Consider the following 72089-nt stretch of genomic DNA (forward strand, 5'->3'; position numbering starts at 1 on the left):
ACACTTACCACCTGGGGGCGGCCCATCAGGAAGTCCAGGATCCAGTTGCAGAGGGAGGTGTTTAGTCCCACGGTCCTTAGCTTTTTGATGCGCTTTGAGGGCGCTATAGTTGATGAATTACAGTCTCACATAGGTGTTCCTTTTATCCAGGTAGGAAAGGGCAGTTTGGATTGCAATAGAGATTGCATCATCTGTGGATCTGTTGGGGCGGTGTGCAAATTGGAGTGGGTCTAGGGTTTCTCGGATAATGGTGTTGATGTGAGCCATGACCAGCCTTTCGAAGCACTTCATGGCTACAGACGTGAGTGCTACGGGTCGGTAGTCATTTAGGCAGGTTACCTTAGTGTTCTTGGGCACAGGCACTATGGTGGTCTGCTTAAAACCTGTTGGTATTACAGACTCGGACAGGGACAGGTTGAAAAGACCAGTGAAGACACTTGCTCGCAGTACATGTCCTGATAATCCGTCTGGCTCTGCGGCCTTGTGAATATTGACCTGTTTAAAGGTCTTACTCACATCGACTGCGGAGAGCGTGATCACACAGTCTTCCAGAACATGCTTTCATGCATGTTTCAGTGTTATTTGCCTCAAAGCGATTATAGAAGTAGTTTAGCTTGTCTGGTAGGCTTGCGTCACTGGGCAGCTCTTGGCTGTGCTTCCCTTTCTGGTGTGTAATGGTTTGCAAGCCCTCCCACATCCGACGAGCGTCAGAGCAGGTGTAGTACGATTCGATCTTAGTCCTGTATTGACGCTTTGCCTGTTTGATAGCAGTTCTAGCCTTTAGCTCAGTGCAGATGTTGCCTGTAATACATGGCTTTTGGTTTGGGTAAATACTGTATGTACAGTCACTGTGGGGACAACGTCATCGATGCACTTATTGATGAAGCCAATGACTGAAGTGGTGTACTCCTCAATGCCATCGGAGGAATCCCAGAACATATTCTAGTCTGTGCTAGCAAAACTGTCTCCTGTCGCTTCGCATCTGCTTCATCTGACCACTTTTTTATTGATCTAGTCGCTGGTGCTTTCTGCTTACATTTTTGCTTGTAAGCAGGAATCAGGAGGATAGAATTATGATCAGTTTGCCAAATGGAGGGCGAGGGAGAGCTTTGTACTCATCTCTGTGGGTGGAGTAAAGGTGGTCCAGAGTTTTTTCCCCCTCTGGTTGCACATTTAACATGCTGATAGAAATTTGGTAAAACAGATTAAGTTTCCTTGCATTAAAGTCCCCAGCTACTAGGAGCGCCGCCTCTGGATGAGCATTTTCTTGTTTGCTTATGGCGGAATACAGCTCATTCAATGCTGTCTTAGTGTCAGCCTCTGACTGTGGTGGTATGTAAAACAGCTATGAAAAATACAGTTGAAAACTCTCTAGGTAGGTTGTGTGGTCTACAGTTTATTATGTGATACTCTACCTCAGGCGAGCAATAGCTCGATACTTCCTTAGATATTGTGCCCCGCTGTTATTTACAAAAATACATAGTCCGCCACCCCTTGTCTTACCAGACGCCGCTGTTCTATCTTGCCGGTGCAGCGTATAACCAGCCAGCTGTATGTTGATAGTGTCATCGTTCAGTCACGTCTCCGTGAAGCATAAGATATTACAGTTTTGAATGTTCCGTTGGTAGTTTAATCTTCCGCGTAGGTCATCTATTTAATTGTCCAAAGATTGCACGTTTGCTAGCAGAATGAAGGACGTGGGGGTTTATTCGATCGCCTACGAATTCTCAGAAGACAGGCCGCCCTCCGGCCTCTTTCTCTCCGCCTCCTCTTCACGCAAATCACAGGGATCTGGGCCTGTTGCCGAGAAAGCAGTATGTCGTTCGAGTCGGCCTCGTCAGAGTCATTAAATGAAAAAAAGGATTCTGCCAGTCTATGGTGAGTAATCCCAGTCCTGATGTCCAGAAGTTATTTTCGGTCATAAGAGACCGTAGTGGCAACATTATGTACAAAATAAGTAAAAAAAGAAAGTTACAAACAACACAAATAAACAAACAAAAAACACAATCGGTCGGGGGCATGTAAAACGTCTGGGCGGCAGGTAGCCTAGTGGTTAGAATGTTGGACTAGTAACCGGAAGGTTGCAAGTTCAAATCCCCGAGCTGACAAGGTACAAATCTGTCTTTCTGCCCCTGAACAGGGCAGTTAACCCACTGTTCCTAGGCTGTCATTGAAAATAAGAAATTGTTCTTAACTGACTTGCCTAGTTAAATAAAGGTATAAAAAGATATATATACTGTATGTAACTAGTATTGAAATATGATGGAACTACACTGAAATATGTAAGAAAGTGAAAAGCTGTGAAAATCTCAATGCTATCCAATTTGTAAGTCGCTCTGGATAAGAGCGTCTGCTAAATGACTTAAATGTAAATGTCTGCATTCTTCTCCGACGCCATCTTACAGGCAAACCGCAGATTTCACTATTGTTGCTCATGCAAAGTGAGTAAAGTCAATGTTGATCATCAACTTTATCCTTTTCAAATGTCACTGTTACATGAGGAGCCCAATTGTATACATGTTTCAAACAACTATGTAACGGCAGAGAATAATGCAGCAAATGGTTTAAAAATGATTAAATCTTCAAAATCCAAATTTAGATTCGATACTGTAATATCAAGTCACGTATTTTATCACATTTTTATTTGTTCCAATAAACACCACATTTAAATATTGTATATTATATACAAAGACAATGTTACGTGCATGTTGCATTAATCATCTCTGGCTTGACTCTCCCATAAACAGATGTAGTTGTCAATTCATAATGTCAACTGGTTTGTAGCAGTAGGTATAGTCTTGAATGAATGGAATACAACTTTTCTGTTACTTTCTGTTAATAAAATATATGTATATCTATATACACTCAGGACCCTGTCTTCCAAAGATAATTCGTAAAAATCCAAATAACTTCACAGATCTTCTTTGTAAAGGGTTTAAACACTGTTTCCCATGCTTGTTCAATGAACCATAAACAATTAATGAACCTGTGGAACGGTCGTTAAGACACTAACAGCTTACAGACGGAAGGCAATTAAGGTCACAGTATGGAAACTTAGGACACCAAAGAGGCCTTTCTACTGACTCTGAAAAACACCAAAAGAAAAATGCCCAGGGTCCCTGTTCATTTGCATGAACGTGCTTTGGGCATGCTGCAAAAAGGCATGATGACGGCAGATGTGGCCAGGGCAATAAATTGCAATGTCCGTACTGTGAGACACCTAAGACAGTGCTACAGGGAGACAGGGCGGACAGCTGATTGTCCTCGCAGTGGCAGACCATGTGTAACAACACCTGCACAGGAACGGTACATCCGAACATCACACCTGCGGGACAGGTACAAGATGGCAACAACAACTGCCCGAGTTACACCAGGAACACACAATCCCTCCATCAGTGCTCAGACTGTCCGCAATAGGCTGAGAGAGGCTCGATTGAGGGCTTGTAGGCCTGTTGTAAGGCAGGTCCTCACCAGACATCACTGGAATCACGTCGCCACAAACCCACCGTCGCTGGACCAGACAGGACTGGCAAAGTGCTCTTCACTGACAAAGGTTTTGGTTTCGTGGTTTTGTCTCACAAGGGGTGATAGTTGGATTCGCGTTTATCGTCGAATGAATGAGCATTGCACCAAAGCCTGTACTCTGGAGAGGGATCGATTTGGAGATGGAGGGTCCGTGATGGTCTGGGACGGTGTCTCACAGCATCATCGGACTGAGCATGTTGTCATTGCAGGCAATCTCAACACTGTGCGTTACAGGGAAGACATCCTCCTCCCTCATGTGGTACTCTTCCTGCAGGTTCATCCTGACATGACCCTCCAGCATGACAATGCCACCAGCCATACTGCTTGTTCTGTGTGTGATTTCCTGCAAGACAGGAATGTCAGTGTTCTGCCATGGCCAGCGAGAGCCCAGATCTCAATCCCATTGAGCACATCTGGGACCTGTTGGATTGGAGGGTGAGGGCTAGGGCCATTCCCCCCAGAAATGTCCGGGAACTTGCAGGTGCCTTGGTGGAACAGTGGGGTAACATCTCACAGCAAGATCTGGCAAATCTGGTGCAGTCCATGAGGAGGAGATGCACTGCAGTACTTAATGCAGCTGGTGGCCACACCAGATGCTGACTGTTACTTTTGATTTTGACCCGCCTTGGTTCAGGGACACATTATTCCATTTCTTTTAGTCACATGTCTGTGGAACTTGTTCAGTTTATGTCTCAGTTGTTGAATCTTGTTATGTTCATTCAAATATTTACACGTTAAGTTTGCTGAAAATAAACGCAGTTGACAGTGAGAGGACGTTTCTTTTTTTGCTGAGTTTATATATACACACATGTATCATGATTGTGTTAGACTGGAATGAACTGAAGTATTTATTTAACTATGTGCTTATCTCTTCACGCTGCTTCATATAGTATATTTGTGGGGGGGGGGGGGGGGGGGGGGGGGGGGGGGGGGGACTGAACTGGAAGATTATAATTCCTGGAACATGAAGTGAGATCACTGCCAACCCAAAAAAGTAATTATATTATTCAGTTAAGGACTGAGCAGGTACACCGAAAGAGACACATTTCTCTAGTAGTAATTGATTGATTGGATTTGTATAGTGCTTTACATATTAAAGGGCGGAACTCACCTCTTCCACCACCAATGTGTAGCACCCATTTGGGTGATGCACAGCAACCATTTTGTGCCAGAACACTCACACAGCATCTATCATGGTGGAGAGGTGAGGAGTGATATATGCCAATTGGGAATCAGGGGGATGATTAGGTGGCCATGATTGAATGGGGCCAGGTTGAGAATTTGGCCAAGACACCGGGGTTATCACCCATATTCTTACGATAAGTGCAATGGAATTTTCTATGACCACAGAGTCAGGACTCCCGTTTAACGATTCATTTGAAAGACTAGTCTAGTCACAGTTCTCTAGTAGTCCACACATTTGCTGCATGGTTAGAGTGGGGGGGATACTGCTGCTCAATATGGGTACAGTAAGCACAATGCAAAGCCTCAAACTCACTGCAGTCTGTCCTGAGAAAGGATTAGTCCTGTTATTTGCCTTCTCCTCAGTCTTACAGTCATGACTTTTACCTGTCCATGTCACTGAACATTGTTAGAAACACAGAGCTGAAAAATACATCTCATCACACCATCATGTGACCTTGAGCTGGCGCCCAAACGACCCCTGGGGAGGTCAGGGGTTAGAGCGGTGATCTGTCTGGGTCCTCTGGGATTGGATTCAGTAAGGGTGGTGGTGAGTTGCTCTCCAGGGGGGGAGACGCTGTGGAGGTTTGATGTTTGGCTCTGTGTCGCAGCTCAGTGGACAGATTCTCCTTTTCAAGTAGGACGACAACCTTACCCAAAGCCTGCAACATACACGGTGTGAAACAAAAAGAAAGCAAAGGGTGGATTCATTGACTCTGAAAAATTTGCTTATAATTTTCTTCATATCATAGGATACAATGACTTTATATACATGGGAATTCATTTTCTGAGGTTAGCCAACAAAATACTTAACCAATGCACTATAATACAACATAATAATGCAGTACAAACATGCAGCGTGCTAGTCACTCGGAATTCCGTACTTGCTAACTGGTCGAACACCGCTTGTGTATAACTACAACCAGTTAGCAATTTATACATTTCAGAGTTTCCTAGTTCCGACTAGCACGTGTACGCGGCATATGTATTGTAGCCCACATGTCCTTTGTCACACTGTTCAACAGCCCAGTCATGGCTCTACCAATAGGGCGTTAGGGGTGGAGCCCCAGTAGATTTAATGTTCCAAAATATACCGTAGTCCAGTGGTATTCATACTTTTTCAACAGGAGCCAATTTTCTTCTTGTGACTCCACCCCAAATCTAATGACACAACTTTAAAATCAGTACATTTCAATTTTACATCAACATTCATTTATCAAAATTAAGAGAACTAAATACATTTACTCAATCAAATAAATTGTAAATGATCTTTCTAAAAAAAGTTTATATTGTCCAATACAATAATCTGTACTCTTAAATATATATTTTTTATAAATATGGTGGCCCCACTGCAATTCCAACTTTGAATACTATGCGTAATCAATCGGGCTGTCCTGACCAGCCTGACTCACTGTGGCAACATTTATGTTTTTTATAAATAAAAATGTATCTTATCTTTAACTATGAATTGTTGAAAAGGGACTCATAAATAATTATTTCACTGTTAGCCTACACCTGTTGACTAAGAAGCATGTGACAAATTAATTTGAGCGGTCTTCGCTCTGTGCAGTGATGTGGGAAGCATTTTTTATTTTTCTGATGCTTGCGCCATGCGACCTGTCACCTTATTGGTCCACACAACTTCAGTCCCGCCTCTATTGTAATGTCATTGGTTAGGTGTGTCTCATTCTGACCGATCCAGTGTAGAGTCTTGCGCGTCTATACTTTTCTTCTGCAAATGATCGCTCATGGATGGTTATAGATCTTTTTGGGGCTTCTGACCGGGAGTCGGGATAGAAAATTGAGCATGCATCAGTCAATTCATTTTAATGTCATTCTGTTTTAAATCTGGCTCACAGTGCAGCTTAGGTTCTGGGATATTTTGTCGCATCTGACTGTTCCTTCTTAAAATTCCTTTGCATCAGTTTAGAGAGAGTGACAGCTTGGTGAAAAAGTTCTGTCATGGGTGTATCACAAAGCATGAACAAATGAATTAGCCAGCTAAAGTTATTTTGATAAACATTCAGAAATACTTTGGTCAAATTAACTAGTAACCTTTGATAAGGTAGAGTAAGCTAGCTAGAACTAGTAACATGCCCATTTATATCTGAGCTAATATTTCAGAATATTTAGGAAAGTAAACTGGCTAGCCATCTCATCCTACTTTGTGATATCCACTAGTTATCCCGAGTAAGATCATTGGTTTTCATTTGTTGCGTCTGTGCTTAATCTGTTTTCCCTTCATCAATCAATCAGTCACCAGCCAATCAGTGACCGCTACAGCAAGGCATGTTTCAACTTTTATGTTGAGAAATTATGTGTATAGTAAAGTTGTTTCGATGATTAATAATGAGGAAGAAAATACACTATCTAATTGGTAGAAGAGTCAGCTGGGGTTATCATTGGTTAAAAAAAGAAGACAAAATTACCCTGTGAATAATATAGAGATTTGATTGGTTAATCGGTTGGTTGATTGATCGATTGACTGACAGGTATCTAGAAAGAGGTACAGGGGTTCTCACCTCGTTCTCAGCCAGGGCCTCCTTGGCCATGTAGTGCTCCCTCTTAATTTTGATCTCCACATCCTCAGGTATATCAGGGACCATGAAGTCAATCAAACGACCGATGAAGAACACAACATGCTGAGCAAAGAGAAAGGGAAAAAAGAAAAAGAGCGAAGATGGACCAGGAAAGGAGACACATTATAAGCATACAGTGCATTCGGAAAGTATTCAGACCCCTTGACTTTTTCCATATTTTGTTACGTTACAGCCTTATTCTAAAATGGATTAAATTGTTTTTTCCCCCCTCAATCTACAGACAATACCCCATAATGACAAAGCAAAAACTGTTTTTTTTATGTTTGGAAATTGATTAAAAAAAGAACTGAAAAATCAAGTATTCAGACCCTTTACTCAGTACTTTGTTGAAGCACATTTGGCAGTGATTACAGCCTCGTGTCTTCATGGGTATGACGCTAAAAGCTTGGAACACCTGTATTTGGGGTGTGTCTCCCATTCTTCTCTGCAGATCTGCTCATCTCTGTCAGGTGGGATGGCTGGGCCACTCCCAAAGCCACTCCTGCCTTGTCTTGGCAGTGTGCTTAGAAGGTTGGAAGGTTGATCCTTCGCCCTAGTCTAAGGTTCTGAGCACTGTGGAGCAGGTTATCATCAAGGATCTCTCTGTACTTTGCTCCGTTCATCTTTCCCTCAATTTCCCTTGATCCTGACTAGTCGCCCAGTCCCTGCCACTGAAAAACATCCCCACAGCATGATGCTGCCACCACCATGTTTCACCGTAGGGATGGTGCCAGATTTTCTTCCAGATGTGATGCTTGGCATTCAGGACAAAAAGTTAAATCTTGGTTTCATCAGAGCTGAGATTCTTGTTTATCATGGTCTCAGAATTCTTTAGGTGCCTTTTGGCAAACTCCAAGCGGGATGTCATGTGCCTTTTACTGAGGAGTGGCTTCTGTCTGGCCACTCTACCATAAAGGCCTGATTGGTGGAGTGCTGCAGAGATGGTTGTGCTTCTGGAAGGTTCTCCTATCTCCACAGAGGAACTCTGTAGCACTGTCAGAGTGACCATCGGGTTCTTGGTCACCTCCCAGACCAAGGCCCTTCTCCCCCGATTCCTCAGTTTGGTCGAGCAGCCAGCTCTAGGAAGAGTGTTATTGGTTCAAAACTTGGAGGCCACTGTGTTCTTAAGGACCTTCAATGCTGAAGAAATGTTTTGGTACCCTTCCCCAGATCTGTGCCCCGACACAATCCTGTCTCGGAGCTCTACGGACAATTCCTTCAACCTCACGGCTTGGTTTTTGCTCTGACATGCACTGCCAACTGTGGGAGTGCATGTCTGCCAACCTTATGCATGTCTGCCAACTGCCAACCTTATATAGACAGGTGTGTGCCTTTCCAAATCATGTCCAATGAATTGAATTTACCACAGGTGGACTCCAATCTAGTTGTAGAAACATCTTAAGGATGATCAATGGAAACTGGATGCACCTGAGCTCAATTTCAAGTCTCATAGCATATGGTATCTGTTTTAAATTTTTTATACATTTGCAAAAATAAAAAAATAAACTGTTTATTGTTTGTCGTATTGGAGTATTGTGTGTAGATTTATCAGGGAAAAATCAATTTAATCAATTTTAGAACAAGGCTGCAACGTAACAAAATGTGGAAAAAGTCAAGGGGTCTGAATACTTTCTGAATGCACTGTATATGAACATTGTAACAAGCCTGTAAGCTTACTCAGATGCAATGTGTTGACTAGCCACAGTATAAAAATGAAACACCCTTCGGTTTTAAACCAATCAGTGGCAGTGCACACATTCTCAGAGCACACGACAAGGCACCTCAATCTCAATTCTCCAACATCCCTCAGCTCCTTAACAAAAATGCATTCACAGATAGACCTATAAACACTGAATTGGTCAATGAATTGCATTGAATCTGTACTGCAAAAGTCGTCCACATAATGACATAGCTCAACTCAACGGAACTTGCCTCAAAAATGATGACAAAGGCCAGCCGGCAAGCCAGAAGGTGGAAGTACTCCGGTCGAAAATGCCCATTTCTGTCCCTGTATCCTCGATATCTAAAGAAAAAAATGAACAAAGAAATGCAAGATGACAATGCCAGTTGTAGAGTAATAGGAACAAAAAAATAACAACATTCACGAAATGCATATATACATTCATGGGTGATTATGAGTGTGTCTCTACCTGCATTGCGTGTTGTTGGCGTTAAAGTTGCTTGGGGAAGTACCCAGGGTGAAGTTAACATAACCCTTAAGGTTTCCATCATTGTTGTAGCGGTAGTAGAGGCGAGGCAGGAAGTCAGAAGTGAAAGCTATCAGGAAGGCCTGGCAGAGAGGCAGGAGTCTTCATTAAATCAAGCACACTTATAACATCACACAGACTCACACACACACACACATAGTACACTTACATTACTAATGACAGCAAAGTAGGTGATGACTTGCAGGATGTCCAGCCAGATTCCAATGTCCTGAGCCCTTTCCGCTACGGGCCGTCTGTACTGACACACAAACTTCTGCGCGTCCAGACGCACCTCTACCCAGTTATTGATCAGGGCAAACAGCGGGGCAAGTGGACATGCCGCTACAAAGATGGTAATGAAGCCAAACTGCAGCACTGCAAAGAGGGGGGCAGTCAGCAGTCACCTTCTGCTTGTGTTGGGGTATGTTAAATGCATCTGTAATCTGAGCCATGTAGTAATGTACAATTCTGTTAAATTAACTAAATGATGGATAAGCAGAATATAGTGAAAATATTCTAAAATAATTTGTTAATTTGTCTATGTCATGGAAAGAGCAAGTGTTCTTAATGTTTTGTACACAGTATTTATACCCCTTGAATTTTTCCCCATTTTGTTGTGTTACAGCCTGAATTTAAAATGAATTAAATTAGATTTGTTTTGTCACTGGCCTAAAGACAATATCAAAGTGGAATTGTGTTTTTAAAAATAAATAAAAAATAAAAAGTTGAAATGTTTGGACTCAATACAGTTGTCGGAAGTTTACATACACCTTAGCTAAATACATTTAAACTCAGTTTTTCACAATTCCTGACATTTAATCTTAGTAAAAATTCCCTGTTTTAGGCCAGTTAGGATCACCACTTTATTTTAAGAATGTGAAATGTCAGAATAATAGTAGAGATATTTATTTAATATTTTATTTCTTTCATCACAATCCCAGTGGGTCAGAAGTTTACATACACTCAATTAGTATTTGGTAGCATTGCCTTTAAATTGTTTAACTTGGGTCAAACGATTCGGGTAGCCTTCCACAAGCTTCCCACAATAAGTTGGGTGAATTTTGGCCCATTCCTCTTGACAGAGCTGGTGGAACTGAGTCAGGTTTGTAGGCCTCCATGCACGCACACACATTTTCAGTTCTGCCCTCAAATTATCTACAGGATTTCGCTAGTATTTTTGCATCACAACATTGAACTGTAAGGGGCCTCCTTTTTTTTAGATAGACTGGGTCTTTATATTTACCATCTGGGTCTTGTTTTAATAATAGAGAAATCAGACCTTCCTGCTGAGTACCTGATAGACTACCATTTCTATAGGAGTAGTTAAAACAATCTAACAATGGAGCTTTTAGTATTTAAAAAAATTGTTGACATACCTCTACCGGTATCCCATCAAGCCCTGGGGTTTTTCCAGACTGAAATGATTTAATAGCCTCATTTTTTATATGATTTGGAAAGAATTCCTTACCACAATCTTCATTCAGTGGGAAAGGATGAGACGGAAAAGAGAACATCTGCCTAAAGTAATTTGCTTCCTCTTTTAAAATCATCATTCGGAGAATCAGAGATGACTCCGTCTTCAGTAATGAGTTTCTGCAAATTATTTTTGTTAGCGTTCCTGTATTGGAGATTCAGGAAGAATTTTGTGCATTTTCTCCATATTCCATCCAGTTTGCTTTATTTTTGTAATAGATTACATTAGATCGTTCTTGAATAAGTTCCTCGAGTTCTTTTTGTTTTTCCTATAACTTGTTTTGTATCTCTGTTGTATCGTTTTTATTGCTATCTACCTGTACTATTAGTTCATGGATTTCCCTTGTTAGTCTTGTCTCTTTAGCCAGAAACTGCTTTTTTATTATTGATGAATATTGAATTGAATGACCCCTGAAGGTACATTTAAAGGAATCCAAACAATAAGAGGATTTGCTGAACCTATATTATACTGGAAAAATTCAGATATATAAGTTGTCCTACATTACAGTAAACTTTGATTAAATTTCCAATATTCCCGTCCATGTGGAAAATGTATAAGAGTTATGTGAAGGCCAATTAGATGATGATCCGATGGCATGTCTCCTATTAAAACTTTTTTAACCTTTGATGCAAGAGAGAAAGAGACAAGAAAGTAGTCAAGACGACTAGCTTGATTAAGTCTCCTCCATGTATATCTCACTAGGTTGTTTTTTAAAATATAAATATCCACTATTTCTAATATGTCCATAATATCTGTGATTTTCTTAAGGGCACGGTGATGATAGTTTGTAGAGTGATTACCTTTACGGTACATTGAGGTACTTAACACTGTGTTATAGTCTCCTACCATAATTATTTGATCATTTGTTGCCTGTAAGTTCAATAAATTGGTATAAATGTTTTCGAAGAAGTGTGGATCATCCTGATTTGGACCACATAGATTAATGAGCCAAATAAATTTTTCGTCCACTTTCATATTCAAAAGGATCCACCTTCCTTGCGAATCATTCCTGACTATTTGCCCATTCAGATCGAAATTGTTGTAAAATAATATCATCACACTTTTTGAGTTCCTTTGTCCATGACAGACTATTATTTCACCACCCCATTCCCTTTTCCACACATCTTAATCTAAGGAGTTTCCTGTAAACAGTATGTTATATTCCTTTTCTTTTAGCCATGTAAAGACTGATCTTTTTTAAAGATTTGCTATACCGTTATACAGTAGGTGACATGTAGGTGACATGTCCATGATAGCTATCTAATAACAATTTTTATGCTACAGTAGGTAATGGTTTGGCTTATCATGTTCATGTCTATGTAGAAGGAAGTGGCGAGGACTCAGGGACAGGTATCAGAGAGAGAGAAGAGCAGAGAAAGAGAAGAGTTCTGGGTCAGCAGCTTTAGGCCAGCAGCCCTGGCGCTTCTGCCACAATCTTTCTTTTCTGGATCCATTTATTGTGCCTAGGGCAACGAGTGGCAATTTCACAGCCAGACCCTCTACTACGTCATCTGCAAGTGCGACCACCACCTCCACCGGTGCAGCGACACCCTCTACAATGTCTACATCATCCACATGTATGACCACCACTGGTGCAGCCATGGAAGATGATGAAATGGAGGAAGCACCTCTGGATCTATGAACACCTGAGATTATTATGAACCTCACGGAAGTGACCACTGAGGACCTCGTTGAACAGGATGTGGCCGTGGAGACAAACGACGAGAAAAACAGGGAGAGAAACAAAGAGGAACAATGTCACACCAGGCGTCATCGGAGGTACCAGCCCCCAGAGCCACCCAACTCATTTCAGCAGAGGCCCCTCCAAGCCGTCGAGAGGAATGCAGCCCAACCTGATGCTCACAGGAAGGAGGATGAAGAGACCCTCTTTGCCATGAGCCTGGTGCCAACCCTGAAGAGGCTGCCTCAGCAAAGAAAAGCAGCAGTCAAGGTTCAAATGTATCAGCTGCTTTTCAAAGCCGAGTTCAATGGTACTTTTTTTTTTCTCTCCACATCACAGGTAGTGTCATAAGTGTTGCGACAGTGAAGTAATGTAGGTCATTTTTACAGTAAACCTATTCGGATAATTGGTATTTTAGATCAAAGAATTAATATGAGGCAAATGTATAGATGTTGTTTCTGGGTTGAAAATATCTTGAAACAGTTTGCTGTCTAAATATTTGTTGTCATATTCATCTTTTGATCTGAAATACAAATTCCATGAGTAAACAGCAAGAATCACGAACTTTACCACACTGTTCCAATATTTATGCCACTAACTACACTATACAAGCAGTATTTAGTTCACATAAATCTCAACTTTTATGGTGTTATATTATGTAAATCTTGTATGTGTTGTTTTCTCTTCCCTTCCACCAATTTAGCCGACCAGCTCACAGGAAGGACAGGAAGAGGACAGGAAGAGGACAGGAAGAGGACAGGAAGAGGACAGGAAGAGGACAGGAAGAGGACAGGAAGAGGACAGGAAGAGGAGTTGTCTGGTTGTTGTTTTGACCTCTCTCATTGTACCTTTCCTTTTACACACGTCAGTTCCCTTTAAATCCAGTCAATTCATAAAGTAATTTGTTTCTAAAGTCTTAGGATAGCACTCATTACTAGTGTTACATAGATTTCTGAATTGACAGAATTGAAACTCACCCACCGGAGAATTCACAGATGCTCTTGTTGGTCACTTACAAGACTAAAGGTGAAAATAGTTAATTTAAAACTACTTGAAAACAAGGGTGTTGAATCTTTTTGTAAAGTTTGACAAATTTTGACAATTTGTTTGTTTAGCTGTGTTATGGCTGCACATTATATCATTTTTTCCAGAGACAGAAACACACACACACACACACCTCTCCTCATCTGTCCAGGTGACATCAGGTAGGTGACCAGGTCACAGATAAATCTGCGATAATGGAGAATTTCTAAAATTAGTAGCTTGTTCAACCTCTCTTTCGTATCGTCTGAGATCCCCAAAGATTGGAACGCTGCCGCGGTCATCCCCCTCTTCAAAGGGGGAGACACTCTAGACCCAAACTGCTACAGATCTATATCTATTCTACCCTGCCTTTCTAAGGTCTTGGAAAGGCAAGTTAACAAACAGATCACCGACCATTTCGAATCCCACCGTACCTTCTCCGCTATGCAATCTGGTTTCTGAGCTGGTCACGGGTGCACCTCAGCCACGCTCAAGGTCCTAAACGATATCATTACCGCCATCGATAAGAGACAATACTGTGCAGCTGTATTCATCGACCTGGCAAGGCTTTCGACTCTGTCAATCACCATATTCTTATCGGCAGACTCAACAGCCTTGGTTTCTCAAATGACTGCCTAGCCTGGTTCGCCAACTACTTCTCTGACAGAGTTCAGTGTGTCAAATCGGAGGGCCTGTTGTCCGGACCTCTGGCAGTCTCTATGGGGGTGCCACAGGGTTAAATCCTCGGGCCGACACTTTTCTCTGTATATATCAATGATGTCGCTCTTGCTCCTGGTGATTCTCTGATCCACATCTAAGCAAACGACACCATTCTGTATAAATCTGGCCCTTCTTTGGACAATGCGTTAACTAACCTCCAGACGAGCTTCAATGCCATACAACTCTCCTTCCGTGGCCTCCAACTGCTCTTAAATGCAAGCAAAACTAAATGCATGCTCTTCAACCGATTGCTGCCCACACCTACCCACCCGTCCAGCATCACCACTCTGGACGGTTCTGACTAAGAATATGTGGACAACTACAAATACATAGGTGTCTGGTTTGTCACGATCGTCTTGATGAGGAAGAGTGGACCAAGGCGCAGCGTGATAATGATACATCTTCCTTTTATTAGAGAGAAGATGAACATGAACGAAACACTTATACAAAACTAACAAAACAATAAACGACCGTGAAGCTACAAACGAAAGTGCACACACAAGCTACTAACGTTTAGACATAGACAATTACCCACAACAGCCTAATGCCTATGGCTGCCTTAAATATGGCTCCCAATCAGAGACAATGATAGACAGCTGTCTCTGATTGAGAACCATTCAGGCAACCATAGACATACCTAGACACCTACACTAAACACAACCCCATAAACTCTACCAAAACCCCTTAGACACTACAACCACCCAAGACGAGACAAATACACACAAACATCCCATGTCACACCCTGACCTAACTAAAATAATACAGAAAACATGTCACGATCGTGTGGAGGATTGATGGACCAAAACGCAGCTTTAGGAAAATAAGCCATCTCCTTTTTATTGAAGAAGAAGGCAAACGAAACAAACACACTTACGAACTAAACAAAACAAGAAAACGATCGTGAAGCTAAACAACGATGTGCACACACAGGCTACAAACGTATCACATAGACAACGCTAGACACATGTACTCAACACAAACCCATATACTACACCCAACAACCCCTTTACCATAGAAACACCCAAAACCAACAAAACACAAACATTCCCCATGTCACACCCTGACCTAACTAAAATAATAAAGAAAACAAAGAATACTAAGGCCAGGGCGTGACATAACCCCCCCCTTAAGGTGCGAACTCCGGGCGCACCATTAACCAGTCTAGGGGAGGGTCTGGGTGGGCTTCCATCCACGGTGGCGGCTCCGGCTCTGGTCGTGGTCCCCACGTCACCACAGTCCCTAACCGCCTCCTTAGCTTCCTCCAAAAGACCCCCCTCCACATTAACCCCACTGCATTAAGGGGCAGTTCCGGACTAAGGGGCAGCTCCGGACTAAGGGGAAGTACCAGGGTAAGGGGCAGTACCAGGGTCAGGGGCAGCTCCGAACTAAGGGGCAGTACCAGGGTAAGGGACAGCACCAGGCTGAGGGACTGCAGCTCCGGACTGAGGGACTGCAGCTCCGGACTGAGGGACGGCCCATGGCTGGCTGACGGATCTGGCTGCTCATGGCTAGCTGACGGATCTGGCTGCTCATGGCTAGCTGACGGATCTGGCTGCTCATGGCTGGCTGACGGATCTGGCTGCTCATGGCTGGCTGACGGATCTGGCTGCTCATGGCTGGCTGACGGATCTGGCTGCTCATGGCTGGCTGACGGATCTGGCTGCTCATGGCTGGCTGACGGATCTGGCTGCTCATGGCTGGCTGACGGATCTGGCTGCTCATGGCTGGCTGACGGATCTGGCTGCTCATGGCTGGCTGACGGATCTGGCTGCTCATGGCTGGCTGACGGATCTGGCTGCTCATGGCTGGCTGACGGATCTGGCTGCTCATGGCTGGCTGACGGATCTGGCTGCTCATGGCTAGCTGACGGATCTGGCTGCTCATGGCTAGCTGACGGATCTGGCTGCTCATGGCTAGCTGACTGATCTGGCTGCTCATGGCTGGCTGACGGATCTGGCTGCTCATGGCTAGCTGACGGATCTGGCTGCTCATGGCTAGCTGACGGATCTGGCTGCTCATGGCTAGCTGACGGATCTGGCTGCTCATGGCTAACTGACGGATCTGGCTGCTCATGGCTGACTGACGGATCTGGCTGCTCATGGCAGGACGGCTCTGGCTGGTCATGGCAGGACGGCTCTGGCTGGTCATGGCAGGACGGCTCTGGCTGGTCATGGCAGGACGGCTCTGGCTGGTCATGGCAGGACGGCTCTGGCTGGTCATGGCAGGACGGCTCTGGCGCTAGGCAGACGGCAGACTCTGGCCGGCTGAGACGCACTATAGGCCTGGTGCGTGGTACCGGAACTGGAGGTACCGGGCTGAAGACACGCACCATAGGGCGAGTGCGGGGAACAGGAACTGGGCACACTGGACTCTCGTGGCGCACTCTAGGCCTGGTGCGTGGCACCGGAACTGGAGGTACCGGGCTGGAGGCACGCACCTCAGGGCGAGTGCGGGGAACAGGAACTGGGCACACTGGACTCTCGTGGCGCACTCTAGGCCTGGTGCGTGGTACCGGAACTGGAGGTACCGGGCTGGAGACACGCACCATAGGGAGAGTGCGTGGAAGAGGAACAGGGCTCTGGAGATGCACTGGAAGCCTGGTGCGTGGTGTAGGCACTGGTGGTACTGAGCTGGGGTGGGAAGGTGGCGCCGGATATACCGGACCGTGAAGGAGGACACGTGCTCTTGAGCACCGAGCCTCCACAACCTTACCAGGTTGAATGGTCCCCGTAGCCCTGCCAGTGCGGCGAGGTGGAATAGCCCGCACTGGCCTATGCAGGCGAACCGGGGACACCACCTGTAAGGCTGGTGCCATGTACGCCGGCCCGAGGAGACGTACTGGAGACCAGATACGTTGGGCCGGCTTCATGGCACTCGGCTCGATGCCCAACCTAGCCCTCCCAGTGCGGCAAGGTGGAATAGCCCGCACTGGGCTAAGCACGCGTACTGGGGACACCGTGCGCTTTACCGCATAACACGGTGTCTGACCAGTACGACGCCCTCTTACTCCACGGCAAGCCCGGGGAGTTGGCTCAGGTATCCAACCCGGCTTCGCCACACTCCCCTTTAGCCCCCCCCCCAAGAAATTTTTGGGTGAGCCTCTCGGGCTTCCAGCCTCTCATACGTGCTGCCTCCTCATACCAGCGCTCCTGGGCTGTGGCTGCCTTCTTCACCTCCCGCGAGCGACGATTCACACCAACCTTAGCCCAGGGTCCTTCTCCGTTGAATATTTGTTCCCAACTCCATTCCTCTTCTCTCCATTGCTTTAGTTCCTTTTCTCTCTCCTCAATCCGCTTGGTCCTGTTGTGGTGGGTGTTTCTGTAAAGGCAGTCAATGTTGTTCTCCTCCTCAAACGAGGAGGAGCATGGATAGGACCAAGATGCGGATTGAGGGAAATAAGCCATCTTTTAATGAAAACAGCAAACAAGACACTACAAAACTACAAAACAACAAACGTGACTAACCTTCAACCGTCCATGTGTGGACACAGGAACAAACACCCACAAAACCCCAGTGAAACCCTGGCTGCCTTAGTATGACTCTCAATTAGAGACAAACGATACACACCTGTCTCTAATTGAGAATCATACCAGGCCGAACACAAAAACCAACCTAGAAATACAAAACATAGACTGCCCACCCAAAAGGCGGTGGCCCGTTCCTGTAGGTTCATGCTCTACAACATCCGCAGAGTACGACCCTGCCTCACACAGGAAGCGGCGCAGGTCCTAATCCAGGCACTTGTCATCTCCCGTCTGGATTACTGCAACTCGCTGTTGGCTGGGCTCCCTGCCTGTGCCATCAAACCCCTACAACTCATCCAGAACGCCGCAGCCCGTCTGGTGTTCAACCTTCCCAAGTTCTCTCACGTCACCCCGCTCCTCCGCTCTCTCCACTGGCTTCCAGTTGAAGCTCGCATCCGCTACAAGACCATGGTGCTTGCCTACGGAGCTGTGAGGGGAACGGCACCTCAGTACCTTCAGGCTCTGATCAGGCCCTACACCCAAACAAGGGCACTGCGTTCATCCACCTCTGGCCTGCTCGCCTCCCTACCACTGAGGAAGTACAGTTCCCGCTCAGCCCAGTCAAAACTGTTCGCTGCTCTGGCACCCCAATGGTGGAACAAACTCCCTCACGACGCCAGGACAGCGGAGTCAATCACCACCTGAAACCCCACCTCTTCAAGGAATACCTAGGATAAAGCAATCCTTCTGCCCCCCCCCCTTAAAAGATTTAGATGCACTATTGTAAAGTGGCTGTTCCACTGGATGTCATTAGGTGAATGCACCAATTTGTAAGTCGCTCTGGATAAGAGCGTCTGCTAAATGACTTAAATGTAATGTAAATGTAAAACACACGCCCTGACCAAAAACACATACAAAAACAACATAAAACAGGTCAGGACCGTTACAGAACCCCCCCCTTCATTTAGGTGGTGTTAGTGGGAGGGTGGTCATTGGGAGGGGGATAAAGAAGCGGGGATTGACTATGGTGGGGTGGGGACCTCGCCCTCAGCCTGAGCCACCACCGTGGTCAACTGCCCACCCAGACCCTCCCCTGGACTTTGTGCTGGTGCGCCCGGCGTTCGCACCTTGAGGGGGGGGTTCTGTAACGGTCCTGACCTGTTTTATGTTGTTTTTGTATGTGTTTTTGGTCAGGGCGTGTGTTTTGGGTGGGCAGTCTATGTTTTGTATTTCTAGGTTGGTTTTTGTGTTCGGCCTGGTATGATTCTCAATTAGAGACAGGTGTGTATGGTTTGTCTCTAATTGATAGTCATACTAAGGCAGCCAGGGTTTCACTGGGGTTTTGTGGGTGTTTGTTCCTGTGTCCACACATGGACGGTTGAAGGTTAGTCACGTTTGTTGTTTTGTAGTTTTGTAGTGTCTTGTTTGCTGTTTTCATTAAAAGATGGCTTATTTCCCTCAATCCGCATCTTGGTCCTATCCATGCTCCTCCTCGTTTGAGGAGGAGAACAACATTGACTGCCTTTACAAAACAAAGATAACTAAGGCCAGGGCGTGACATGGTTAGACTGTAAACTCTCCTTCCAGACTCACATTAAGCATCTCCAATCCAAAATTAAATCTAGAATCGGCTTCCTATTTCGCAACAAAGCTTCCTTCACTCATGCTGCCAAACATACCCTCGTAAAACTGACTATCCTACCGATCCTTGACTTCGGCGATGTCATTTACAAAATAGCCTCCAACACTCTACTCAGCAAATTGGATGTAGTCTATCACAGTGCGATCCATTTTGTCACCAAAGCCCCACATACTACCCACCACTGCGACCTGCATGCTCTTGTTGGCTGGCCCTCGCTTCATATCCGTTGCCAAACCCACTGGCTCCAGGTCATCTATAAGTCTTTGCTAGGTAAAGCCCCGCCTTATCTCAGCTCAGCGTCGTCCATGTTAGGGAGGGTTTAGCCGGGGTAGGCTGCCATTGTAAAATATGAATTTGTACTTAATTGACTTGCCTAGTTAAATAAAGAATTTTAAAAATGAAGAAAAACGATACACAATACAGTAATTGAGTACATTGACACATCAAGTGGTTTGTGATGATGTGATGTGACGATCTGGCTCAGTTAAATGTAAAAGGAATGAATAGACCATTTCAGTTTTCACAAAAATAGTGCACTGGGCCTTTACTGGTCCTTTTTTCTGCATCCCCAAAACTATTTCCTGCGGCTATGCCTGTTTACAACAAGGCACTAATGTAACACAGCAAAAAATGTGCCAAATCAATTAACGGTTTGGGGCAAATCCAATAGAACACATTACTGAGTACCACTCTCCATATTTTCAAGAATAGTGGTGGCTGCATCATGTTATGGGTATTCTTGTACTCAGAGGGAGTTTTTCAGAATAAAAAATTAATTGAATGGAGCTAAGCACAGGCAAAACCTTAAAGGAAAATCTATAATAACCTAAAACACAAGGCCAAATTTACACTGCTTACCAAGAAGACAGTGAATGTTCCTGAGTGGCTGTTACAGTTTGAAATCTACTCGAAAATTTATTGCAAGATCTGAAAATGGTTGTATAGCAATGATAAACAACCAATTTAACAGATCTCGAAGAATTCTGAAAAGATGTTGCACAATCCAGGTGTGGAAAGCTCTTATGAGCTGTAATCGCTGCCAAATGTGCTTCTGCAAAGTATTGACTGTGTGAATACTTATGTAAAATAGTTATTTCTGTATTTCATTTGCAATACAAACATCTTTTCACTTTGTAATTATGGAGTATTGTGTGTGATGGGTGAGAAGATGGGTGAGAAGATTCTTTATTTTTTTAACCAATTTTGAATTCAGGCTGTGACACAACAAAATGTAGAATAAGTCAAGGGGTATAAATACTTTGATTGTACAAAACATTAAGAACACTTGCTCTTTCCACCATATAGACTGACCAAGTTAATTCAATGTGAAAAATAGGATCCCTTATTAATGTAATTTGTTAAATCCACTTAGATGAAGGGGATGAGACAGGTTAAAGAAGGATTTTTAAGCCTCGAGACAATTGAGACACGGTTGTGTGTACTATTCAGAGGGTGCCTTTGAACGGGGTATGGCAAGGCGCACTGATTTGTAGCTGCTGAATTTTTCACGCTCAACAGTTTCCTGTGTGCCTTAAGAATGGTCCACCACCCAAAATACACCCAGACAACTTGACACAATTGTGGGAAGCATTGGAGTCAACATGGGCCAGCATCCCAGTAGAACGCTTTCGACACCTTGTAGAGTCCATGCCCCGATAAATTGAGGCTGTTCTGAGGGCAAAAGGGGGGTTGCAACTCAATATAAGGAAGGTCTTCTTAATGTATTGTACACGACGTGTACTGTATATTCTGTATATTATTAAGTGAATTCATTCATTTGGGTTATGGATTACACAGTCTGAGTAGGTTCTGCACAGCAATGTTTATTACTTACATGGCACATTAATCTTTGGGATGAGGGGACAGTTACATTGACTGGGGGAAGTAGAGCACGTGGGAAGCTAATTCTCCTCAACAGCTTAGTAGAATCATATTGTCAAGACCTAGGGGTTTCAACTGTGTTTCTCCATCAATGATCGCACACAGACTCCTGTCTATTTCAAATGTTAGGGTTCGTGTCACTGCCAGTTACCCAGACAACCTCACTTATACAAGAGTAACAAAAATCACAAGAGTAATTCCTTATCCAATAAGAAATCGACGATTGCATTTTCCATTTAAAATAGTTTTAAAACATTGTGTGCCCCATTGTTCCACAGCCCTGCCCTAGTAAAGATGGGCAGGAACACTCACCCATTTCCAGATATTCATCGAACAGTCCCTCACACAGCAGGAGCTCATAGTCGGTCTCCCAGGGTGCAGCATCCTGTGTCTGTCCTCCCTCTTTCACCTTCCCATCTTCAGCTCTAACCTTAGGATGGATCTTGCGCTTCTGCCACCAAGCCTTTAGTTTTCTATCAAAAGGAGAGAGATTTTACCTTAACGAGCACAGAAGCAGTGCATAGGTCCTTTATGTGGGCAAGACCATTACAATAACTTACTCCCACCGGGCACAGATGTCAGTTCATCAAACGTAGTTTAAATTGACATTTGGTTGATTTGTCGTCAACTAATATGAATTCAACATTAAATCAACAGAAAATGTCACCGTGTCATTGGATTTAGGTAAAAAATTGGGTGGAAAAAAAGACAAATCCAATCAGTTTTCAACATTGATTCAGCGTCATCGCATTTCATTTTCTTGTTGAAATTACATGGAAACAACATTGATTCGACCAGTTTTTCCCAAGTGTATTGAGATTGTGATTGGATTTTAGACAAAACTGGGGGAAGCTGTAGGATTACACGACTCACGGCATGATAAACTCCTGAATGTTGTTGATGACCTGTTTTCCCACCATGATGACCAGTAGCTCCTGGGCCAGTTCAATGAGACAGCCCCCAGCACCGCACTGCAATAACAATATACACTGACAGGTTATGCACACAGGCACGCGTGAGCGCACACACACACACACACACACACACACACACACACACACACACACACACACACACACACACACACACACACACACACACACACACACACACACACACACACACACACACACACTCACAGGCTGATAAATACAGCAAAGGTACATCCCAGCAAACAGTGAACATTGCTACAGGTCCCTTAGCATGGCAGCATCCCATACAAAACAGAACTATGAATCTCTTGAGGCCTACTTGGATATACCTGGGCACCCTACCCTGCACTGGGACATGATCTGAGCAAACACCTGCCTACTGTGGCTTTCATCTTTCCACTTGACATTGTGCATTGGATGTTTTTGGACAACTACCAAACTTGAACTCCACTTGGATTTACCCTTTTCGACTCTCCCGCAGCCCCGTGTAGCGCTTGCCACCCTTCTGGCTTTCCACCGGCCTGTACTGGAAACTACATCCCCTCCAAGGTGCTTCTCTCCTGGCTATAATACTGGTAACATGTGTTGCTGTTTTGATGGGCCCCAGCATTTAATTGCATCCAGTAAGTCACCCCTCTCTCCTTGCTGTTGTTATGTTGGCCAGTTTTGTGCCTTGGTTGTGTTGATTGTGGGTCCTAGTGCTGCCTTTTAGTCTATGATTGGGTTCTGGCTTGCTGCCTATAACTGTGGTGATCCTACAAACTGTGTGATTCAAACTGACTATCACACTGTGGATTGACTGATTTTAAGCTGATTCCTCGCCAACCTTTTTTATTTGCGTGGATTTTAACTGAATGCTTCCAAAATGGCGTCTTGGATGATAAGTGAAATATACCTGCTGGAACGTGTGCTACGGGTGAGTGTTGCTATGGTGACCAGTGAGATGACACAAGGCAGAGCTATACCTAGCAAAGACTTGTAGATGACCTGGAGCCAGTGGGATTGCAACGAATATGTAGCGAGGACCAGCCAACGAGAGCATACAGGTCGCAGTGTCGGGTAGTATATGGGGCTTTGGTGACAAATCGGACGACACTGTGATAGACTGCATCCAATTTGCTGAGTAGAGTTTTGGAGGCTATTTTGTAAATGAAATCGCCGAAGTCAAGGATCGGTAGGATAGTCAGTTTTACGAGGGTATGTTTGGCAGCATGAGTGAAGGAGGTTTTGTTTGCGAAATAGGAAGCTGATTCTAGATTTAACTTTGGATTGGAGATGCTTAATGTGATTCTGGAAGGAGAGTTTACAGTCTAGCCAGACACCTAGGTATTTATAGTTGTCCACATATTCTAAGTCAGAACCGTCCAGAGTGGTGATGCTAGTTGGGCGGGTGGGTGCGGGCAGCAATCGGTTGAAGAGCATGCATTTCGTTTTACTAGTATTTAAGAGCAGTTGGAGGCCATGGAAGGAGTGCTGTATGGCGTTGAAGCTCGTTTGGAGGTTTGTTAACACAGTTTCCAAAGAAGGGCCAGATGTATACAGAATGGTGTCGTCTGCGTAAAGGTGGAGGAAAGAATCACCAGCAGCAAGAGCGACATCATTGATATATAGAGAGAAAAGAGTCGGCCCGACGATTGAACCCTGTGGCCCCATAGAGACTGCCAGAGGTCCGGACAACAGGCCCTCCGATATGACACACTGAACTCTATCTGAGAAGTAGTTGGTGAACCAGGCAAGGCATTAGAGAGGCATTAGAGAAACCAAGGTCGTTGAGTCTGCCGATAAGAATAAGGTGATTGACAGAGTCAAAAGCCTTGGTCAGGTCGATGAAGATGGCTGCACAGTACTGTCTTTTCTTGATGGCGGTTATGATATCATTAAGGGGTGGCTGAGGTGCACCCGTGACCAACTCGGAAACCAGATTGCATAGCGGAGAAGGTACGGTGGGATTCGAAATGGTTGGTGATCTGTTTGTTCACTTGGATTTCGAAGACTTTAGAAAGGCAGGGCAGGATGGATATAGGTCTGTAACAGTTTTGGTCTAGAGTGTCCCCCTCTTTGAAGAGGGGGATGACCGCGGCCACTTTCCAATCTTTAGGAATCTCAGACGATACGAAAGAGAGGTTGAACAGACTAGTAATAGGGGTTGCAACAATGGCGGCAGATAATTTTAGGAAGAGTGGGTTCATATTGTCTAGCCCAGCTGATTTGTAGTGAAGGATATCTGGATTTGGGTGAAGGAGATGCGGAGGGGGGGGGGGGGGGGCTTGGGCCAGTTGCTGCGGGGGTTGCAGAACTGTTGGCCGGTGTTGGGTCAGCCAGGTGGAAAGCATGGCCAGCCGTAGAGAAATGCTTATTGAAATTCTCGATTATCGTGGATTTATCAGTGGTGACAGTTTCCTAGTCTCAGTGCAGTGGGCAGCTGAGAGGAGGTACTCTTATTCTCCTTGGACTTTAGTGTCCCAAAACTTTTTAGAATTAGTGCTGCAGGATGCACATTTCTCTTTGAAAAAGCTGGCCTTTGCTTTCCTAACTGACTGTGTATATTGGTTCCTGACTTCCTTGAAAAGTTGCATATCGCGGGGACAGTTCGATGCTAGTGCAGTATGCCACAGGGTGTTTTGTGCTGGTCAAGAGCAAACAAGTCTGGAGTGAACCAAGGGCTATATCTGTTCTTAGTTCTACATTTTTTGAAAGGGGCATGCTTATTTAAGTTGGTGAGGAAAGCACTTTTAAAGAACAACCAGGCATCCTCTACAGACAGATGAGGTCAATATCCTTCCAGGATACACGTGCCAGGTCGATTAGAAAGGCCTGCTCGCAGAAGTGATTTAGGGAGCGTTTGACAGTGATGAGGGGTGGTCATTTGACCGCAGACCCATAACGGACGTAGGCAATGAGGCAGTGATTGCTGAGATCCTGGTTAAAAACAGCAGAGGTGTATTTAGAGGGCAAGTTGGTCAGGATGATATCTATGAGGGGGCCCATGTTTACTTATTTGAGGTTGTACCTGGTTAGGTTCCTTGATAATTTGAGTGAGATTGAGGGCATCTAGCTTAGATTGTAGGACGGCCGGGGTGTTAAGCATATCCCAATTTAGGTCACCTAGCAGTACGAACTCTGACAATAGATGGGGGGCAATCAATTCACATACGGTGTCCAGGGCACAGCTGGGAGCTGAGGGGGGTCTATAGCAAGCGGCAATGGTGAGGGACTTATTTCTGGAGAGATGGATCTTTAAATGTAAAAGCTTGAACTGTTTGGGCATAGACCTGGATAGTATGACAGAACTCTGCAGGCTATCTCTACAGTAGATTGCAATTCTGCCCCATTTAGCAGTTCTGTCTTGACAGAAAATGTTGTAATTGGGGATGGAAGTTTCAGAATTTTTGGTGGCCTTCGTAAGCCAGGATTTAGACACGGCTAGGACATCAGGGTTGACGGAGTAGATCAGCAGAACAGTCGTGATGGATCGGCGGAGCTCTGTGTCGACAAAGGGTCCAGGCCAATTGGCTAGAGAGGCATTGTATTTGGTGTACTTCATTTGCTAGCCGGGAGATGGGCCTAGCTCGAGGCTAACTGGTGCATGGACACGGGCGTTAGCCGAAATAGCCACTCGGTAGCAGCTAGCTAGCTGCGAAGATCCGGTGTAATGGTCCAGAGCTTGCGGCAGGAATCCGGTGATGTAGTGGGGAAAAAAGGCAGTCCGATATGCTCAGGGCTGATATCGTGCTGTGCAGACTGGCAGGTGTTATCCGGGCTAAAGCGGCTGGTGTCCTAGCTAAAGGTAAAGACCACTAGTAGTGGCTAACAATGACTAAATAGTTAGTAGCTAATTAGCTGGATAGCTCCTGATGGAGGTTCCAGTTCTAATGTTAAAAAAAAGCTGATCCGTACCACATTGGGTGAGGCGGGTTGCAGGAAGGTATATTTAATTCGAAAATGGAAAAAAGAGATTGAAATATAATGAAATGTATTCAAAAAAACGAAAAGACTGAATATACCTTACTGCTGCACCATCTTGGATATACACAAAATTGCTCGAAGTAGCCCACGTTAAACATATGTAGCTTAAGTAACAAGGTTCATGAAATTAATAATTTGCTAGTAACAGATGACATTCATATTCTGACAATATCTGAAACTCACTTAGGCAAAGTGGGTGGGGTTATATCCTTCCTGTTTGGCCCTGTCCGGGGGTTTCATCAGTTGGGGCCACAGTGTCTCCTGACCCCTCCTGTCTCAGCCTCCAGTATTTATGCTGCAGTAGTTTATGTGTCGGGGGGCTAGGGTCAGTCTGTTATACCTGGAGTACTTCTCCTGTCTTATCCGGTGTCCTGTGTGAATTTAAGTATGCTCTCTCTAATTCTCTCTTTCTCTCTTTCTTTCTCTCTCTCCGAGGACCTGAGCCCTAGGACCATGCCTCAGGACTACCTGGCAGGAGGACTCCTTGCTGTCCCCAGTCCACCTGGCCGTGCTGCTGCTCCAGTTTCAACTGTTCTGCATGCGGCTATGGAACCCTGACCTGTTCACCGGACGTGCTATCTGTCCCAGTCCTGCTGTTTTCAACTCTCTAGAGACCGCAGGAGCGGTAGAGATACTGGCTATGAAAAGCCAACTGACATTTACTCCTGAGGTGATGACCTGTTGCACCCTCGACAACTACTGTGATTGTTATTAGTTGACCATGCTGGTCATTTATGAACATTTGAACATCTTGGCCATGTTCTGTTATAATCTCCACCCGGCACAGCCAGAAGAGGACTGGCCACCCCTCATAGCCTGGTTCCTCTCTAGGTTTCTTCCTAGGTTCTGGCCTTTCTAGAGAGTTTTTCCTAGCCACCGTGCTTCTACACCTGCATTGCTTGGTGTTTGGGGTTTTAGGCTGGGTTTCTGTACAGCACTTTGAGATATCAGCTGATGTACGAAGGGCTTTATAAATACATTTGATTTGATTTGACTGCCTCTTCACCATGTCACCACTCTCTGACTGACAGGCCAGGGCTGCCCTGCAGTGACCCCACCTTAGTGAAGTCACCTCTCCCCTCCCATCTCACCCGCTCTTCCCATCCTACACCGACCTCCCATCCTGGCACCCACCCCCTTCCCCCCTTGGAGAATAAAGGAGCAAGGACGCTTTAGGAGGAGTTGGCGATCCTGCATCCCAGTGGATTCATGTCACACACCGTGAGCCCAGCGCAAGGCAGCGGTCTTTGGTGAATGGGGCTGAAATGACTTTATCCCATCATGCTGACCAACAGTTTCTCCCATCTGCTTCCAGAGATTCCTGGTCCTTGGTCCTCTACCCTGTCTCCTGAGGGTCCAACTCAGGGGTTTCTACCATAGGCCCGTACCTCCCGGGCTCCCTCACACATCAGGCCTTGAGGGTGTCTGAGGCTCCAGCTATTAGATCTGCTATTGTTAGCTCAAAAGAGGATCTCACTGTGGTCTGTTCATCCAGTGTTTTTCGTTCAAATGTGAATTCCATAAACTTGAATAACCATTTGGTTTTCAAATCACGTAGAGGGCTTGGGCTGTTGCACGATAGCAACCAAAGCCCATGTAAGTCAGTTTATAATAATTGGTTACTCTGAGACTTCCTCATATTGACATGGGCTGTGGCCCTATGGCCTTATGGTGCTAACCTTGGAAAAGTAATTCCAATTTCTTCTCCTTCCTCTATTACTAATAGAGATAGACCAAGTGGTGCAGTTCCTATGCAATCTTATAGCCATACCAACTACTATATATCAATATCAACTGCCTATTTGTCACGATTTCCGTAAGAACATTCGGACCAAAGCGCAGCGTGAAATCAGTTCGACATTTTATTTGAAGTGAACCGCACAAGCAACAATAAAGAACAAACGAAATGTTCTGGAGTGCTCACAGGCATCAACGCAAAAAGAAGATCCCACAAAACACAGTGGGGAAATGGCTGCCTAAATTTGATCCCCAATCAGAGACACTTGCTCTAAAATCCTGAGCTACTATCTTTAAGCCTTTGTCTGGGAAAAATGTATCCATAACTGTTATAGGAGTCTACCATCCTCCCTCGGCTAACCTTAGTGCACTCGAGGAGTTAACTACACTATATACACTAGATGTCGACACCCCTTCAAATTAGTGGATTCGGCTATTTCAGCCACAACCATTGCTGACAGGTGTATAAAATCACACAGACATGCAATCTCCATAGACAAACATTGGCAGTAGAATGGACTTAATGAAGAGCTCAATGAGTTCCATCGTGGCATCGCCATAGGATGCCACCTTTCCAACTACTCAGTTTGTCAAATTTCAGCCCAGCTAGAGCTGCCCCGGTCAACTGTAAGTGCTGTTATGAAGGAAGTGGAGACGTCTAGGAGCAACAGCAGCTCAGACGCAATGTGGTAGGCCACGCAAGCTCACAGAATGGGACTGCCAAGGGCTGAAGCGCGTAGTGCGTAAAAATCGGTTGTCCTCGGTTGCAACACTCACTACCGAGTTCCAAAGTCCTCTGGAAGCAACGCCAGCACAAGTACTGTTCGTCAGGAGCTTCATGAAATGGGTTTCCATGGCCGAGCAGCCACGCACAAGCCTAAAAACACAATGAGCAATGCCAAGCGCTGCTGGAGTGGCGTAAAGCTCGCCGCCATTGAACTCTGGAGCAGTGGAAACGCGTTCTCTGGAGTAATGAATCACACTTCACCAATGTAAAGTTTGGTGGAGGAGGAATAATGGTCTGGGGCTGTTATTCATGGTTTGGACTAGGCCCCTTAGTTCCAGTGAAGGGAAATCTTACCGCTGCAACATTCAATGACATTCTAGATGATTCTGTGCTTCCAACTTGGTGGCAACCGTTTAGGGAAGGCTCTTTCCTGTTTGAGCATGACAATGCCCCCATGCACAAAGTGAGGTCCATACAGAAATGATTTGTCAAGATCGGGTGGGAGAACTTGACTGGCCAACACAGGGCCCTGACCTCAACTCCATCGAACAACTTTGGAACGCCGACTGCGAGCCAGGCCTAATCGCCCAACATCAGTGCCTGACCTCACTAATGCTCTTGGAAGTAAGTCCCCCGCAGCAGTGTTCCAACATCTTGTGGAAAGCCTTCCCAGAAGAGTGGAGGCAGCAGAGGGGGGACTAACTTCCATATTAATGCCCATGGTTTTGGAATGAGATGTTGACGACCAAGTGTCCACATACTTTTGGTCATGTAGTTTACTAAGTTTACATGTAATTTACTGAAGAAGTGTTTATCCTGGGTGACCTAAATTATGATTAAAAGTGCTTCAGACAGTCTAATAAACATGTGTAATTATCAAAACCAAACACAGCTGGTGAATAAGCCTACACTCTCCAACCCTAGAGATCCTTCAAAGTCCTCTTTGCTTCATCTTATTCTAATGAATACATTAGAGAAATATGTTTCTATTGGTGTTTTCTCCCAAGACATTAGTGATCATTGCCCAGTTGTGCCTCTTGTCATCACAAAGAGGAACTTTAAAAACTTCAGTGAACATGCTTTTTCACATGATCTTTATTTTAGTGACCTTGATTGTGGCTATCCCTGAAACCGATGTAGCTTTGAGTCTCTTTGCAGATGTATTCAATACTATTGTGGATAATCATGCTCCTTTCAAAAACGTAAGGGTTAACGGTAGATCGGATTCCCGGTACACTCCGGCATTATCAAAGTCATTTTATAAAAGAGATGATGCTTGGGTCAAGGCCAGGAACACAGGCTTATGCCCGGACTGGCAAGCTTTTACGCAACTGATAAAAATCAGAAAGGCTAAATCTGTGTAATCGCTCTTTCAGATTGTAATAGGAACCCAGCTAAATTCTGGAAAACTGGAAAATCCTGAAGGGTTCAACTTCCTCTCTGCCACAACAAATGAATTCAGACACTAGCCTCTTTACAGAAATAAATGCCGTCATTAACCAGCGTTTTATCTCTTTGTAAGAATTTCTAAGTGTGTTCACAATGATATTGGGCTGAGAGTCCTGGACGCTTTGAGAGCAATAACAAATCCACAGGGGCCGACAAATTGGATCCTGGTCTGCTTTAGTGTGCAGCGCCCATCATCTTTGGCTCAATAACCCAAATGTTTATTTAACATTGTTATCAGGAAATGTTCTAAAAGTATGGAAACCAGCTCTTGTGCTGCCACTCCATAAGGGCGGGATATTAGAGATCTAATCTTATCATCCCATTTCAAGTCTTCCTTGTCTAGCTAACATTCTCAAATCCTTGGTAAATGTACATTTTTCTTTTTGTTATCTGAGAAATGTATTTTGAATGTAAATCAATCAGGGTTTAGGCCTGGGCATAGCACAATTACCGCAACCACTTTAGTTATTAATGATCTTGTCAATGCTTTAGACACTAAAATGAAATGTGCTGCTTTGTTTGTGGACCTGTCAAAAGCTCTTGATACTGTTGATCATGCTATTTTATTGAATAAGTGGTCCTGCGCTCTGACGCCTGTTCTTGGTTTCATGATTATCTTTGGGACAGAACTCAAAAAATCGTGATGGATGGGGTTAAGTCTGAATTTCTTGAAGTGCATAAAGGTGTACAACAGGGGTCGATTTTGGGGCCTGTCCTTTTCACTACTTACAGTGCATTCGGAAAGTATTCAGACCCCTTGACTTTTTCCACATGTTGTTACGTTACAGCTTTGTTCTAAAATTGATGAAATAGTTTTTTCTCATCAATCTAAAAACAATACCCCATAATGACAAAGCAAAAACAGGTTTGTATACATTTTTGCAAATGTGTAAAAATATGCACATGAGTACTCAGACTCTTTACTCAATACTTTGTTGAGACACCTTTGGCAGCGATTACATCCGTGAGTCTTCTTGGGTATGACGCTACAAGCTTGGCACACCTGTATTTGGGGAGTTTCTCCCATTCTTCTCTGCAGATCCTCTCAAGCTCTGTCAGGTTGGATGGGGAGCGTCACTGCACAGCTATTTTCAGGTCTCTACAGAGATGTTCGATCAGTTTCAAGTCCAAGCTCTGGCTGGGCCACTCAAGGACATTCAGAGACTCCCGAAGTCACTCCTGCGATATCTTGGCTGTGTGCTTAGGGTCATTGTCTTGTTGGAAGGTGAACCATTGCCCCATCCTAAAGTCCTGAGCGTCCTAAGCGTCCTAAGATTTTCATCAAGGATCTCTCTGTACTTTGCTCCATTCATCCAACCCTCAATCCCGACTCGTCTCCCAGTCCCTGCCACTGAAAAATATCCCCACAGCATGATGCTGCCACCGCCACCATGCTTTACCGTAGGGATGGTGCCAGATGATGCCAGAAGCCAGCAGCATACCACCCTGCATACCACTGCTGGCTTGCTTCTGAAGCTAAGCAGGGGCGGTTCTGGTCAGTCCCTGGATGGGAGACCAGATGCTGCTGGAAGTGGTGTTGGAGGGCCAGTAGGAGGCACTCTTTCCTATGGTCTAAAAAATATCCCAATGCCCCAGGGCAGTGATTGGGGACACTGCCCTGTGTAGGGTGCCATCTTTCGGATGGGACGTTAAAACGGGTGTCCTGACTCTCTGAGGTCATTAAAGATCCCATGGCACTTATTGTAAGAGTAGGGGTGTTAACCCCACTGCCCTGGCTAAATTCCCAATCTGGCCCTCAAAATCATCATGGTCACCTAATAATCCCCAGTTTACATTTGGCTCATTCCTCCCCCCCCTCTCCCCTGTAACTATTCACCAGGTCGTTGTTGTAAATGAGAATGTGTTCTCAGTCAACTTACTTGGTAAAATAATGGATAAATAAAATAAAAAGGTGTTTCCTCCAGACATGACGCTTGACATTCAAGCCAAAAGGTTCAATCTTGGTTTCATCAGAGCAGAAAATCTTGTTTCTCATGGTCTGAGAGTCTTTAGGTGCCTTTTGGCAAACTCATGTGCCTTTTACTGAGGAGTGGCTTCCGTCTGGCCACTACCATAAAGGCCTGATTGGTGGAGTGCTGGCAAAGATGGTTGTCCTTCTAGAAGGTTCTCCCATCTCCACAGAGGAACTCTTGAGCTCTCTCAGAGTGACCATCGAGTTCTTGGTCACCTCCCTGACCAAGGCCAGTTCTAGGAAGAGTGTTGGTGGTACCAAACTTCTTCCATTTAAGAATGATGGAGGCCAATGCGGCAGAAATCTTTGTTGGTACCCTTCCCCAGATCTGTGCCTCGACACAATCCTGTCTCAGAGCTGTACGGACAATTCCTTCGACTGATGGCTTGGTTTTTGCTCTGACATGCACTGTCAACTGTGGGACCTTATATAGACAGGTGTGTCCCTTTCCAAATCATGTCCAATCAATTGAATTTACCACAGGTGGATTCCAATCAAGTTGTAGAAACATCTCAAGGATGGTCAATTGAAACAGGATGCACTTGAGCTAAATTTCGAATCTCATCGCAAAGGGTCTGAATACTTATGTAAATAAGGTATTTCTATTTTTTATTTTTATAAACGAGCAAAAATGTCTAAACCCGTTTTCTCTTCTTCATTATAGGGTATAGTATTTCGATTGAATAGGATAAAAAAATATCAATTTTAGAATAAGGCTCTAATGTAACAAAATGTGGAAAAAGGGAAGGGATCTGAGTACTTTCCGAATGCACTGTATAGTGTTTAATGTGTATTTTATATTGTATTACACAGGTTGCATTTGGAAAAGAGACTTATATGTCTCAATATGTTTTCCCTGTCAAAATAAAGGTTAAATAAAAACATTTTTGAAATTGCCACAACAAACATTATTTGATCAACATTAGTAGGACATACTAATGGTTATAGGAACATTTGGAGAAAAAAAATCAAAAATGATTTTTTTTAAAACACTTCTAGAATGTGTTAACCAAACCTTCATGGTGAAAACATTATAGATGTGTCATGGGAACATCCCTGGGAATCTCTGGCAAACCTTCAGGTAACTTTGTGACTAACACTCTGGGAATGCAAGGCAAACTGGAAATTGTTTGCTGGGAAGTTAAGTACGTTTTAGTATGTAAGAACAACACTCACATCCTCATTCCGTATTCCCAAGAGATTGTAGTAGTTGCCAGGGTAACCAACAAACCTGCAAAACATAGGAGTTTGCTCAGGACGAGCCACATTTTCATTGTACTGTGAGGGTGTATAAATACAGGACCTTTCAATACATACGGCTCATTTGTGCCTTGACGTTGTTTGACCTACTCACCGGCCTTTGAAAAAGGCAATGTAGACTGGGGAGGAGTAGAAGTTGACAAACTGGAAGATGAAGACCTTGAGAATAAACATGTCCTCATATTTGGTCTGTGTGCGGTGCATCTCTGTTGATATGACAAAGCAAAAAGAATGAGCAAACATTGGTAATTAAATCACAGATTTATCTTCCATCTGAGCGACGATTGACAAGAGCCGGACTTGCTGACTCACCCCAACGCGTTAAGACTTGGGCAAGGTAGATGTAGACCCGGGAGAGCATGAGGATCACCAGAAGATTCAGCACTGACCCTGTGAGACTGGCTATCCGACCAGCCTGCCAAGATAGTTACAGTACTAGTATTATTAAAATAATATGATTTAATGAAATTCTTTTATATACAGTGCATTTAGAAGGTATTCAGACCCCTTGACTTTTTTCAAATTTTGTTACATTACAGCATTATCCTAAAATGGATTAAATAGTTTTTTCCCCTAATCAATCTACATACAATACACCATAATGACGAAGCAAAAAAAGTTTTAAATATGACATTTACATAAGTATTCAGACCCCTTTACTCAGTACTTTGTTGAAGTACCTTTGGCAGCGATTACAGCCTTGAGTTTTCTTGCGTATGACGCTACAAGCTTGGGACAACTATATTTGGGGAGTTTCTCCCATTCTTCTCTGCAGATCCTCTCAAGCTCTGTCAGGATGGGGGGCGTCGCTGCACAGCTATTTTCAGGTCACTCAAGAGATGTTCGATCGGGTTCAAGTCCGGGCTCTGGCTGGGCCACTCAAGGACATTCAAAGACTTGTCCCGAAGCCACTCATGCGTTGTCCTGGCTGTGTGATTATGGTCATTATCTTGTTGGAAGGGGAAGCTCCTTTGCCCCAGTCTGAGGTCTTGAGCGCTCTGAAGCAGGTTTTCATCAAGAATATCTCTGTACTTTGCTCCGTTCATCTTACCCTCAATTCTGACTAGTCTCCCAGTCCCTGCTGCTGAAAAACATCACGACAGCATGATGCTGCCACCACAATGCTTCACCGTAGGGATTGTGCCAGGTTTCCTCCAGACGTGATGCTTGGCATTCAGGCCAAAGAGTTCAATCTTGGTTTCATCAGACCAGAGAATATTGTTTCTCATGGTTTGAGAGGCTTTAGGCGCCTTTTGGCAAACTCCAAGCGGGCTGTCATGTGCCTTTTACTGAGGACTGGCTTCTGTCTGGCCACTCTACCATAAAGGCCCCAAATGGGCCCCGAGTGCTGCAGAGATGGTTGTCCTTCTGGAAGGTTCTTCCATCTCCACAGACGAACTCTAGCGCTCTGTCAGAGTGACCATCAGGTTCTTGGTCAGCTCCCTAACCAAGGCCCTCCTCCCAATTGCTCAGTTTGGCCGGGCGGCCAGCTCAGTTGTAGAAACAGCTCAAGAGTGATTAATGGAAACAGGCTCAATTGTGAGTCTCATAGCAAAGGGTCTGAATACTTATGCAAATAAGGTATGTTTTCAATTTTTTGTAAATTAGCAAGCATTTCTAAAAATCCGTCATTATGAGGCTGTAATCGCTGCCAAAGGTGCTTCAACAAAGTACTGAGTAAAGGGTCTAAATAGTTATGTAAATGTGATATTTCAGTTGGTTTTAAAAATATATTTTCCAACATTTCTAAAAACCTGTGTTTTTCTTTGTCATTATGGGGTATTGTGTGTAGATTGATGAGGGGGGAAAACAATTTAATCTATTTTAGAATAAGGCTGTAACGTAACAAAATGTAGAAAAAGTCAAGGAATAATACCATTCAAAAGTCTGAATACCATTCAAAAGTTTGGTGTCACTTAGAAATATATATATTTCAACATCAAATTGATCATAAATACAGTGTGGACATTGTTAATGTTGTAAATGACTATTGTATACATACATATATAATGACTATATATACAGTTGAAGTCGGAAGTTTACATACACTTAGGTTGGAGTCATTAAAACAAGTTTTTCAACCACTCCACAAATTTCTTGTTAAAAAATGGCAAGTCAGTTAGGACATTTACTTTGTGCATGACACAAGTAGTTTTTCCAACAATTGTTTACAGACAGATTTTTTCACTTACAATTCACTCTATCAAAATTTCAGTTGGTCAGACGTTTGCATACACTAAGATGACTGCCTTTAAACAGCTTGGAAAATTCCATAAAATTATGTCATGGCTTTAGAAGCTCCAGGTACATACATATACAGTTGAAGTCGGAAGTTTACGTACACCTTAGCCAAATACATTGAAATAAAGTTTTTCACAATTCCTGACATTTAATCCTTGTAAAAATTCCCTGTTTTAGGTCAGTTAGGATCACCACTTTGTTTTAAGAATGTGAAATGTCAGAATAACAGTAGAGAGAATGATTTATTTCAGCTTTTATTTCTTTCATCACATTCCCAATGGGTCAGAAGTTACCATACACTTAATTTGTATTTGGTAGCATTGCCTTTAAATTGTTTAACTTGGGTCAAACGTTTTGGGTAGCCTTCCACAAGCTTCCCACAATAAGTTGGGTGAATTTTGGCCCATTCCTCCTGACAGAGCTGGTGGAACTGGGTCAGGTTTGCAGGCCTCCTTGCTCGCACACAATTTTTCAGTTCTGTCCACATATTTTCTATAGGATTGAGGTCAGGGCTTTGTGATGGCCACTCCAATACCTTGCCTTTGTTGTCCTTAAGCCATTTTGCCACAACTTTGGAAGTATGCTTGGGGTCATTGTCCATTTGGAAGACCCATTTGCGTCCAAGCTTTAACTTCCTGACTGATGTCTTGAGATGTTGCTTCAATATATCCACATAATTCTTCTACCTCATGATGCCATCTATTTTGTGAAGTGCACCAGTCCCTCCTGCAGCAAAGCCACAACATGATGCTGCCACCCTAATGCTTCACGGTTGGGATGGTGTTGTTTGGCTTGCAAGCCTCCCCCTTTTTCCTCCAAACATAACGATGATAATTATGGCCAAACAGTTTTACTTTTGTTTCATCAGACCAGAGGACATTTCTCTAAAAAGTATGATCTTTGTCCCCATGTGCAGTTGCAAAGCATAGTCAGGCTTTTTTATGGCGGTTTTGGAGCAGTGGCTTCTTCCTTGCTAAGCGGCCTTTCAGGTTATGTCGATATAGGACTCGTTTTACTGTGGATATAGATACTTTTGTACCAGTTTCCTCCAGCATCTTCACAACGTCCTTTGCTGTTGTTCTGGGATTGATTTGCACTTTTCTGACAAAATATGTTCATCTCTAGGAGACAGAACGCGTCTCCTTCCTGAGTGGTATGACGGCTGCGTGGTCCCATGGTGTTAATACTTGCGTACTATTGTTTGTAAAGATGAATGTGGTACCTTCAGGCATTTGGAAATTGCTCCCAAGGATGAACCAGACTGGTGGAGGTCTACAATGTTTTTTCTCGTAAGTCTCGGTTGATTTCTTTTGATTTTCCCATAATGTCAAGGAAAGAGGCACTGAGTTTGAAGGTAGGCCTTGAAATACATCCCCAGGTACACCTCCTATTGACTCAAATTATGTCATTTAGCCTAGCTTCTAAAGCCATGACATACTTTTCTGGAATTTTCCAAGCTGTTTAAAGGCACAGTCAACTTAGTGTATGTACACTTCTTACCCACTGGAATTGTGATACAGTGATTTTATAAGTGAAATAGTCTGTCTGTAAACAATTGTTGGAAAAATTACTTGTGTCATGCACTTAGATAGATGTCCTAACCGACTTGCCAAAACTATAGTTTGTTAACAAGAAATTTGCGCAGTGGTTGAAAAATGTGTTTTAATGACTGCAACCTAAGTGTATGTAAACCTCCGACTTCAACTGTATATACTGTATATATACACATATATACACGCTACCATTCAAAAGTTTGGGGTCACTTAGAAATGTCCTTGTTTTTGAAAGACTAGTTGAGTATCTGGAGCATCAGCATTTGTGGGTTCGATTACAGGCTCAAAAGGGCCAGAAACAAAGAACTTTCTTCTGAAACTTGTCAGTCTATTCTTGTTCTGAGAAATGAAGGATATGTCATGCGAGAAATTGCCTAGAAACTGAAGTTCTTGTACAATGCTGTGTACTACTCCCTTCACAGAACAGCGCAAACTCTAACCAGAATAGAAAGAGGAGTGGGAGGCCCCGGTGCACAACTGAGCAAGTGGACAAGTACATTAGAGTGTCTAGTTTGAGAAACAGACGCCTCACAAGTCCTCAACTGGCAGCTTCATTAAATATTACCCGCAAAACACCAATCTCAACGTCAATAGGTGACTCTGGGATGCTGGCCTTCTAGGCAGAGTTCCTCTGTATGCACGCACGCACGCACGCACGCACGCACGCACGCACGCACGCACGCACACACAGCATACTACCCTGCATCCCACTGCTGTCTTGCCTCTGAAGCTAAACAGAGTTGACCCGGGTCATTCCCTGGATGGGAGACCAGATGCTGCTCGAAGTGGTGTTGGATGGCCAGTAGGAAGCACCCTTTCCTCTTGTCTAAAAAAATAGCCCAATCCCCCAGGTAAGTGATTGGGGACATTGCCCTGTGTAGGGTGGTGTTTTTCAGACTTATCGTAAGAGTAGGTGTGTTAATCCCAGTGTCCTGGCTAAAATCCCAATCTTGCTCTCATACCGTCACGGTTACCTAAACATCCCCAGCTTACAATTGGCTCATTTACCCCCTCTTCTCCCCTGTAACTATTCCCCAGGTCGTTGCTGCAAATGAGAATGTGTTCTCAGTCAACTTAACTGGTAAAATAAGGGTAAAAATATATATATTTTTATCAAACTGGGTGAGTTTACATCTTCAATCGCATGTTATAGCATCACCATGTGGCCAATTGACATGGCATTGCTTGAGAGGGTATGGCCCATGGGACTTTACCATCACGCCAAGTTGCACCCTCCTAGGCTTTACCATTTCACAAGAATTTGCATGTTATATTTCCTTAACTGAAGATCTATAATAATAATGAATGGCAACAAATACAATAGGGTTTCACCCAGCTTCGCTGCTTGAACCCAAATAATCTAGAATCAATTTCTGCGCCCCCGCGGATATCCAATTAAAATAAACAATAAACAATAAACAAATTCCCTTTCCGATCTGTCTGTTTCAGCTAGAGATATGAGTTTTTACATGGGCTGCATCTCAGTCACTGCATCCGCCAATGTCGGCCTTCCACATCTGCTGTGGGAGGTGGCAGAGCTACAGTGCTGTTTGTCAGAGCAGAAGACATCCCTTTCTTCTCACCAAAACGTCTGTAGCGTCCGAAATGGTTTGGGCTACAAATCAATATGTTTTACTCAAAGACCCCCACAAGTGTCACGGGACTCGTCTGATTGTGTCCCGGTGCTGTGTGAATGGGGCATTTCCATGTCAAAGGTATACGAATAATTCCATGGTGTTTTATTTTTTGGCTTCACTTCAAAGCATACTTAGTTTTGATTTTTTTTTGGACTATCTGTTTTCTATGTATGAATCTGTTATTCAGTGCGTTTGTATGGGCTAACAGCAGTAAGGCCAAATTCATCAAATATTTTTTTTCTCCAGTATGTTGTCTGAGAGAGCAATGGTCTTTAGAACTTGTATTAATCATTGTCCTGTTAATGGTAGAAAAACAGTTTCTAATTACACTAGAATGATGCAACCATAGTGGGTTTTAAGTCTAGAAAGGGACTCACAGAAAAGATCAAGAAGGCATTGTGAGATTTGTAAATGATGATGCTCAGAATCACCCGGTAAAGGATAATTGCCACCACAAACATCAGCACTACGGATACCTGTGAGAGACAAAAATGCATCAAAGATAAAGTTAGGACTTTTCGGGGATTCTTGATTAATGTAATTCATTCGTCATTAATTAATGTCCTCATAAGTTGACTTCCTATCTCACATGTCATCAGGGATGGGCAACTCCAATCCTGGAGGACCAGAGTGTGTGCAGACTTTTGTTTTATCCCAACACAGCTTATTATACTAATCAAGTGCTTGCTAATTAGTTGCTAGTCACGTGTGCTAGTGCTGGGGTAGAACAAAAATGTGCACCCTTGTGCGACCCCAAGGTAGGATTAAAGAACATTGTCCTGCAGCACCTTACCATGATCATGATGACCATGCCGCCGGTCAGGGTGCGGTTGAAGCGGCGTTGCTTTGGGAAGTACGGCTCCTCTGCACCAGTCACAGGGTTCCGCAGGGTCAGGGGCGCTGTGGCAGTGAACTCTGGCCTTGGGCGCTCCTGGGTCACAAAGGGTTAAACGGGAACAACATCCAAAATCTGTCAGTCCTTATTGGTTCTTGAATCTCCATGACAGAAAATCTGAAATTGTGCATCTTAGAAATAGTTTTCACATACAAACTTGACAAGCTTGAACTAAGGATCGATTGGGATTTCCAAAATAATATAATCACTGTGATCATACTGTGTTGTACCTCAGTTTCCTGAAACTCTGAACAGTCCCATCGGTGGGCCAGCACTGCGCTGGTGCGCTTCCAGTATTCCAGGAAAGTGACAGCCCATAGAGCCATGAAAATACTGAAGAATACCGTTCCCCCATTGTCAAATAACAGCCCTGCCTGTGAAGAGAGGATGGCCATACAGTATGTAGTAAAACGGCATGGGCAGTGGGCACACAAAGTATTCACACCTCTTGACTTTCTCCACATTTTGTTTTTACAAAGTGGGATTCAAATGGATTTCATTCTCATTTTTTGTCAACAATCTGCACAAAACAAAGTGGAAGAACAATTCTAACATTTATGAAAAATAAAAACACTAATATATCTTGATTCGATAAGTATTGAAGCCCCTGAGTCAATACATGTTAGAATCACCTTTGGTAGCGATTACAGCTTTGAGTCTTTCTGGGTAAGTCTCTAAGAGCTTTGCACACCTGTCGGTCCCAGTTTAACTTCAGTGCCTTATTGCAAACAGGATGCATGTTTTGGAATATTTTTTATTTTGTACTGGCTTCCTTCTTTTCACTCTGTCATTTAGGTTAGTATTATGGAGTAACTACAATGTTGATGTTCCATCCTTTGTGGTTGAATCTGTGTTTGAAATGCCCTGCTCGACTGAGGGACCTTACTGAGGATTGTATGTGTGGGGTAGTCTTTTAAAAATCATGTTAACACTATTATTGCATACGGAATGAGCCAATGCAACTGCAATTATATGACATGTTATGCAAATGTTTACTCTTGAATTTATTTAGGCTGGCCTTAAAATAAGGGGTTGAATACTTATTGACTCAAGATAAGTATTCAAGACATTTTAGCTTTTCATTTGTTATTAATTTCTAAAAACATAATTCCACTTTGGCATTATAGGGTATTGTGTGTAAGCCAGTGACAAAAATATCTCAATTTAATCCATTTTAAATTCAGGCTGTAACACATAAAAATGTAGGAAAAAGTCAAGGGGTGTGAATAACTTCTGAGGACACTGTACACTAAAACACATACAGTAAGTACAATCAATCATGCCATCACACATGCATGTGAACACACACACACACACACACACACACACACACACACACACACACACACACACACACACACACACACACACACACACACACACACACACACACACACACACACACACACACACACACACACACACACACACACACCTTGAAGGTGGTACAGATGCTGGATAGGTTCCAGTAGGAGCAGATTTTGCACAGAGGACACATGACAAACTCATCCTCGCTCTCACAGATCTCCCGCCTATGGGACAGAGGATAGCCATTCAGAAAATTACCTTTGGTGACACAGTTGGTTACAGTGAACCCCTGTTTGAACCCACACCTGAGCAGAGTTCAACTATTAGTTCGTACACGTGTTAAGGTGTGGAAACAAACACAGAATGTTCACAACCCTAGTGGAACCCTCAACACGGATTATGGTGGGCGAGGCTTAAGAAGAGGAGTGACATGCTTGGTTGAAGTCGTCCTCTTTCATACTCACGCTGGCGCATCAGTGAACATCAACCAGATCCCAAACAGAAAGACCAGTGTTCCGACCACAGCTGCTGGGAGCAGCCAGCCTGTGTAGAACCCTTCATGGAGGTAAGAGAGAGAGTAAGCAAAAGAAGAGTCATTTCATTATGTCTTGTGATGTGTGTTGTGTGATGTATATTATTTGATGTGACGTAAGTCTTGGGATGATATTTTTGCCAAGGAGCTTGTTCTTTGTTGTGAAGCAAATTTGCAAATTTCTCTTTATGGGATATTTAAGCTTACTATTATATTCTAAGAAGCGGGTTGACGTTTATTAGGATGCGTCTTGTCCTGGTGGCAGAACTGAGCGATTTCCCCTAGATGTGCTCTGCAAAGTCAAAACTGGCTATATTGTAAAAATTTATGATAACCAAAATTTGCTTTTTTGGTCTTAATTTAAGGTTAGCGTTAGCCATTTAGGTTAGCAGTGTAATTAACGTTAGGGTTGACTATAGCATTACCCCAAAAATGGAGGAGGCAGGTGGCAGCGTGAGGAGGTAAGGAACGAGTCTGTCTGACCAATTTAAAGGATCAAAACTGGCAGAGGAAGAAAAATAGCTTAAATAGGAATGTATACCAGTTTAATTTGAGGACCAGGATGTTGACAACTGTGCCATACAGATTGCAAAATTTCTGGGAAGAGATTTTTCATGTACCGATACCATGGCCCAGTGTGTATAAGATGATATATAAAACGACGCAAGATGTTGAATATTTGGGGATACAGTCATCGCATGCTCTGCAGATTTTGTTGTGAGGATTTAGAATCAATACTATTTGTTCTGGTATTGCCCTCAGGTAGCTTGTTTCTGGTCTCAGGTTCAGTAATGGCTGAAAAAGCAAAACATGAATCTAAAATTGACCCTAGAAATAGCATTGTTGGGAGATCTGGAGAAACCTGTTCAGTCAATTATTAATATATTACTACTCTTTGTAAAAGTGTTTATTTTCAACTCGCAATCTGTGGATTCTATTCGATTAGATCGATTCAAATTGGATGCTAAACATTACAGCATAGTTTAAAGAGATATGGTGCGTATAAATCCAAAGTGGGTGGCCAGAAGAGATAGGTCTCAGATGGTTGAGGGGCAGCTCTCGGGGAACTGTGGGAGGATCTTGGATGGTAGGTGGCCTGGCGGTTGGGAGCTTGGGCCGGCGGCCATTAGGTTGCTGGTTCGGATCTCCATTTTGACTCGGTGGGAGATCTGTCGACGTGCCCCTGGGCGGGGCGTTTGACCCTGGTTGCTCCTGTGGGTCGCTCTGGATGGGAGTCTCTTAGATTACTGAATGTAATGTAAATGTTGAGCGGCCCTCACTGCAGGTACGTTTATATGTTTGTTTAAATGTATGTTTAAATTATTATTAAATGGATGTTTGAATCATTATTATTTTCATTAGGTTTAGGGTTAGGATTAAAATATGATTTTATGACTTTGTGGCTTTGCCTGCTAATGACCAATCTGCAGAGCTGCCTCCAGTACATGAGTCATCCAAAAAAATGCTAACCCGCTTCTAAGACGAGTACTCCTCCAAAAGCCAGACTCTCTACTTCAAGCCAACAAAACATTGCCAGTGCCAATGCTTACCCAGCCAGGCAAAGTACAGTGCTATCTTCTCTCCATAGTACTCTCGGATGTGGTCCAGCGGCTGGTACTTCTTCCAGCTGGCCCAGCGAGCCCAATACTGGTGGAGGATCTGCCTCATGCCCAAGGACTGAGAGTCCACCGCCTCCCCCTCTGGCATCTGAAATGGACCCTGCAGGAACATCGTAGGACAGAGTCAGACGGTGGATAACTATTCAGGTTTTGGGGTTACAGTCAGAGTCAAAGGTAACATGCCCACTATGACTTGACATTCCGTGACATGTGACATCACAACATTTATGTCCCGTTTATGACATTATTATGACATGAATTTCAAATACAGTGTTACCGAAGGATATTCATTGGATATAATTACAAGTTGCAATTTATTTTATACAGATATAATCCAAAGACATAGATTTTGGTCATCAGAGCCCCCTCAAAAACATTAGGGGCATGACTCCTCTGGTTACAGTCAAGATGAATGTTTGATTTAACATTACAGGGTAAGATTTATAAGATTAGTGAGATTTAGAGTTATGTTTATCAGAAGATTCCTGGGTATGGGCGTACAGTAATGAAATCATGTTCACTCACTCACTCACTCACTCACATACATACATACATACATACATACATACATACATACATACATACATACATACATACATACATACATACATACATACATACATACATACATACATACATACATACATACATACATACATACATGCATACATACATACATACATACATACATACATAACATATGGTATGTCTATGCAGGACACTAACCTCATGCAGGGGGTATGCAGCAGTGAAGGCATTCTCGCTGAGCAGCCTTTCGATTCCCACCTCTCCTCTTTTTAATGCCCCATAAGGCGTCCGTGCTAAAATCTCATACAGCTAGGTCAGACAAAGGAATGTGTTGTACTGTCAAAGTGAGGAAGTCTATTATTCTACTCCTGTAGTGTCATATATATCAAATGTGTTTATCACATGTTCATCATGACCTCTTGGTATGGTGGTTTTACAATTACATTTCCCTGCATTAATCTAACAGACAGTCATCCACATGGAGCCATGGTTGAGTGGTAACCCAGCCAAAATATATGTTTTTAAATAGGAATAATGACCTTAAATAGGGACTGTTTAAACCTAGAAGGATCTGACTAGTAAATCAGGGTAGTGTTCACTGGGCACCAAATAGAAGAAAACAGACAGAAACAGTGAGGGACCAACACTAATTGTCAAATTTCGTTTTCAATTCCAAAATGCTTTGAAACGGTTTCCGTTGCCTGCCTTAATGAACACAACCCTGAGCTCAGATAGAGAGTTACCTGAAGAGTAGAGAGGTCCACATTTGTGTGACAGAATCTACACGGCCGTGTTTCCTTGAAATACTGTACTGGTGACGCTTTTACTGCAAGATACGGATCCAATTTGAAGAATCAAGTTGAAATGGCAAACTCACTACTTGGTGTCTTTGGGTAGTCTTGAAGAACGTCTCCTTATTCTCACTGCCCAGAAACCTGTAGACACAGCCAGGTGGTCAGACATAGTATGTACAGTCATACATATGTGTACAGGCTTTGATGTTAAATATTGGATATACTCGTCTGTTGCCTAGATTCCACCTCTCTGTAGCAACACCTACAACTCAAACACAACACTGTGTTTTTATTTACCATGTATTTGACACCATTTAAGCCTGAATGTACACATCATGCCTTTTCACCTTCAGGTAAAACAGCATGGCCTGAGGGAATAATACTTTATAGAAGGTGTTTTTCTTTGTACAAAACCAGTCAACTGGACTAGTGTCTTGCTGGGAAAATCTAAATGGGTCATATAGTTTAACTGTTTCAGGAAGATATTTAGTTGTGGAAATGCAAAGAATTTGGTGTGGTTTGAATGACAGCAGATGCTAAGCAAAGCATTTAGGATTTTTAACGTACCTTTCCAGTTTGTTGGTGCGAAACTGGCAGGTGTAATAGTCCGGGGGCATGCTGGGCACGTCTTGGCTCATGAGGTTTGGGATTTTTGTTTTCTCTAGCATCCTCTCTGACCAGTTGTAATTTGGTGTGGTTACCATCTGAGGAATATGCAGCACCATTATCTACTTGTGTCTCATTTGTTTAATTTTGTGAACACGTGAGATTAAGCACCCTAAAGCAAGAGTGGCCAACCCTCCTCCTGGAGAGCTACTGGGTATAAAGGCTGTTGAGTTCTCCAGAATGAGGGTTGACTAGTGAATTGAAATTCAGTTAATGAACTCAGCATTTCTATGTGCATTTTGTCAATTGATTCATTTCAGTTTAATTCACTTTGTGAATTGACTGAATTGAAAGCTGAATTGACCCTAATACCAAAGGTGTACATCGCTTGACATGTGACAGGAGAGTAGAAACATAAGAACGGAGTCAACAGACTAACTGACCTGCAGAGGGACCCGGAGACTGATCTCCTCAGCGTAGTAGCAAAGGACACTCCAGGGGGCGCTCAGGAGCACATAGGAGATTTTCTTCTTAGCTTGAAGAACTTCCCGCTAGATGAGGCAAACAGGAAAACAGAAATCACTGACTATGCATGTTCATAAATTGGATACAGCAATGATTTATTTCCACTGATGCTGGACGATAAAACGATTATAATGTAATAAAAAATGTAAAAGTTTCACACTTTTTGCATTGTTGGCATAGTACAATTATATGGTATTATGCATCGATATTATATGTGGTAGCTTGTTGATTCAAGCACCCAGTAGAAAGGGCTAAGTAAATGACTTGGAAGACAAGCTCTCTGGAAGCCGTGTAAATATTGATCATGTCTTTCTCTTTCCAGGTGAATCCTGTAGTGTGCAGCACACATAGGAACCATGTCTGGTATGGGAGCAGTTGTTTATCATGGGTGATGTGTCATTTATTGGGGCAGGAGTTTTTCCAGGTGACATAACCTGATCAGGAATAACTCTGGGCCCTGGTTATAGGCTACAACTAGGGCTCAGAGTTTTTCCTAGTCTGGGCACAAAACTCAGGGCTCTAGTAAATGTAAACGACTCTGTCCCTTAGCCCTCGCTCACCATCTCCTGGTCGATGCCGGCTGCTTGAAGTCTGGACAGGAAGTCTTCCCTCCACTTCCTGTGTGAGTCTTGGGTGGCGTGACTTGACTTGTCTTTCTCTGATGCGCCATCCTTCAACACAGCTAAACTCTCCTCCCAAACTAACACAAAGTCTGCGGGACCCAGGTGTATACATGGTATTAACATGTGCAGATATATCAAATGAACATTGTAATTACCAATAAGGCTTAGCCTCTGCTCAGCAAACGTATATTCTCCATAGGCTCTGCTCAGCATCTTTCTCTGAAGCACCATCCTTCAACACAGGCAAATTCTCCTCCTAAATTAAACACAAATTTCTGTGGGACCCAGGTATATTCGTCATAAAAACTTGTGCATACTGTACATTTACCCCTTCATGCAGTGTACAATTAGCATTGTAATTACCAATAGGGCTTAGTCTCGGCTCAGCAAACAGTCAATCCATTTGTTGAAAGATTTTCAAGCAAGTATATTAATATTTGCACACAAAAATATGCACATTCTATTAGCAGCGGTGTGTTTACATCAAGCTGGCTTGTTGCGAATGCAAAGCTGTTCACAATGACGTGGTGCACATGAAAAGCACTTTGTTGTATAAGATTTAATTTACCCAATGAAAAACAGAAGGTCTATGTGTTTCCATCCCATATTTAACTCTGTTGATAGTTTCCCCACAAAAAGTGTTGCAACAAACAGTAAATGTGGCCATTATGCTCTTTGCACATGTGCTCTAGCCAACAGCTCGCAGACACAGTCTAGAGGGTACATGATGATGTTATGGATAGGAGCCAGATCCTTTTTATTTGTCAATGAAAACGGCAGCCAAGCACTGATCATCATCTCACCAGAATACAATATTTATAGGAAATTAGCATCAGGCTCATCACTGTGCACGCTCGCCACCATGTGAAGTTCTAAGTAAGTTATTAGATCTGTAGCCTAATACAACTGTGCACGCTTTTCCAAGTCTCAGTGGGCGTGGTGAGCACACAACATATTATCATTCTGTCAACAATTGTACCAAAACATTGCTTACACTGCCATTTGTCACATGATATAAAAAGAATACTACAGACACATGACAAAATAACAGTCAGATGATATCAGCTGGTAGCATATTGGTTTTATAATTGTCACTTGTAATAGTCTGTTGTATAGTGTCACACCCTGATCTGTTTCACCTGTCTTTGTACTTGTCTCCACCCCCTTCCAGGTGTCGCCAATCTTCCCCATTATCCCCAGTGTATTTATACCTGTGTTCTCGGTTTGTCTGTTGCCAGTTTGTTTTGTTTTGTGAAACCTACCAGCGGTTTCCCCTTGCGCCTTTCTGTTCTTGTTTTCCCGGTTTCGACCGTTCTGCCTAAGCTGATCCTGCCTGCCGTTCTGTACCTTGCCACACCACACTGGATTATTGACCCTTGCCTGCTCTGACACTGAGACTGCCTGCAGTTCTGGACCTTTTGCACCCTATCTGGATTACTGACCTCTGCCGTCCCTTGTACTAGTAATAAAGTTTTGTGACCTCGACACATCTGGGTCTTACCTGAAACGTGATAGTATAGCAATGCTAAGTTAAAATGTGTGCTCTGTCATTTGTTGAGTTGTCCCAGCAAGTCAACAAAGATTTAGGTAAACACAAGTATCTCTAAAAAGGAAGATGGGTGATTCATCTCTTCTGTCCAATGGTGTAAAGTACTTCATAAAAAATAATTTAAAGTACTACTTAAGTAGTTTTTGGGGGTATCTGTACTTTATTATTGATATTTTTGACAATATTTACTTTTACTTCACTACACTCCTAAAGAAAATATGTACTTTTTACTCCCATATATGTCCCCTGACACCTACTCTTTATATTTAGAATGCTCAGGCAGTACAGAAAAATTATCCCATTCACGCACCTATCAATATAACAAGTTGTAATTCTTACTTCTTCTGATCTGGTGGACTCACTAAACGCAAATATTGCATTTGTAAATTATTTGTTTTTAAACTGCGCTGTCTGGTTTGCTTAATACATGGGAATTTGATGTACAGAATTCACTTTTACTCAAGTATGACAATTGAGTACTTTTTCCACTCCTGTACATAAGTAAATGTAAAACCAGATATTTTTTTACTTTTACTCAAGTAGTATTTTACTGGGTGACTTTTACATGAGTCATTTTCTATTAAGGTATGTTTTTCTTTTACTCAAGTAGTATTTTACTGGGTGACTTTTACATGAGTCATTTTCTATTAAGGTATCTTTTTCTTTTACTCAAGTATGACAATTATGACAATGTAGTACTTTTTACACCACTGCTTCTGTCCCTGACCATCACGATTTAAACTTATACTCTCTACCCTTGTTATTTATTGAAATATGTTACCTAATTATTTTGTAGCCATTAGTTCAGTGGCTGGTTGACAAATTTCATAGAAATTATGCAATTGATGATTCGAAAAAAATCCAGCCTTTTAGCAATTGAACCATCGCTGATGCTCTTGACAACCCTCAGCAGCCACTAACCAATACATATTTCAGAATCATATATTGCATTCCATTGGAATTATTAGAAATCAGTGAACGCTTTTAGAACATTTTAAGTGTTTTTTCATGTATTATATTTAAAACGGCTACAAAACGCAGCAATTCAAGCAGCTTTTTTGGCATATTTTTATCACTCTTCTGGTAATATCGAGCTAAATATGTATATGTATGACATACTTGGGCCATCATTTTGGGTTGTCCTCATTGTAACACACATGTTAAGCCATTATCGGTCGTTACACCAATTATTTATTTCGGTTTTGACCATGCAAAATCAATGCAGGTCCTTCCCATTCTAATTGTTTCATACCATAATATGTTGTATTATGAAGTTAATAACATATCAAATAGCCTTAGTTAGAGAAGATTGTTCCCTGATAATACAAACCCACATGTAATACCCTGATCCTGTTTGCCGTACTAACCTGCTTAGGGGCCATAACATATATGTGAAATGTGGCCCTCTGGCCCATGGACTAATTAGTAGGGAAATGCAAAACTGACCTAAGATCAGCGTCTAGGGCCGACTTCACCCTAAACCCAGTGAGGACAAAGGAAAGAACACCAGGAATGGAAGAAATGTACCTAGAGAGCAAACTTTCGCACACAAGCTGTGTACAACCATTGCAACCAGTTTTTTCCAATCGTTTTTTAAATCCATCCTTACACCATCTCATTACATCAGTATACTCACCGATGCGAGTGATGCCATCGCTGAACACATTTTTGTCCCCAGAGCTGACCTGAGACATCTGTGAACATGAAACGTTGATCTATTATCAATGTATCCACTTAAGATTGTTCCTAACCAACATCCTCTCTCCCCTTAGTTATAGTGTTGTTGCGGTTCGACTAATGCGCTCTGACTTCCTGTCCTTGTAATCAGAGTCACTGATTAATGTCCCAACACCATAACAGGAGACTAGCATGGGCGGGTGTTGACATAACATAATGGTTTCCACACACACACACACACACACACACACACACACACACACACACACACACACACACACACACACACACACACACACACACACACACACACACACACACACACACACACACACACACACACACACACACACACACACACACACACAATAACTCTGAGTGTTTAAATATGATGAAACAATATACTTTCATGATTACCCCAGTATCCATGCTCCCGTAGTTGTGGTCTGCAGTATTAGTCATGGCGATGAGAGTGGTGATGTCCTCTCGCTCCTCTCCCCTCTTCCTCATGGTCCCTCAGTAGGCTGTCTGGCTGCAGGCCTGCTCCACATAAAGTACCCTCATGTTCCATTGGTGTGAACAAGCTCCCAGAGCAAGCAAGATGCCAGGGGACTCAGCACAATATGCCCTCTCATCAAAACACACAACATGAAACTCATACAGCAAAACAGCCACGTCCTAATTGTTCCCATCACTGTATGTCCAATTTAAATGACTTTACATCCCAAGTTATTGTATGTCTGTAAGTAACACGATTATGCCTGATTATGCCATCATTAGCTGCATTAATGTACAGTGGCAGAGGAATTCGCCTCAGTAGCGAGACAGTGACCATTTGAAGGTATACAGCTCAAACATCTATGTCATGGGGTTGTGTCCCTAATGACACACTATCCCCTGTATAGTGCATTACTGTGCACTATATATGGAATGGGGTGCCATTTGATACAAAATCACGTTTTCATATTAACTCAATTGAGGCCATTAAAAGTAGCAAATTAAGTTGGGGTTCAGAGAACATGGCCTCTTAACAGCAACGTCTCACCACAAATTCCACAGAATTCCTGCAGTCGGTGAGGACCAACTGACATTGAGTAATGAGAAAACCCTGAGGCCTCAAATGTGTCTATTCACAATCTAGTCAAATAAACCGGTCAGGAGGTTTGCTATGTGGCACTGGAGTGTGGCTGCATGTTTCACCTCACACTGTTGGATATGAGCCATGCAGATAGCACTCCATTTGTGTTCTGACTCGCAGCAATGGCTCTACTGTATACAGGGCCAGCTGTAGGGCAGAATGGTATCATGCACTTGCAATAGGGCTCAATTCAATCTAACCTGCATTACGGTGTTAATGCAGTTGTTTTTACGCCATGGTTAAATAAAATCACAGATTGGTTTTGGGTGCTATGAAAACCTACTACTACTAGTGCTACTGCTGCTGCTGGTGTGTGTTCAGACAGTAGTTCGTACATGTAGACACTGCGTAAACATATGTCAGGTTTGACCGAATCCCAGCCTTAGGCCCTGAACAACTCTTTCCTGTGACTAATTTATTTACTTTTCTTTCTTTGGAAACACTTAACTAGGTTCAGGAATGGCTAAGGAATTGCAACATTTACCTGGAGCTAACTATACAAATAGCACTGCTGGGTGATTTGAAAAGTCAAATTCAATCTATCAATAATATAATAATAATTAATAATAATAATTTACAATCTGTAGAAACTATGATATTAGATAGGTTCAGCACTTTTGTGAAATGTCACAACACAATTGAAAAATATATGGCAAATAGAAAAACTGGATGGTGTTAAGAGATATACTCAGCAATAAAATAAACTTAAAAAGATAATTCGTAGAAATCCAAATATCTTCACAGATCTTCATTGTAAAGGGTTTAAACATTGTTTCCCATGCTTGTTCAATGAACCATAAGCAATTAATGAACATGCACCTGTGGAACGGTCATTAAGACACTAACAGCTTACAGGTAGGCAATTAAGGTCACAGTCATGAAAACTTAGGACACTAAAGAGGCCTTTCTACTGACTCTGAAAAACACAAAAAAAAGATGCCCAGGGTCCCTGCTCATCTGCGTGAACGTGCCATAGGCATGCTGCAAGGAGGAATGAGGACTGCAGATGTGGCCAGGGCAATAAATTGCGATGTCCGTACTGTGAGACCACTAAGACAGCGCTACAGGGAGACAGGACGGACACCTGATCGTCCTCGCAGTGGCAGACCACGTGTAACACCTGCACAGGATCGGTACATCACACCTGAGCTGACATCACCGGCAACAACGTCGCCTATGGGCACAAACCCACCATCGCTGGACCAGACAGGACTGGCAAAAAGTGCTCTTCACTGACGAGTCGTGGTTTTGTCTCACCAGGGGAGATGGTCGAATTCACGTTTATCGTCCAAGGAATGAGCGTTACACCAAGGCCTGTACTCTGGAGAGGGATCGATTTGGAGGTGGAGGGTCCGTCATGGTCTGGGGCGGTGTGTCACAGCATCATCGGACTGAGCTTGTTGTCATTGCAGGTAATCTCAACGCTGTGCATTACAGGGAAGACATCCTCCTCCCTCATGTGGTACCCTTCCTGCAGGCTCATCCTGACATGACCCTCCAGCATGACAATGCCACCAGCCATGCTGCTTGTTCTGTGCGTGATTTCCTGCAAGACAGGAATGTCAGTGTTCTGCATTGGCCAGCGAAGAGCCCGGATCTCAATCCCATTGAGCACGTCTGGGACCTGTTGGATCGGAGGGTGAGGGCTAGGGCCATTCCCCCCAGAAATGTCCGGGAACTCGCAGGTGCCTTGGTGAAAGAGTGAGGTAACATCTCACAGCAAGAATGGGCAAATCTGGTGCAGTCCATGAGGAGGAGATGCACTGCAGTACTTAACTTCTTTAGGATAGGGTGCAGAGTTTTCACTTATGGAAAAATAGCGTGCCCAATTTCAACTTCGTTCTACTCATCCCCAGAATATAAGATATGCATATTATTAGTAGGTTTGGATAGAAAACACTCTGACGTTTCTAAAACTGTTTAAATCATATCTGTAAGTATAACAGAACTTATATAGCAGTCAAAATCCTGAGGACTAACTTTTTTTTTAAGTCACTGTCTGTTCAATGAGTTGTTATAGGCAGGCCAGAATTCTAATCACTTTACTCGCAGTTCCTACTGCTTCCACTGGATGTCACCAGTGTATGGAAAAAGATTAAGGTTATTCATTTGAACAATGACAAAGAAAAACACCAGGAAGTAGAGTGACGTCTGGTGCTTTTGTTTGATTGTTGCGCAAGACTTGAAAAGTACCGTGAGTTTGTTTAAAACAGATTGACCCGTCTTCAATTTGATCGATTATTAACGTTTACAAATACCTTAAGTTGTATTACAAAAGTACTTTGAAATGTTTTGCCAAAGTTTAGAGGTAATTTTTTAGATATTTTGTCGTGACTTTGCGCAAATTGAACGCTGTTTTTTTCTGGTACAACGGCGCCAAATAAATGGACAATTTGGATATATATGGACGGAATTAATCGAACAAAAGGACCATTTGTGATGTTTATGGGACATATTGGAGTGCCAACAAAGAATCTCGTCAAAGGTAATGCATGTTTTATATTTTATATCTGCGTTTTGAGTAGCGCCGGGATGGTTGAAATAAGCTACACTCTCTTGTTGACATTTTGCTATCATCAGATAATAGCATCTTATGCTTTCGCCGAAAAGCCTTTTTGAAATCTGACATGTTGACTGGATTCACAACGAGTGTAGCTTTAATTTGGTATCTTATTAATTTGATTTAATAAAGTTTGATTTTATATAATTCTTTTGAATCTGGCGCTCTACATTTTTCCAGGCTGTTGGGACGCTAGCGTCCCGCTACCCTCTGGTATCATTGGGACGCTAGCGTCCCACCTCGACAACAGCCAGTGAAATTGCAGGGCGCCAAATTCAAAAACAGAAATCCCATAATTAAAATTCCTCAAACATACAAGTATTATACACCATTTTAAAGATACATTTCTTGTTAATCCAACCACAGTGTCCGATTTCAAAAACGCTTTACGGCGAAAGCACACCATGTGATTATGTTAGGACAGCGCCTAGCCAACAGAAACCATATAGACATTTCACAGCCAAGGAGAGGACTCACAAAAGTCAGAAATAGCGATTAAATGAATCACTAACCTCTGATGATCTTCATCTGGTGGCACTCCCAGGACTCCATGTTACACATTAAATGTTTGTTTTGTTTGATAATGTCCCTCTTTATGTCCAAAAACCTCAGTTTAAATTGGCGCGTTATGTTCAGTAATGCATTGTCTCAAATAACATCCGGTGAAATTTTAGAGAGCCAAATCAAATTACAGAAATACTCATCATAAACATTGATGAAAGTGTTATCCTATGTGTTATACATAGGATTAAAGATACAGTTCTTGTTAATCCAGCCGCTGTGTCAGATTTCAATAAGGTTTTACGGCGAAAGCACACCATGCGATTATGTTACGATTATGTTAGGACAGCGCCTAGCCACAAAACACCATACAGACATTTTGCAGCCAAGGAGAGGACTCACAAAAGTCAGAAATAGCTATTAAATTAATCACTTACCTTTGATGATCTTCATCTGGTGGCACTCCCAGGACTCCATGTTACACAATAAATGTTCGTTTTGTTCGATAATGTCCCTCTTTATGTCCAAAAACCTCTGTTTTGTTGGTGCGTTTCGTTCAGTAATCCAAAGGCACAAAGCGCACTCTCAACACCCAGACGAAAAGTCAAAAAAGTATAATAAAAGTTAGTAGAAACATGTCAAACGATGTTTAAAATCAATCCTCGGGTTGTTTTTGTCATAAATAATCAATAATATTTCATCCGGACAAAAGCTTCGTAAAAAGAAAAGGAGAAACAAGAAAGGCGCGCTGGCTTCATGTCTGGAAATTTCCACTGTCCACTCATTGAAAGTGCTGTATCTCCCTCATTTTTTAGAGTAAAAGCCTGAAACAATGCCTAAAGACTGGCCACATGTAGAAGAAGCCATAACTGGGTCCTAAGTCTTTGTATGGTGGATAGGCTTTCAATGGAAAAACAGCCTTTCAAAATAATAGTACTTCCTGGATGGATTTTCCTCGGGTTTTCGCCTGCCATATCAGTTCTGTTATACTCACAGACATTATTCTAACAGTTTTGGAAACGTTAGAGTGTTTTCTATCCAGATATGCCAATTATTTGCATATCCTAGCTTCTGGGCCTGAGTAGCAGGCAGTTTAATTTGGGCACACTTTTCATCCAAAATTCCGAATGCTGCCCCCTACCCTAGTGAAGTTAATGCAGCTGGAGGCCACACCAGATACTGAATGTTACTTTTGATTTTTTTAAGGGGTGGATCAGCTTAATATTGGGAAAAGATTGTAGCTTCCATCAATGTAATTGTCTGCATCATTTCCAATCCCCCATATATTTATTTTGTAAATATATCCATGTACATACACATATGCGTACATATACACATATATACATACACATACCTATATAGACATACATACTTTTGTTTAGAACATATCTTTATTATTCCCAGCAAAACCCTACCACCCTTCCCCGAATTGCAGTAAACGAATAAACAGTAATACTTAGGCTTCTATCTTCAGTATATACATCTTTTACACATTTTGCAGACACAATCTATTTTACAATAGTTATATTTTGTTTGTTTTTAGTCCTTTCTCTATTTCTGATGTCCATCCAGTTAGATTTCTATTTGTAACTGTGCTATTTCACAAAATTTCAGAACCTAAATACATTTTACAGACCCCGTATGTTTTACATTGGTTATCTTGTTATTAGTCCCAATCTTCAGCTCCATTCAACCCCTCCCATCTATCTCTCAATACCCTCCATTTGGATTTCTATTTTCCATATATTGCTACGATGCTTCACAAAAGTACTGAACCTTTCTATTCGCATAGCTAATACAGATTGTAAATTAAAAATAAGCACTTCTGCTAAAATAATTATTATATTATTGATTGATTGACTATGCCTTTTTTTAAATCACCCAGTATTGCTATCTGCAGCGTAAGTTCTAGGCAAATGTTGCAATTCTTCAGCCATTCCTGGACCTGTGACCAAAAACGAGCTACATATGGACAATACCAAAATAAATGATCTAATGACTCTGACCACTCACAGCAAAATCTGCAGAGCTGGGAAGAATGTATCCCCCGTATATATAACAGAATTTTGTACAGTAATTTAAATTGAAAAATTCAACATTTTGAATCCTGCGTTGTTTTGCATATCAATTCATAAACCATGTGCCATGGAATGGGTACATCGAAAATCTCTTCCCAACTATTTTGCAATTTATATAGCACAGCTGTCCGTTTTTTGGTCCTTAAATGAAATTGGTGTATGTTTTTATTTATCACACTTTTCTTTAACCTTTTATGTTCTTTAATACAGGGCCGACATACAAGTTCTTTACTTTTTTCCCCTTCTACTTGCCTCTTCCATTTTTGTGGTAATGCTGCAATTAGTTGGTTGTAATTTTGGGTAGAGCAGACATTTCCATATGTCTGTGTTAGCTGCATGTGTGACATAACTCCACCAGTCCTATTTCTTCAAAAAATACTTTTTTTTAATCAATTAGTATATTTGAGTTTACCACAATATTTGTTGTATTATTTGTTCTGTCTTTTCAGGTGGATTAAACTGAAATTGCAACTAACTTTCTAAGGCTTGTTTAAAAATAACGATATTTTGGAGATGATTTCCTTTTCAAACAACTGAAAGTGAGCAGGTGTAATCTGAATAAAGGGAAAAGGGCCATTCTTGAACATAGGATGAGAAATTTCTACCAATTTACTAGAGAACAAGTTTGGATTTAAGTATAACTTTTGTATGACTGATGCCTTTAGTGACAGGTCTAATGCTTTCATTTTTTATAATTTCTGCCCTCCGAATTCATATTCATTATATAAATAGGCCTTTTAATTTAGCCTGGTTTGCCATTCAGAATCAAATTGAATTATCATATAATTTAAAAAGCAGGTAACTAATGTGTAGGCAAAACCATAAGCAAATAGGTAAACTGATATAACTAAAGAGTTAATCATGGTAATTTTTCCACAAATAGACAGGTATTTTCCTTTCCATGGTAGCAAGATCTTATCTATTTTTGCTACATTTCTATAAAAACGTTTTGGAGTGAGATTATTTATTTCTTTTGGGATTTGTATACCGAGTATGTCCATCTCCGTCAGACCATTTAATTGGTAAACTACACGGTAATGTGAAATTAGCATTTTTTTTGTGATCCAATACATAATATAGTAAGTACACTTGTCATAATTTGGTTTTAATCCAGAAAGGATAGCAAAGGTATCTAGATCCTCTATGAGGCTGTGGAGAGATTATAGTTGTGGTTTTAAAAGAAAACATGAATCACCAGCGTAAAATGACACCTTCGTTTTTAAGCCATGGATTTCTAATCCCTTAATATTATTGTTTGATCTAATTTTAACAACTAACATTTGGATAGTAATAATAAATATATATACCGATAGTGGACAACCTTGTTTTACTGAAGCACTGTAAGGATGAACTCTCTAACTACAGATTCAGGAACTACTCCTTCTTTCTCTTGGATACCTGTAAGTACCAGATTCTCTCTCATATATCTAGTCTGTATGTCAAGTAAGGCTTCTCTCAGAACGGTGTTCTCCTTTTTAAGTTCATTCACTTCGATTTCAATCTTATTGACTGTCACTTTTAGCTTGTTTGTTTCCTTCTCCAATGTCGCAGCTTTTTCATCACTCATCTCGAGGCTTGCCTTCAACTCTTTTATATCCTTACTAATTCAAGTATACCCAGTTTGTCATTTATTGATTTTAACGGATCAGTTTCGACCTTTACCATTCTCGGTGGTGAAAATATTAAATAGTCTGTGTCTGTAGAAGAGTCACGTTTTCTTTTTGAAATCGGTTCCCCTGTCTTACTCTCCGTCATGTTTGGGTGTTGCTTGTTTTCATAATATTTGTCGATAAATTTCTCTAGACTTAAGATTTGTTTGGTGTTATTATCCAGATTGAAGGTTATCACCCACCAGATTGTGTAGTGCTAATATTTAGTCTAACTTGCCGATATTGAATATTACGTTTTTATCTTGAGGTGCTCTACATAACTACGTTCAGTCTGCCATTACCTGTCTCAGTCCCGCCTTTGTTCAGGGACTCATTATTCAATTTCTGTTAGTCACAAGTCTGTGGAACTTGTTCTGTTTATGTCTCAGTTGTTGAATCTTGTTATGTTCATACAAGTATTATGTTAAGTTTGCTGAAAATAAACGCAGTTGACAGTGAGAGGACATTTATTTTTTTGCTGAGTTTAGATGGGAGCGGTTGAGTCTAGCTGAAGGGTGGGACTAAAAACAACAATATAATGAATGAAACATATATTGGGTCCGTAAAATGTATATATATAGGTTCAGATCTTTTGTGAAAACAGCACAGTTAAAAATACATGGCAAAAACAAAACTGAATGGTCTTCAGAGATAGATTGTATAGGTTGGGGGTAGCTGAAGGACGGGATTAAAAACAAAAAATATATAATTTATTTTACAATAGTTTTGTCAGTAAAATGTATTTAGTATGTATAAGCTGGAAGTAGAAGTTAAAGTGTTGTTGTCCATCAGTTTACTCCAATTATGGGAGGGGTGGTAGTGTTATGGTAACATAATAAAGGAAAATATATTTGTAAAAATGTATATGCAGTACTTCACCAACACTTTTTTGGTTACTACATGATTCCATATGTGTTATTTCATAGTTTTGATGTCTTCACTATTATTCTATAATGTAGAAAATAGTACAAACAAAGTAAAACCCTTGAATTAGTAGTTGTGTCCAAACTGACTGGTACTGTATATTTACAAAAAATTATAATGGAAGCTACAATCTGCAATATTAAAGCTGATCGACACCTAAAATAAATTTAAAAAACAGTTAACTAGCCTGCAGATGGAATATGATGCAATTATAATACATTGTAAGACCTGTCTTGAGCATGTATCACCCTAATGTATTATAATCATCTCATAATGAACCTGACTAAATACGTTCTCGCTCTCTCCAGGATATGCTCTCAACATGAACTATTATTAATTTACACTGTCTTCCCTTCTCTTATTCCTCTCATTTCGAGCTCACCTGTGTTCATCCAGTTTCACCGTTATGGCACACACCCAGGTTAGAACCGTCACTGAATAACCATCAGAGGAGTCCCTCCGCAGTCCAGATAATATAGATAGGAAGAAAGGATATCCTCAGAAGTCCTACTCTGTTCGTGGTCTTCCCAGACTAAAAGGCTTGGTCCGTGTGGTGTCTCTCCAACAGCAACTAATGTTCTGTACTCCTTTCCTGTAGTAGTTGTTACTAACTTCCCTAACTGTCGCTACTACCAGAGGCACCTGCAGGATACAGCACTCAGGCATGCACATCCGGGCAGGACAGATAAGAGACGAGGGAAGGAGGGAGGGAAGAAAAGTTAGCGAGGAAGGGAGTGAGAGAGAGAGAGCGGAAAGGAGGAGAGGCTTTTGTTTGCTGTGAAGGTGGAGCTCCTTTCACCTAATTTCACCCTTACAACCCCTGAGACATACACACACACACACACACACACACACACACACACACACACACACACACACACACACACACACACACACACACACACACACACACACACCAGATGCACGCAATAGATGCACGCACCAGATGCACGCAATAGTTGATCTTTTCAAAATGATTCATTTTTTATGAGGAAATATATACATTTGCATTGGTCAAGTTGATCGATCTTGTCTTCACAGGTTAAATATGAGTTTTACAGACTTAATATAACTTCTGATGTATATACTTTAAAAATGAGTTTGACCACCACTCTACATGAACAAATGAGAACTTCCAGAATTACTGTTGGTGTGTGGCAATGGAAAAAATTATAACTGGAATTAGAATTTCAGTTTACTTCCTGAATTTACTGAAATAAAATGCAATTGACCCCTATGTTGATGGCTAGGCATGATTCTTAAATTCCACATCCATATACTAACGACTTCACTCTACTGCACTCTAGTGGTGTAGGCTCCTCCTTTGTATTTTCCCAATCTAGACATGAGGGATGCTACTGATGAAAGAGACGTTGTGAAATATATTGGCTCTGCTGACCGACCAGCTTCGGGGCAAGTCCATATCCATTCAGTTAATCCAGGACAAAACTGAAATTCCAATAAAAAAATATAATGCCTTACTATTTCTTATAAGCATGTATGAGCTTTTATGAAGTGTTACTGACATATGTTTAACATAACCTCCTTCCCATGCTCTAACAATATAATGAATACGATGTTTTCAATCTATATGCTGTAGTGAATGAGTTAGGGTAAGATACTTTTATACTTATGTTAAACAATCACGGAGACATAAGAAAATTACCACTTTTATAATATATGCAGTGCATTTGGAAAGTATTCAGACCTCTTTCCCACATTTTATTATGTTACAACCTTACTCGAAAATGAATTAAATAAAAAAAAATGTTCCTCAATCTACACACAATACGCCATAATGTCAAAGCGAAAACAGGTTTATTTACATAAGTATTCAGACCCTTTGCTATGACACTCGAAATTGAGTTCTGGTGCATCGGACGTGCAACCTGTCCCAGACCTGCTGTTTTCAACTCTCTAGAGACAGCAGGAGCGGTAGAGATACTCTCAATGATCGGCTATGAAAAGCCAACTGACATTTACTCCTGAGGTGCTGACTTCTTGCATCCTCGACAACTACTGTGATTATTATTATTTGACCATGCTGGTCATTTATGAACATTTGAACATCTTGGCCATGTTCTGTTATAATCTCCACCCGGCACAGTCAGAAGAAGACTGGCCACCCCTCATAGCCTGGTTCCTCTCTAGGTTTCTTCCTAGGTTTTGGCCTTTCTAATGAGTTTTTCCTAGCCACCGTGCTTCTACACCTGCATTGCTTGCTGTTTGGGGTTTTAAGCGGGGTTTCTGAGATATCAGCTGATGTTAGAAGGGCTATATAAATACATTTGATTTGATTTGATCCTGTTTTTTATATTTTTATTTCACCTTTATTTAACCAGGTAGGCTAGTTGAGAACAAGTTCTCATTTACAACTGCGAACTGGCAAAGATAAAGTAAAGCAGTGCGACAAAAAACAACAACACAGAGTTACACACTGGATAAACAAAAGTACAGTCAATAACAATAGAAAAATCTATATACAGCGTGTGCAAATGGAGTAAGGAGGTAAGGCAATAAATAGGCCATAGTAGCGAAGTAATTACAATGTAGCAAATTAACACTGGAAGATGTGCAGATGTTGATGTGCAAGTAGAAATACTGGTGTGCAAAAGAGCAAAAAAAGTCAATAAAAACAATATGGGGATGAGGTAAGTAGTTGGATGGGCAATTTACAGATGGGCCAAGTACAGCTGCAGCGATCGGTAAGTTGCTCAGATAGCTGATGCTTAAAGTTAGTGAAGCAGATATAAGTCTCCAACTTCAGCGATTTTTGCAATTTGCTCCAGTCACTGGCAGCAGAAAACTGGAAGGAAAGGCGGCCAAAGGTGGTATTGGCTTTGGGGATGACCAGTGAGATATACCTGCTGGAGCGCGTGCTACGGGTGGGTGTTGTTATGGTGACCAGTGAGCTGAGATAAGGCTGAGCTTTACCTAGCAAAGACTTATAGATGACCTGGAGCCAGTGGGTCTGGCAGACTAATATGTAGCAAGGGCCAGCCGACGAGAGCATACAGGACGCAGTGGTAGATGGTATATGGGGCTTTGGTGAAAAAACGGATGGCACTGTGATAGAGTGCATCCAGTTTGCTGAGTAGAGTGTTGGAGGCTATTTTGTAAATGACATCCCCGAAATCGAGGATCTTTAGGATAGTCAGTTTTACGAGAGTTTGTTTGGCAGCATGAGTGAAGGAGGCATTGTTGGAAATGGGAAGCCGATTATAGATTTAATTTTGGATTGGAGATGCTTAGCATGAGTCTGGAGGTATTTATAGTTGTCCACATATTCTACGTCAGAACCGTCCAGAGTGGTGATGCTAGAGCATGCATTTAGTTTTATTAGCATTTAAGAGCAGTTGGAGGCCACGGAAGGAGTGTTGTATGGCATTGAAGCTCGTCTGGAGGTTTGTTAGCACAGTGTCCAAAGAAGGGTCAGATGTATACAGAATGGTATTGTCTGCATAGAGATGGATCAAGGAATTACCAGCAGCAAGAGCAGCATCATTGATATATACAGAGAAAAGAGTCGGACCGAGAATTGAACCCTGTGGCACCCCCATAGAGTCTGCCAGAGGCCCGGACAACAGGTCCTCCGATTTGACACACTGAACTCTATCTGAGAAGTAGTTGGTGAACCAGGCGAGGCAGTCATTTGAGAAACCAAGGCTGTTGAGTCTGCCGATAAGAATACAGTGAGTGACCGAGTCAAAAGCCTTGGCTTCGATGAAGATGGCCGCACAGTATTGTCTCTTATCAATGGCGGTTATGATATCGTTTAGTACCTTGAGCGTGGCTAAGGTGCACCCGTGACCAGCTCGGAAACCGGATTGTACGGATTGTACGGTGGGATTCGAAATGGTCAGTGATCTGTTTGTTAACTTGGCTTTCGAAGACCTAGAAAGGCAGGGCAGGATGGATACAGGTCTGTAACATTTTGGGTCTAGGGTGTAACCCCGTTTGAAGAGGGGGATGACCGCAGCAGCTTTCCAATGTTTAGGAATCTCAGACGGTACGAAAGAGATGTTGAACAGACTAGTAATAGGGGTTGCAACAATGGCGGCGGATAATTTTAGAAAGAGAGGTTCCAGATTGTCTAGCCCAGCTGATTTGTACGGGTCCAGGTTTTGCAGCTCTTTCAGAACATCTGCTATCTGCATTTGGGTGAGGAAGAAGCTGGGGAAGCTTGGACAAGTAGCTGCTAGGGTTGCGGAGCTGTTGGCCGGGGTTGGGGTAGCCAGGAGGAAAGCATGGCCAGCCGTAGAGAAATGCTTATTGAAATTCTCAATTATCGTGGATTTATCGGTGGTGACAGTGTTTCCTAGCCTCAGTGCAGTGGGCAACTGGGAGGAGGTGCTCTTATTCTCCATGGACTTTACAGTGTCCCAGAATGTTTTGGAGTTAGAACTACAGGATGCACATTTCTGTTTGAATAAGCTAGCCTTTGCTTTCCTAACTGACTGTGTGTATTGGTTACTGACTTGAAAGTTGCATATCGCAGGGACTATTAGATGCTAGTGCAGTACGCCACAGTTACCATTGATAATCCTAGAGATGTTTCTACTTGATTGGAGTCCACCTGTCGTAAATTCAATTGATTGGACATGATTTGGAAAGACACACACCTACCTATAAAAAATCCCACAGTTGACAGTGCATGCCAGAGCAAAAACCAAGCCATGAGGTCAAAGGAATTGTCCGTACAGCTCAGAGTCAGGATTGTGTCGAGGCACAGATCTGGGTAAGGGAAGACCCCCATGAAATGGACAAAAATGAATGGCAACTTATTGGCATGGGGCGAACCATATACATAATAGCAAATACCACTCAAATGGACAGCAGTTCATTAAAATCATATTGTAACCGGAACATTGCTAATGCCAAGTGTAATAAACCAAAAATCCCATAGGGGGAGAGCGCACTCCACCGTATATTTTCATATGGGAAATATATGGGAAACCGTGCTTCTACACCTGCATTGCTTGCTGTTTGGGGTTTTAGGCTGGGTTTCTGTACAGCACTTCGAGATATTAGCTGATGTACGAAGGGCTATATAAAATAAACTTGATTGATTGATTGATGGAAATGGTCAAAGGTGCCAAGGTGTGAATTTTTTTAAATCTCACATTCTTTTCAAAATTTAAGACCTCATAAAACGTGCTTTTGGGCCATTTTTCTATTTTTCTTTTCATTTTTGGGGGGTCAATTATACATATGTGGTAACCATATGGACATACATGTCTTATTTTATTGAGTTTGTCCATAAGACATATTTGTTGTCCATTTGCCATATATGATCATAGGAAGTCGGCTTACGAACCCAAAAGTCAGTTTTTATGAACCATGTCCAAATGGCATATATACTGACCAAATTATATATATCACTATGTTAAGCCCTGAATCAACCTAGAAGGTCGATTTGTCATGTTTTATCATAGGAAGTCATAGGAAGGAAGAATTTATCGTTGATATTGATTCAGCTTGTCCATTTCGTAATAGGAAGTCCTAACATGAAAATCCCTCATTAAATACATTGGAAACGGACAAATGTAAAATGTCCATTTGCAATGTCTTACAATGGGCATTTACCATCATGAATTGGACATGCAGAAATGCCCAATTGACTGGCCCGTTGAACTCGGGATGGCCGAGCAGTGATAGTTGTTCCTCTCCATCGCTTGTTGGTGTTGATTTCAGCCTGTCCATTTGGTGATGGTAAATCCCTCATTAAATACATTGGACATGTACACTGTCCATTTGCAATATAAAATGTGCAATGCCAATATATTATACTGCCATCAAGTCAGCCATCAGTCAATAAGATATCATACTGACAAGAAACATATACATACTGACACCAAATTCACTCTGGCCAACTCTTTTAGAAGGCAGCTCTCACATATTTTAGAGCAGGCCCACAATTCATAGTGCCTTCTGTTACAACCATTAAAAAAACTTCAAAAACATGGTTACATTCGAGCTGCAGGTCCAGTTCTGACATTATGTGTAGGCCTAGCTGAGGCGACCCTGAATCCCGAGTTTCGGGTCAATAGGTAATTCGGAGCCCGAGCAGCGACCTTAATTAGTGCTGGAAATTAACTTATTTTGGGGGTTGCTACAGGGTCCCTGGACGAGCTATCGGCCAGAAACGTGTAACGTCAGTCTCTATGAGCCGAGGGGGTTTCAATGCACCTAGTCTTGTGATTCTGGGCCTTTTCTAAGAGTAGTCATTTTCTCAACGTTTAAAATGAATTGAAGTTATTGCAAATGGACAAGGCTGTTTTTCAGCCTGAGAACCTTATAAAACCACATGACTCATAGTGCACTACCGACTTAAGCTCTAGAACAGGTTTATAAAGTTTCAGAGCTCTAGGTCTAACGGTTCTTTGATGGTGCGAACGCCGGTAACTATTGCAGGTTCTGTGTGTCTTTAAGCCCCACACGGTGTCACTCCATCCTGGCTGTGTGTGTGAGTTTTTATTGTACATCTGATGGGAGAAATTACTGATTTACAGTTCATGAGGGTTGCCTAACCACATATATGACATTTTGGAAAGATGTGACCTTTTTAAACCTTCGAAACAGCCCCTATGACCCCAATTTAAGGCACTTCTGGTTGTTACAGGAAGTAAACACATATCCTCATTGGGGTAGGCTTTTACAGAATCCTGAGTTTCAAGTCTTTACGTTAAGAACTGACTGATTTACAGAGGGTTGAATGCAGTGTTTTCACTAACTGTAGGTTGTGAAGTCAAAACCACTTTTAGGGTAATTAAACCACTTTCGTTTGCTCCAGGAAGCTTAAACTCAACACAGGTAATCCTCATAGTGTCCTGATGGATTGTCATTGAAGACAGTTTGATATGGCAATCATAATCCACAGAGGCATCCGGTTGAAGTTAGGGGAGCAGGCAATGTATTCCTATGGGGAGAGATGTCAATGTAAACTGTTAGAAGAAAACATCATGTTTTCATTGTTAAGGGTTAATTCCACACAGTCAAGGTTAGGCTTGCGCAGATTGGGAGGACCTTAGGAACATTCCTGTGGTTGAATTGTGTTTCTAGTCTCAATGGTTCTGCCGCTGTCACCCAAAAGCACCTCAAATTTTGGTTAGGCTTTATTTTGGGCCTACTTGTTTTATTTATTTATTTATTATATATATATATATATTTTTTTTAATTGAAAATCCGAAACATACAATATACTTGCAGTCAAGCCGCTCAACAACTACACCACACCAGTCATCCAACAGACTCCCATTCAGAGCGACACACAGAAATCAAATCAAAATCAAATCAAATCAAATTTTATTTGTCACATACACATGGTTAGCAGATGTTAATGCGAGTGTAGCGAAATGCTTGTGCTTCTAGTTCCGACAATGCAGTAATAACCAACAAGTAATCTAACCTAACAATTCCACAACTACTACCTTATACACACAAGTGTAAAGGGATAAAGAATATGTACATAAAAATATATGAATGAGTGATGGTACAGAACGGCATAGGCAAGATGCAGTAGATGGTATAGAGTACAGTATATACATATGAGATGAGTAATGTAGGGTATGTAAACATAAATTGGCATAGTTTAAAGTGGCTAGTGATACATGTATTACATAAAGATGGCAAGATGCAGTAGATGATATAGAGTACAGTATATACATATACATATGAGATGAGTAATGTAGGGTATGTAAACATTATATTAAGTGGCATGTTTAAAGTGGCTAGTCGTACATTTTTACATAATTTCCATCAATTCCCATTATTAAAGTGGCTGGAGTTGAGTCAGTATGTTGGCAGCGGCCACTAAATGTTAGAGGTGGCTGTTTAACAGTCTGATGGCCTTGAGATAGAAGCTGTTTTTCAGTCTCTCGGTCCCTGCTTTGATGCACCTGTACTGACCTCGCCTTCTGGATGATAGCGGGGTGAACAGGCAGTGGCTTGGGTGGTTGTTGTCCTTGATGATCTTTATGGCCTTCCTGTGACATCGGGTGGTGTAGGTGTCCTGGAGGGCAGGTAGTTTGCCCCCGGTGATGCGTTGTGCAGACCTCACTACCCTCTGGAGAGCCTTACGGTTGTGGGCGGAGCAGTTGCCGTACCAGGCGGTGATACAGCCCGACAGGATGCTCTCGATTGTGCATCTGTAGAAGTTTGTGAGTGCTTTTGGTGACAAGCCGAATTTCTTCAGCCTCCTGAGGTTGAAGCGCCTTCTTCACAACGCTGTCTGTGTGGGTGGACCAATTCAGTTTGTCCGTGATGTGTACGCCGAGGAACTTAAAACTTACTACCCTCTCTACTACTGTCCCGTCGATGTGGATAGGGGGGTGCTCTCTCTGCTGTTTCCTGAAGTCCACAATCATCTCCTTTGATTTGTTGACGTTGAGTGTGAGGTTATTTTCCTGACACCACACTCCGAGGGCCCTCACCTCCTCCCTGTAGGCCGTCTCGTCGTTGTTGGTAATCAAGCCTACCACTGTAGTGTCATCCGCAAACTTGATGATTGAGTTGGAGGCGTGCATGGCCACGCAGTCGTGGGTGAACAGGGAGTACAGGAGAGGGCTCAGAACGCACCCTTGTGGGGCCCCGGTGTTGAGGATCAGCGGGGTGGAGATGTTGTTACCTACCCTCACCACCTGGGGGCGGCCCGTCAGGAAGTCCAGGACCCAGTTGCACAGGGCGGGGTCGAGACCCAGGGTCTCGAGCTTGATGACGAGTTTGGAGGGTACTATGGTGTTAAATGCTGAGCTGTAGTCGATGAACAGCATTCTCACATAGGTATTCCTCTTGTCCAGATGGGTTAGGGCAGTGTGCAGTGTGGTTGCGATTGCGTCATCTGTGGACCTATTGGGTCGGTAAGCAAATTGGAGTGGGTCTAGGGTGTCCGGTAGGGTGGAGGTGATATGGTCCTTGACTAGTCTCTCAAAGCACTTCATGATGAAGGAAGTGAGTGCTACGGGGCGGTAGTCGTTTAGCTCAGTTACCTTAGCTTTCTTGGGAACAAGAACAATGGTTGCTCTCTTGAAGCATGTGGGAACAGCAGACTGGGATAAGGATTGATTGAATATGTCCGTAAACACACCAGCCAGCTGGTCTGTGCATGCTCTGAGGACGCGGCTGGGAATGCCGTCTGGGCCTGCAGCCCTGCGAGGGTTAACACGTTTAAATGTTTTACTCACCTCGGCTGCAGTGAAGGAGAGCCCGCAGGTTTTGGTAGCGGGCCGTGTCAGTGGCACTGTATTGTCCTCAAAGCGAGCAAAAAAGTTATTAACTTCTTGAGAATACAGGGGGTGCTGTTTTCGCATTAGCATAATTGCCTCTACAGATTAAACTGCCTCTTATTCAATTATTGCTGTTACTATATGCATATAACCATATACCATTGGATAGAAAACAAGCTATGGTTTCTAAATCCGTTTCAATTTTGTCTCTGAGTGAAACACAAGTCATTTGACAGCACATTCCCTGAGCTAGAAGAAAATTGCAAGATGTGTATGCTCGCTTCAACGCTCTGCCTATATATGGTCACGCCACCTATGACCCGAAACACACTTCATTCGTCTTCCTCTGGGTGTCAGGAAGACGTCAGAGGAGAAATTTTTTGTTTATCTTGTACTGACGTGAAATAAGACCTATTTCTTTAGCGTGACCGACAACTTCCGGTTTTCTGAAACGCGCGTTTTAGAGGTGCAATTGTCTTTTGTTATGCTGACGTTACGGATGAAAACTATCTCCGTCTCGAAGTTTGTTTGATACATGTGACCATATCATCGTAATGTATGTTTTTTCAATATAGTTTAATCAGATTATTTGAATTTTTTCGGGAGTTTTGCCGTGTTCCGTTCTGTGAGTTTTTTAACTTTGGACAGGGACCGTGCCAGTCGACCAGTACCCAGGCTAAATGAAGAGGGAAAGTTGCCATTGTGAATGGATTGAACGACTCATCAGGACTAAGGACACCTTGATCAACATTCTGATGAAAGATCAGCAATAGTAAGACCCAATTTACGATGTTATTTCATATATCTGTCGTGCATGTGAACTGGTCGGGCGCGCCCAGCTGGTTCTGGCTGGCGTGGCTATGCTAATTTAGCGCTACATTTTGTTTTCGCTATAAAACATTTAATAAATCTGAAATATTGTTTGGATTCACCAGATGTTGGGCTTTCAATATCTGTACGCTGTGTATTTTTTCTGAAATGTTTTAAGACAAGTAATTAGTTATATAACGTTGGTCTCTGTAATTGTTCTAGCTGCATCAGCACTATATCAGATTGCAGCTGCAATGTAGAACTGTGATTTATACCTGAAAAATGCACATTTAAAAAAAAAACTATGCTATACCATAAATATGTTATCAGACTGTCATCTTATGAATTTGTTTGTTGGTTAGTGGCTATATATTTTCATTTAGTCGATTTAGTGATAGCTACTGACGCAGGAAAAAACTGTTGGAGTAAGAAAATGGTGTCTTTTGCTAACGTGTTTAGCTAATAGATTTACATATTGTGTCTTCCCTGTAAAACATTTAAAAAATCTGAAATGGTGGTTTTATTCACAAGATCTGTGTCTTTCATTGGGTGTCTTGGACTTGTGATTTAATGATATTTAGATGCTACTATTTAATTGTGACGCTATGCTAGCGATGCTAATCAGTGTGGGGGGGGTGGGGGGTGCTCCCGGATCCGGGTTAGGTACTCGGTAGAGGTTAAGCCTGTCTGGGAGCAAGACATTCTGGTCCGCGACAGGGCTGGTTTTCTTTTTGTAATCCGTGATTGACTGTAGACCCTGCCACATACCTCTTGTGTCTGAGCTGTTGAATTGCGACTCTCTTTTGTCTCTGTACTGGGACTTAGCTAGTTTGATTGCCTTGCGGAGAGAATAGCTACACTGTTTGTATTCGGTCATGTTTTCGGTCACCTTGCCCTGGTTAAAAGCAGTGGTTCGCGCTTTCAGTTTCACGCGAATGCTGCCGTCAATCCACGGTTTCTGGTTTGGGAATGTTTTAATCGTTGCTGTGGGTACGACATCGTCAATGCACTTTCTAATGAACTCGCTCACCGAATCAGCATATTCGTCAATGTTGTTGTTGGACGCAATGCGGAACATATTCCAATCCGCGTGATCGAAGCAGTCTTGAAGCGTGGAATCAGATTGGTCGGACCAGCGTTGAACGAGGGAGCTTGTTGTTTTAGTTTATGTTTGTAGGCTGGAAGCAACACAATGGAGTCGTGGTCAGCTTTTCCGAAAGGAGGGCGGGGGAGGGCCTTATATGCGTCGCGGAAGCTAGTATAACAATGATCCAAGGTTTTACCAGCCCTGGTAGCACAATCGATATGCTGATAGAATTTAGAGAGTTTTGTTTTCAGATTGGCCTTGTTAAAATCCCCAGCTACGATGAATGCAGCCTCAGGGTGTGTGGTTTCCAGTTTACAAAGAGTCAGATAAAGTTCGTTCAGGGCCATCGATGTGTCTGTTTGGGGGGGAATATATACAGCTGTGATTATAATCGAAGAGAATTCCCTTGGTAGATAATGCGGTCGACATTTGATTGTGAGGAGTTCTAGATCAGGTGAACAGAATGACTTCCTGTATGTTGTTATGATCACACCACGTCTCGTTAATCATAAGGCATACCCCCCTGCCCCTTTTCTTACCAGAAAGATGTATGTTTCTGTCGGCGCGATGCGTGAAGAAACCAGCTGGCTGCACCGACTCCGTTAGCGTCTCTTGAGTTAGCCATGTTTCCGTGAAGCAGAGAACGTTACAATTTCTGATGTCTCTCTGGAAAGCTACCCTTGCTCGGATTTCATCAACCTTATTGTCAAGAGACTGGACATTGGCGAGTAGTATGCTAGGGAGTGGAGCGCGATGTGCCCGTCTCCGAAGCCTGACCAGGAGACCGCTACGTTTGCCCCTTTTACGGCATCGCATAGGGTCGCCGGCTGGGATCAGATCCATTGTATTGGGTGGAAGGCAAAACACTGGATCCGTTTCGGGAAAGTCATATTCCTGGTTGGAACTGGTTGGAACGATGGTGAGTTGACGTTGCTCTTATATTCAGTAGTTCCTCCCGACTGTATGTAATGAAACCTAAGATTACCTGGGGTACCAATGTAAGGAAGCATCCAGGGTCAGAAGCATCCAGGGTCAATGCCCTGCTCAAGGGCACATTGACAGATCTCCCACCAGGCCCAAAAACGTGAACTCAAACCGTCCATGATCCCCCCACAGTTCCCCAATAGCTGTCCCTCAACCATTCGAGACACCTCCCACAGTCCCCCCCCCAAGAAGAAAATAAAAAAATAAAAAATACAATTAATTCTATTCCCCACCCCTAAGGACCCACCAATGCACCAAAAACCAAGAAAATTAACTAAAGAGAAAAAAGAAAAAGCGAGATGCAAAAAAATGCAAATAATGCAATAAAAAAAAAAAAAAAAAAAAGAACATTAAGGACAACAAAAATCATAACAGCAATGCCAACTGTATATGTTTGTGTGCATGTCTGGCACTATTACATGTATGTGTGTGTTCTTGTATGCGTTTATTTGAATGAGGGTGTGTATATATACATGTGTACAAACACCTGCACGTCATCAGCCTCAGGCAAACCAGTATTAGCTGTAAAAACACTGCCCCTCAGTGTCATTTTATTCTGTTTTATTTTGACTTTATTTTTGACTTTTATCTTTGTCCATCATTCAATTTCACATCCCAACCCTCAGCTTCCCTAAACCCATCCCTTCTATCTCTGCTGGCCACCTCTTCAGATTTCAATGCAACACATATCTTTCAACTATGCTGTGATGTTTAATGTACAATTTCAATCTATCTATAATCGAATAGAATCCACATATTGCGAGTTGAAGATAAATACTTTTACTAAGAGTATTAGTATATTACTTATTGACTAACCCGGTCTATCCAGATCTCCTAACAGTACTATTTATAGGGTCAATTTTAGATCAATGCTAAGTATTTTCAGCCATTTCAATGCTAAGCATTTTCAGCCATTCCTGAACCTGAGACCAGAAACCTGAGGGCAATACCAAAATAAATGGTCTATTGATTATGTATCCTCACAACAAAATCTGCAGAGCTTTGATGATTTTATGCCCCAAATATTCAACATTTTGTTGGTGGCAAGAATTCTATATAATAATTTTAGCTGAAAAGCACGAAGTCTTGAATCTTGCGTTGTTTAATCTATCAACTCATACATGATTCCTGTACCATGGAATCGGTACATCAAAAATCTCTGCTAAATTATTTTGCAGTCTGTTTGGCACAGTTGTCAACATCCTGGTCCTCAAATGAAACTGGTATACTTTCCTACTTCAGCTATTTTTATTCCTCCGTAAGTTTTGATTCTTTATATTGGGCAGACAGACCAGGTCCCTACCTCCTCCCGCTGCCACCTGCCTCCTACATTTTTGGGGTAATACTGTAATCAGTTGGTTTTACTCTTGGATTGAGCAGACCTTCCCGTATAAATCTGAATTCCATGAAAGACATAACTCTACTATTCCAATTTACAATATAATTTAAGAACAAAATACAATTTTCAAACATCTTTCCCATAAATACAGGTATTTTATCAACCAGCACATTTGAGTTCAGCCATAATATTTGTTCTATCTTTTCAGAGGGATGAAATTTAAATTGTAGTCAGCTCTGCAATGCTTGTTTGAAAAAGAGAGATACTTTGAAAAAAGTATCATTTTC

The 72089-nt window shown here is 42.5% G+C and overlaps 1 protein-coding gene across 1 annotated transcript; it reads right to left on the reverse strand.

Moving 5' to 3' along the window:
• Positions 1-4460: 4460 nt before the first annotated feature.
• On the reverse strand, positions 4461-50097 carry ano7 (anoctamin 7). The gene is made up of 23 exons (XM_055879373.1): positions 49926-50097; positions 49468-49525; positions 46220-46371; positions 45578-45685; positions 45096-45232; positions 44612-44669; positions 43933-44043; positions 43138-43306; positions 41520-41610; positions 41183-41279; positions 39978-40121; positions 39646-39783; positions 39230-39328; positions 33734-33836; positions 33516-33627; positions 33338-33392; positions 22252-22349; positions 21691-21851; positions 9663-9868; positions 9437-9576; positions 9219-9309; positions 7230-7349; positions 4461-5369 (listed from the first exon to the last, which is right to left on the reverse strand). Exons 1-23 carry the CDS (start codon positions 50016-50018, stop codon positions 5205-5207), a joined length of 2706 nt encoding a protein of 901 aa, XP_055735348.1. The 5' UTR covers positions 50019-50097; the 3' UTR covers positions 4461-5204.
• Positions 50098-72089: the final 21992 nt, after the last annotated feature.

Source organism: Salvelinus fontinalis, chromosome 24, assembly GCF_029448725.1.
Source record: "Salvelinus fontinalis isolate EN_2023a chromosome 24, ASM2944872v1, whole genome shotgun sequence".
Lineage (NCBI taxonomy): Eukaryota > Metazoa > Chordata > Actinopteri > Salmoniformes > Salmonidae > Salvelinus > Salvelinus fontinalis.

Coding starts and splice junctions, on each gene's coding strand:
- ano7 (XM_055879373.1), bottom strand. CDS start 50,018: ATGAGGAAGAGGGGAGAGGAGCGAGAGGACATCACCACTCTCATCGCC. Junction 33,628..33,733: donor CCAAGTCTTAACGCGTTGGG/GTGAGTCAGCAA, acceptor TCATATCAACAG/AGATGCACCGCACACAGACC. Junction 33,393..33,515: donor ATTGCCTTTTTCAAAGGCCG/GTGAGTAGGTCA, acceptor TATGTTTTGCAG/GTTTGTTGGTTACCCTGGCA.